Genomic DNA, 72,089 nt, shown 5'->3' on the forward strand with positions numbered 1-72,089 from the left:
AATATTGCTAAGTGCGGCGTTAAACAACTAACAAACAAACAAAACTTTCACAACAATCACTATGACGTGGTATGCATATCTTGCAATCAACCTGAATCCAGTTACTGGAATGTCAAACCCGGGCTTGGTTAAAACAAGAATAACAGTTAGATCCGCTACATGTTGTAGATCTCCTGTAGTCAAGAGATGCAATACCGAGGCAACAATGCCAATTTATGAGACAGACAACTACTCCAACATATATAAACAGAGCAGCCAAAGATTAAAAAGAAATCACATCATGTACGAAAATAGAAATCACATCAACACAAAAAGAGAAAGTGTATGAGTACTAAAACTTGCAATAGATATGTGTACCCTACGTACACACATGAGTCCCATTCGACAGTCTACAACACCCGAATAACTGTCAAACAAGTTTGGGTACCCCTTGTGCTCAGGCAAGTTATTTAATTCAATAGTTTTGTATTAAAATCCTTTTCAATTTGTTTTCACCATTTTCCCTATTCCATTCCATGCATGTTTATGTTGCTACATCTTATTGCTCATGTTCCCAAGTATTATAAAACACTTTAATGTCTCTCCTTCCTAATCTAACGTTAAAACATTTCAGGTCATTACCATCATCTAGTTCATAGTTCATGCAATCAACCACTGTCTGTATTATGGGCCTATGGCCTTCTTACTGAATAAACTGTCTGTCTGTCTGTCTGACATTTCAGGTCATTACCATCATCTAATACACAAGAGATGATACCAAGACATATTTAATTCGGTTTTATGGTCTTTGCGGTCTTACAATTGATTTTATTAGTCTATAGATCTTATGTCTAGTACATATTTTCACAAACAGGGCTGTTAGCTGATATAAGGAAGGTAACATCCAGTTGAATTCCCAGTTGACGTATTTACTATTTTTTTAATCAAATATGAGGACTGTATACGACATACGTTAGTCTCTCAACGACATTTCTACAATTAACATTTTGAATAAGCCGTTGATATGCCAGTTGTGACAGGGATGATGGTATGGTAGCTGTAGGAGACAGATTGACAGTCGTTGTTACGTGCGTCACAAGGTAATTACTACGGCATTGACCTTGTTGATTGTTACTAGTATATTTTGAGGATTACCTCTGTGGCCAGTGGCGGACGTAATTCAAACTGCTTACACACTGACACCGCATCAAATATATTTGTGTACCGATTTCAGAACTCTTACGGACAGGATGGGGTGGTAGTTCACCGGACGACACTGTGTATATTGGGCGGCACCTTTGATATCTCCTCCAAACATACTTTTATTGAATGACCCATTAAACGATGATACACATCTCGTTGAATATATCAAGGCACTAATTCATCTTTAATAAACTTTTTTGTCTTTATGGTTAATATATCCACATATCAACGAAAATATGTAATACATGTATCCACACCAAAAAAAATTACATTTACAGGCTAGGTATTTGCCCACAGCAACACCTACATAACCGGTTTATTCATGCGGGTTGTGGTAGATCGTAATTGACCGAGAGCAAGTATTGTAGAATCACCTGTAAATAATGCTGAGACTGTAATTAGATACAACGTACTAATGAGATTATGAGAATTATCATAAGAAGGCTGTTGTTTTTTTCTGAACTGTTACCATTTTCATACCAAAAGTGACAATGCATTTAAAAGTTGCTTTAGTGTCATAATATTCATTCAATCCCCTGTTAACATTGCACCGCATATAATGAAATAATTATTTCGAGATTTCATTAGAATGTGAGATATTCAGCGAGACGTTATGCAATGTAAGACGAATCGGGTTTTTTTCCCATTAAATACGTGCACGTGTACCTGTATATTGCATATCTATTGTCACTTAATTTCCCAGTGTGATGTATTAACGAGACATAAAATGGGAAGTGAAAAAGAAACAAACTAAACTTTAATTCGTTGAAAAATAACGCCAATGAATTGGTGTACACGCGCATGAATTTGTATGATAAACTGTCAAAACGTTTTGAGAGATTTACTGTAATGAGTAGGCATAGGAAGATTAACAAGGTATTTTTGTCTTAGGGCAGAATATAAATTACAATTAAAGACTGCATGGAATTCATCCTCAATGACATTAACTCCCTTACTACTACAATAGTTACAGAATCTGAGTGAACGCTCTGTTTTACTATATCTGCCGGTTTCTAAAGCTATTTTAAAATTTAAACATTTGAATTTAGTAAAAACAATTCTTAAATGGGTAGGGAGTGGACATGACAAGTACCTTTCAACATTTAACATGGATTTAAAATGCTTATAAAGATCACATTTTGGAGAAGAGTTTACAGCATTTCAGAATTGCTGTAAATTATCTTTGAGCCTTTGCTTAAAATGGAGAATAAAAGCTTTGGAGTCACCCACCTCTTGATTGAGCCATACAAAACCAAACCCAAATTGGAATAAAATATTTCTAACTTTAGTCGCCCAAGTTACCCGCCCAACATCATCTAAAGATTGAAGCATTAAATAGCTTTGGGAAGGTAATCTGTGGGGTTGAAGATGTAAGAGCCTGCACCAATATTTAATTACTTTAGTCATGTAAGTGAAACCTCCCACATTCCCACATTCCCCATATTTGAGCAGGTTGATTTGTTTACTTTTAAATAATGCTTACAAGAGGCGATTTGGACAGATTCGATTTTTTTTACAGTAGCAAGTACCCCAAATTTCAGAGCCATAGGTTAAGATGGGGGTGACCATAGAGTCAAAAACCTTAAACAGATCTGTAACAAGTGATATTACCAATTTTCCTTTGAAAAGAGTTAATGGCTAAAATTGTAAATAGTAGTGTAATGATATCATACAAAGTGTGTTTCACATGAAACAATATACTTTGTAAACAATAACTTAATTCTTTAAAGTGACTGACGAAAACATGGGCGAAATATTTTAATAACGCCAAAAATTAGCTGAATTAAGTTAAAATGAGTTGAATCATGTGTCATGCTTATAATCCCTTAATGTATTTGCGAAACTTAAACTGTTCAGCAAAGGAAAATATGCTCGCCAATTGGCCAAACCTTTTTCTCGCCCATGGGCGAAATATTTCAATATCGCTACAAAATCGTTGAATTAAGTTAAAATAAGTTAAATTGTGTGTATGATACTTGATTGAATACAAGTTAAGTATTTGCGAAACAAAAACATGAGTTTTGTGTAAAGGAAAATATTCTCGCCCATGGGCCAAGCCTTTTTCTTGCCCATTGGCGAAATATTTCAATATCGCTATAAAATCGTTGAATTAAGTTAAAATAAGTTTAATTGTGTGTATGATACTTGATTGAATGCAAGTTAAGTATTTGCGAAACAAAAACATGAGTTTTGTGTAAAGGAAAATATTCTCGCCCATGGGCCAAGCCTTTTTCTTGCCCATTGGCGAAATATTTCAATATCGCTATAAAATCGTTGAATTAAGTTAAAATGAGTTAAATTTTGTGTCATGATACGTGAAGGAATGCATGCAAATATATTTGCGAAACAAACACATAAGTTTTGTGTAAAGGAAAATATTCTCGCCCATGGGCCAATCAATGGTGTAAATATTGAGTTTTTAAACTTTTTTTTTCATTTTTTCTTCTTTAGTATGTTCCCATGAAAACAACATGCTTATTTTTGTAAATACCTTTGACCCAGACTGGGAAAAGACCGTAGAGTTTCTGGACTTTTGGGTTTCCAGATTTAAAGTGGGACGTGTTATTTACTTTTTAAGGAGGTTGTTATATACGGATTGTTTAATGAGTCAGTTAACATTAGAATTAAAACTGCTTTAAAAATTATTTCAGTTATGTCTCAGTGATTACTAACATGAAGTCAACAATGTATCAATTAAACTGTAAATTACAATAAAGATAAGTGACATGTTTCAAATGATTCATGGTATTGAAGGACCAGAGTAAAGCAGTCATTTCTATAGTATCACTACATCCTTCGCATTTGAGTTTCGGAGGTTAATACAGCACCGTTAATAATTTGACTCACATTACCACCCTCCTCTACAGTTTATTCCTTGTTGGTTGTCCAAACAAACTAATATATTACCATCAAAAACAATTTCAAAGATAGCATGCGTGTAGTTTATGTGTATCATCAGTCAGTCAACATGGAAATGGAAGTAGGATATAGACAATCAAAGAAATCAGAAATTATATTCAACAGCACTACTCATACAAATAATGTTAAGTTTGTTTGTGTGTGTGTTGTTCATCGCCGCACCCAGAAATATTCCAGCTATATGGCGGCAGTCTATAAATAATCGAGTCTGAACCAGACAATCCAGGGACTGACATCATTAGACTCGATCTACGCAATTGGCAACTTATGGGAGTCGCCTCTTACAAAGCATTGGTTGCTGAAGACGTATCCTAACCCGGATCTTCACTTGTCCCAGCAAATAATGATATTACGATCTAAAGGATTCTAGGAGTTAGTTCTATAGGATGCAAAAATGTAGACATCTACTTACAGAGACAGGAATTCGTCAGTAACACCAATAATCCAAACACGCTGACCGTCTCCATGGCTGTACGCGAATCATTTGAGTTCATATTTTCCTATCAATTGTGATCGTGAGTATGGTGGCCGAGAGGGGACATTGCTTTCTCGCTCGTGAGTCATATGCAGCCGGTTTCAGTTTCAAGGATAGCTCATTAGCTAAGCAGTCATGACAGGTGGCTGGCCTCGGCTGATTGCATGCATATGCTTCGCTTCCCGAAGGGTTTGGGCGTAATAATGTCAGTCACTGGTTTGTCTGTTTACAGGACACCATGATGTAGCTTGTTCTGTTTGTTGTCGAGGTCTACGACTGCAGAACTGTGTCCAATGTTTAGAACTCAGATGAAACCCACCACCACAGGTAAATTAGTGTCAAACAGAGGACTACAATCAGGGCGTATGAGGGATTCGAAAATTCCATCATCGGATCCTGGCACGAGTCGGGGACGCAACTCTCGAATGCATGTTTTGCGTCTGTCGAGGCATTTACCGCCCACAGGTTGACAGACTGAGCAAAGTAAAGTTTTCAAAACAAGGATTTTTTCCTCTGCATCGACAACAACCAAACTGTCTGGAAGTAAATGGAGAAAGGGACAGGTGTAATTAAACTGTACCCATAGATTCTTCCATTTTGATTATAGGTAGAAATTGTATAGCTGAGTAAGGTACAGAAGAACTTGAGATTCTACACAAGTCTTTTGTGCCTAGTATAGATAAGGTCTACCTCGAAAATCCCATTTATCTATAATACATTTCATCATATTGTGCTTAGCATATGATCTATAAGTGAAATGGATGCAAATGTTAATTACAAATTACAAACATAAGGCTCTTTTCTAGTTGATACACATAAGGACAAACACATGGTAGGAGGCAGATTTTATGGCAGGCAAGGCATGGTGACAGGTCTTTTTTACAAGTTGGTTATAATCAAAAATCAATTTATCAGTGAATAATCATGTCGTCTCAATTGTCCTTGAATTAAATGTGCTTACATCAAGGGTTCCTGCAATACAATATGGTAGACCAGCTCCAGTCTTGTATTTTGTGACCCTACATCCTTTGTTTAAAATTCAGACCTCGATGTTTATGCACTGTTCAATGCCATTACAAGGTGTTTACAATAACTAAAAAAAATAAAACCTTTTCCATAATCCTTTCCCAAACATAACATAGTTTACAATCACCATGCACAATGAAAAATGGCGCTCAGCATCATACAGCCATGACTGGTCGGATCGGTGCCTGTTCAATCTTAAACTACAGTAGGTATCTCAGTGGGTTAAGCCCGGACTCAGATGTGGTTAAAACGATATCGACAATAGAAGATGCAAAAAGGTCTGTAAAAACACTGTCTCCTTAATAATAGTGCAATAAACAAAGCAAGACGAAGCATTGACACTATTTCAGCAAGGCTGGCAGGACTGGTTTATCATGTCTGTCGGTGAACAGGCACCAGGTAGTAATCATTGCATCCTGCTGCTCCCTGGTCATCCGGCATGTGGTAGTGAGGTTCAGCAGCATCTTCTTCTGGTGATCCGATTGGCTGCTGGACACGTGACTCATCCGGTTGAGAGTAGTAGACCACGCCCTTATCGCCTCCTTCGTTGGACGTGGAGCCCGAGTGTGCTGACCTCCTGAAACACGATAATGCTCAGTCAGAACGAATGGATAATATTGTTGTATTTCTGCTTTTGTTGATATGTCTCACAAGATGCTTACATTATGACAAATACTAGTTCAAGTTCGTGTTCTTATTATTTACCTTTTAACACAAATAGCCATGATGAAACCAACAGAGACAAACCCTGTGACAAAGCCAACACACACAAACAGAATCTGGGTGTGACGTTCACCTGCAATGAAAAGGAAACAATGGAAATATGTTATCCAGGACAAAACAGAATATCCTGACGTCGAGGTGCCTGGGGACAGATTAGACCCGTAAAGATCCGGGGTAGAATTGGTCTTCAGCAACCTATGTTTGCCGTAAAAGGCGACTATGCTTGTCATATAGCTAGAATATTGCTGAGTGCGGCGTTAAACAAACAAATGAAGACACAACTTCGCGCGTAAGACCCCAACATGATGCAGTTCACAGAAAATATCCCACTTACTGGAATCATCGAGTATGGCTGCAGTGTTGACCTGGAGTCATAATTAGGAGGGTGTTTGTTTTTAAACGACCATCAGTGGATTACTGAACTGCGATAAGACACAAGGTGACATGACGAGATACGATGCCTCAGAGTAATCATCAATCTATGCCCATCCCAGCCTCCCCCACTTTACCACCGATACACAGACGTGTCTGAAACAAGCACGCAATATTATTTTATTAATCGAATCAAACAGATACATGCATGCACTTGTACCAAACCAAGAACGGCCTTACCTGATGACCCTGATTGCGTCCCATCGGTGTTTGAAGCTGCTTCTTTTACCTCTGTCGATGAAAAAAAAAATCATTTAACCAAGCACTTCCTTTTCAAACGTGATATGATGAAGTGTGAAATATAATTCGTGTCATTATTATTCTCGTGTCGTTATTATTGACAGGGGGTTGGGGTGAGGTTTGAGGGTAGTACGAGTACCTATACTTTACTAAGAAAGTGTTATCCCAAATATAACATGTGCTACATTTGGCCTCTTTCTAAATGGCATTGTGTGTTCGTAATATTATTCTCCTGCTGATCCAGAATATTTAGATTATCGGAATGCTGACGTTCCCCAAGAATACACACTGGTGTGTTTGTTATACAGACTTTTAGATTTTTAGAAGAAGAATAGTTGTCTAATATCAGTCTCATAGACATGACGATATTATCATGATTGCCTTACAATAGAATAATCAATAATGTGTCAAGGGGGCTGAACCATTTACACTCTATCATTTACACTTCATACGAATAATATGGAGTTAGGTGCTGGGGTGATTGTGTTGTGTTACAACCAACAACTATAAGAAAGGCGGAAGTAGCAAAGGGCATACCTGTACACGCGACTGTGACGTCAGAGCCGTTGTGTCCTGTGGTAAAAGAAGTAAATCAATTGGCTTCAATGATATACATATGAACTATTATTACTATTTTGTAATCAATGGAACCTTGTGAAAATTATTACCTTCCACTCTCATCCATATTTTGTCAGGGAGATAGTCACGGATAACATCCACCTGTAAACTCCACTCTGGTTGGCTGATGTTAATCTCCTTCATGAAGTGGACTGCCAGGTCGCCACTATGGATTGTGTACACTGTACGTGTCTTGTCCCTGATTGACAGTGTGGTCACGTTGCTCTTGCCCAGTCTGACGTCCAGCAGGGTGACGCGGCTCGCAGCTCCACTGACTGTACAGGTGCAGGTGCTTGTTTCCAGAGATGACATCTTCAGTCGGTTGCTGCTGATGTAGACCTCCTTGCCTGTTTCGGTCTTGCTGTCACACAAGAAGTCACTGGCAACTTGGTCTGAAAAGTCATAATACGATTGATAAGTTTTTCATGAAGAGGAGCGGTCGTCACGCCGAAGCCCCGGGTTCGATTCCCGATGTGGGTATAATGTGTCCCCCGCCGTGATATTGCTGAAATATTGCTAAAAGCGGTGTAAAACCACAATCACTCACTCACTGTATGACCAGTCATAAATTTGATTTAACAAGGGATGATGCTTTGCTTTAAACATGATATACAGGAATGTATATGCATATGTGAATATAAGTGCGCACATCTGAAACTATGTATATGTAATTATATATATTCATGCATACACTCCTTCGGAAATATACAACGCTTAAATAATATATTATACATTGTGATAAATGGTAAGACAACTGCAGTAGGGTTTCCAGCTGCCGGTGACAAATCCCTTGAACACTTGCCACGTGGAGATTCCGGCTTAGAATAGATCCCCAGCAACCTTTGTCGAGCGAGGCGACTTAATATTGGACCGACTGTCGTACAGCTGGAATTGTGGCATAAAGCGCAAACAAATCACTTTTCTTTGGAGTGTCAGATGTTTGAGTCAACCTTCCATTATGTGTACAACGCGTTTACAGAATGGAATGAAACAGAGAGCAACATAAAGACTTGAATGGTTAGAATAGACTGGTCAGCTGGCAGTTTCGGTACGTTTGCTTCCTGACGTGCAGTATCCACTATTACTATTGTGGTATATGGAACACAGTCTCGCTTAAAGTTCAGACTTGTGTTAAAAATCTGTATCATATGTCCCTATAAAAGGCACGTGTATTTTACCTTTAACACACTGATGCAATACAACCAGATGTGACGGGCGTTTATGTTCCTTTCCCACTCGGAGGTCCTTCAGACCATGAATAGAGGAACTCGTGTCACTCTCGAGGATACAGTACCTCTTCTGACTACACTCCTCCAGAACCTCCATGATCGCGGCCTGATAAGCCCTCTTCTGAAGCCCAACCGACGCGTTTAATAAACATCCTCCAATGTCATAATGTTCATCACCTATCGCTCCTGGACATGGTCTGTAGTCTGCACTACTGTCGTCGCCGTCCTCACCACCACGTGCTCTTTGCCAGAAGTTCTTGACCATCAGTGATTCATTTCTGGGACACTTAATCTCTTCACACCCCTGTTTGTAACAAACGTTAGTGGCTTTCTCCTTTATTCCTGCCACATTCAGGCTGTCACAAATAAGGGAACCTGAAGTATAACGGAAAATGTGCATGATCCATTTCAAATCACAAGTGATGCATAAAACACAGGCTCGAAACATTCTAAAAGCACTTTAAAGTTAATACACATATTTATCCTCTAACATGCGTATACTATGGTGTAAATTTACGAACAGGAGAAAAATGTTTTACAAAGGTTTAGAATCTAAGGTAAAAAGCCGACTTGTAGATCAGTTTGAAGTTGCACAGTATATTCTTGCACTATATCATGTTTACACGAACCGCGAAAACAGTTATATTCACGAAATGAGATGAGATGTATTTGTCTTGACTGGGTGTATGCTATATGGATATGCACGCTATTTAATAATATTTTCGCAAAAAATGTTTATTTATATATTGATATTTTCATTTTATCATATAATGGGTAGGTTTCTCGGCAGGATAAAGCCAACGGATAAAAACGATATCCCTTGGGGTCATATGCGGATAGAGATGCAAATATCAAAGGTCAAGTAGGGACTACTTTCACTGTTTATAAACAAACATGGCGTCGCCCTCGACATTTGGCGATCGAGTCAAATTAGCCATCGTGAATCTGGATAAACTACAAGTATAACTGCTATCATTATAAAAAAACAGTCTTATATACTGAAAATCAGTGTCGAACTAAGGCGTTTTATAAGTTTTGGCAACTTTGGAGATATAAATTTCGAAACAATTTTGCGAGGGCACGAGGCCTAGCCAAGCGGGATCAGTAGCCATATCTGTGCTTGTAGACCTCTGCGGCTTGAAACCTTTTCCACAAACAAAAATAGTTGGGTTGAGGCGAAATATGTACGAATTGTTACCTTGTTTCGTTTTGGCGCTGTGTGTACATCTGACTACACTTCTTAACGTTATGACAGAATAGGCCGACTGTCAACAACGTCTGAACGTGGCCGTGATGTCTCATAGACTAGGGTTTGAGTAGCTTCCCTTTGACAAAGCATGAATAAATCATTACATTATAATCCACCGAAAATATAATCCATATTGAAAAGTAAGGATAAGATATATGGATGAACAACTTCTTTATTAGAATTAAGAGCGACGTACAGGTGTAGGTTCTAACACCATTTTCAAGCAAGTGATATACAGAGTATGGATGACAAGTATATAAGGTAGGTGAGATGTGAGTGAGTGAGTGAGTATGGTATTACGCCATTTTTTAGCAATATTCCAGCAATATCACGGCAGGGGACACCAGAAATCTGCTTCACACATTGTACCCATGTCGGGAATCGAACCCGGGTCTTCGGCGTCACGAGCGAATATACAGGTAGGAGACAATGCTTATACAGTAGAGTAGATTGAAAAGCTTTGAAAAAAATAAATACTTATCCCCGCTGTGATGCAGTCTTCGGAATAATAATGTTCTAATTTAGCTATAGATTCGGCCATTGGTCCGTCACTTGTATCAAATCTACCTAAGACCATGATTACCTGTCATAAATATTTATTCAGAAATACCTTCGTCGAATCCCCGCTCGTTTGCAATTTCAAATAGTGCTCTTACTTCTTTTAGGTTGCTAAATCACGTGTTGTGGTTCCAACATTATGTTCAGCAAGTGTGTCAGTATATTTCAGGCGATAATTTCACGAATACGGGTGTATTGTAAGATTATGTATCATCAACAAAGGTAGCTTCATTTCCTCTAGGGGTGTCGCTTGGTTGGTTGCTTTAATGTTTAACGCCGCACTCAGCAATATTCCAGCTATATGACGGCGGTGTGAACTAGACAATCTAGTGATTGACATCATGAGCATCGATCCACGCAATTTGGATCGATGACATGCATCAACCAAGCCAGCGAGCCTGATCACCCGATCCCGTTAGTCGCCTCGATGTCGGTTGGAATAACGTTTACAGGATATCTGTCTAGATTATGTTTTTTTGCGTCTCAATGAAGTGGTTCAAGTATTCTGGGGAAGCTTTCGGTTTGGGTACATGAAGCGGATATAGATTCTGATTAAACCGATCTTCACTTATCCAAGAATTAACCATTTCAACCTACAGAAAATATCATCCGATACCCGAAAACGAATAATCTGTTATCCGTGCGCATTAATTTACTTACCAGAGCAATAGGATACCATTAATACCAGTATTGTTCCAGACACCCTCACATCGCCCATGTTTGCACACGCGTGCTGTGACCTCAAAACATTTCCTCATATTGACTCTCGGGTGAACGAGTCAGTGACTTATTTCCTGTGACCTGTGATAGTTTGCCCGTTTGAAAACGGATTTGTCTACAGAAATGTGTTTTTTCACAATTATTTTATTTCTCCTCATGTTTTTGCATCAATAACCTTTACACCTTGTATTTCTATAACACTACAGTACAACTAACATCTCTTTCACTTTAATTAACTATCTTTTGAACAGCCTCTGCTGATAACATTGTAAGATTGTATCCATTAACAGTCGTGTGTGATCACTGGTAGTTGATGGGGCGCCGGCGAGATCTAGGATTGATTACCCAAATGAGGAAGATGTGAAGCCCTCTTAGGGATAAGGATAAGTTATATTTCATACTGAAAGGTCTCAGGTCCATAGTACAATTCTGTTTTCGAGAGTGGGTGTTGATATGTTTAACAGGTCATATTCTAATTAACATAGCATGATAAATGAACATTGATAGTTTTTTAGAGTATCTTTATCAGTTGTTGACATGATCGATATAAAGTTTTGTTGAGTTGGATGTACATAAAAATGTAGTTCAATACATTTAGTCTTAGATGGTTGTATTTTGGACAGACCAACAGATGTGAAACTCATCTTCAGTCACATTTAACCACATTGCTCACATATTCTCAATTCCCTGGCTCTGTTTCTACGTCTGGCTACTTCGATCCTATGTCTATTAGAGCTGCATCTAAATTGTGCTAAAATTGATATCAAACAAATAGTATTCTGGGGGAATAGTTGTCTTAAAAAGCTTGTAATAATTGCATTTTTCTGAACTTTTATGTAAGTAAATATCCTTGAGTCTTGGGAGTATAGATACTGAAAACGAATCTGCATTGTTAGGTACACATTGATTATACAAAATATACCCATTTTTACATATGATGTAGCACAAAATCGAGGGACATATTCAAACCTGCCTGGAGTGTTAATTTTCCCCAGCCACGTGTTCCTTGAACTGTCAACTCGTCCTTACCAGTACCTCGTGTCACACATTGTCCATGCTGGGTGTCGAACAAAGGCTGATGCAGACACTGTACTGGATATATCTAATTTAGCAGCAAAAGGATACAGTGATGTACACTTCAAATGCTCTGTCACTGATTTTAGGAGTGAGTTCCTGCGAGTGAGTGTTAAACTCAGTCTAGACGCAAACAAAACAATACTATCCTTTGTTAGTGTCGATTGCCTAATTGAAACAATGTGTTAACCCTGAAATCTGTACGCAATAGAACTGTTTGTGAAACCAAATCAAGTTTACAAATCAATACAAATTACTGCACAGCAATTACAATGGCAGTAAACAATAGAGTTGTAGTATAATATTCAATGGCAATAAATACTCGCTGTGGTCAGTACCAAATACAAAAATACTGTGGTGATAGCAAAAGTCAGTGATAATAATATATATTCATCCAGTGGCGACAGTGGTCAAGCTTCCGAGATGGGCTAGGCAGGAAATCAGGGACGATGAGTGATCCTCACATGAAAGCTGGTTCCCATGTAATGAAGAGACACGTTAACACGTACATATCGCCAAGTCGTTTGTAAACATTCGCTAGAAATACAGACGGGAGTGACATGTGTACCTTGTACAGGGCACAAGCCACAACCCAGGCGACATTAAGTAACATTGGTCGCCGAGAGTGGTTGGATGGATGGCACTGTTATTCAAGTTTGACTCCTACCCCACACTGAAGCACATGTGTCACATGCAGTTTCTTTGGTATAAGACTTTGTTCGCAAAGTGAATCTGTTCAACCAGCAGTGAATGGGTACCCGGTAGGATGAGATAATACATTTATTGTTTACGTTCTAGGGCGTCATAATGAAGCTTGGGTTGTATACTCCCCAGGAACCTCTAACCGGGGTGATAATGTAGCGCTTTGAGCATGCTTAAGGGCGTGGATACGGTATGCACATGTTTATTTGTTGTTGGTTGTTGTTCTTCTAATTCTTCTATAATCATCATCATCATCATCATCATTATCATTATTATTATTAGTCATAGCAGTGAGAATGAGAAAACAGCGTATCCCGCCGTGTTGTATGTCAAATGCTACGTCCAGCACAAGATGACCGGTTGCCTTTGCATTTCAGTGAGTGAGTGAGTGAGTAGCTGGTTGGCTGGGTGGGTGTGTGAGTATGGAGTCACGGTAACAAGTGTAACCATCCTGGTTTGTGTCATCGTACCCCGACGGACTTGATCCTTACTCATGCTATCAACCACTGGTTGCCATGCCAAGACGAACATGACGATAAATCTGGCATACTGCAGACTGCGTGGTGTAAAACAACATTCACTCAGTCACTCGTTGTATGGGAAAACCATCGTTTCAAGCAAGGAGACATTGATGAAATCACCAGAAACAAGGTTTCTAGTGTATCTGGGGTGTCACAGAATATGAAACAACGGAAGTAGGTATAGTAATAGAGATACTGTGCCGTTTATTTCAAGTTTCATACTTGATTGAAATTCACATAATTATAAAGACACGATAAGGATTCAGTTTCTGTTGCCGTGTCATGTAACGAGATATTTTTAATATTCATGACTTGATGGCCAAGTTCGAGTCGCTTGATATGCGCACATCAATGTTATGTTGTAAACGGACAAGTATAAAATGGTTTCATATATTTTAGTTATTTAGATACGTGCTATTTCTAAGGTAGCCTTAAATATGTTGCATGATGAATCCTCTTTGTACAATGAATAATGTAGTGAGAATAAAAAGCTCTTTAAATCCGAAAACCGAAGATAATACTCAGATCACTCAGCCACGCAGAAAAATTATGAAGCAGTTTGAACATTGAGAGACGAGGAAATACTTTGATAGAAGTAAATACTAAGAGAGTTAAATTTCTGTTATGTATATATACATGTGTAACCGGGGCTGTTCATAAATAACACGGGTTGTTGTATGTGAAGAGGATTTATTGACGGTCTGAACAAACGCCCTGACACATATAATTAAAAAAATATATATATACTTAAAAGTGTATTTACATCATATATTATATCATATTCAGTCACATCGTCAAACCGATGACATCATAGAAATAGATAGAATTCATGTTTTTAACAAAATACATTGAAGTCGGTGAGTGAATATTGTGTAACGCCGCTTGAGCAATATTCCAGCAATATCACGGCGGGGGACACCAGAAATGGGCATCATACATTATACCTATGTCGGGAATCGAACCCGGATCTTCGGCGTGGCGAGCGAACGCTTTAAACACTAGGCGACCCGACCGCCCCAAATACATTGAAGAATATGCTATAGGTCACAATAGCTGCATATGCATTTCTATCCCTTTACATGTGATGATATGCTAAATACAACTAATGATTACATTAATACACAAGAAAATACAAGCTTACCCTGATGGTGAAACCGGGGTGCAAACTGAGTTCACCAAACACAAACTGACAAGACAATGATGCCTGCATCTAAATACAAATACAAAGACAAACATACTCATATAGGTAAAACTGGTAATCTTAGCAAACACGCATTATGTGTTACACAAAACGTAAACATGAACGGACCGCCTCCGTGTTCTAGTGGTAGGGCGTCCGCCCGGAGAGCGGAAGGTCCGGGGTTCGATCCCCGACCGCGTCATACCAAAAGACTTTAAAAGATGGTACTTGTTGTTACCATGTCTGGCGCTTGGCATTAAAGGGGCTAAAACAAGGACTGGTCGGCTCGGAGTCAGTACAAGCAGCCACACAAACACACACACACACACGTACATGCACGTCACTATATAAGTGCAATAATCTTGAACGCGACGTTAAACCCCATTTCACCTCACCTCACCTACACATGAACGCTTTTGTGAGTGAGTGAGTGAGTTGGGTTTAACGCCGATTTTAACAGTATTCCAGTTATATCACGGCGTGTCAGCTTAATGCGAGAGGAAAGCCCGAAGTGATGCAGGTCTCAGACGTTTACCTCTTCGGTAAAACCCACGAGCACGGGTATGGTGCTGACAAACCTAGAAACATAATTGAGGCAAACCGGAATTTGAACCCACAATCATAGGTTTCTGTCGTGCCCAAGGGATGCAACTCTGCTCAGTGAATCGCAGCGCCTTAGACGACTGGGCCACCCGAACGCTTTACATTATTCATAAATAACATAGCTATAAGTAAACACATAAATACATACGCTCTCGCTCACCACTAGACCACGGAGGCGGTCACTCTCACGAAGACTCTCATAATGCAGGCATTATCACATGTTCGTGTGTGACAAGTATTTTACAGCCCACCACTAGACTCCTGCTGACTATACGAGCTTCAAATCCCCATTCTATAACAGTGAAACCCTGCTGTTATATATGATTTGAGTGTTCACTACGACTGGCTTGTCTTGAATATTTACAGCATTGTTGTCGGTTTCAGCGGAGGATTCAAGTTGATTCGTCATAGCGTTGTGATCAGTTTCAGGGGAGGATTCAACTTGAATATTTACAGCATTGTTGTCGGTTTCAGTGGAGGATTCAAGTTGAATCGTCATAGCGTTGTGGTGTGTTTTAGGGGAGGATTCAAGTTGACTCTTCATAGCGTTGTGGTCGGTTTCAGAGGGGGGTTCAATTTGAATCGTCATGGCGTTGTGGTTGGTTTTAGGGGAGGATTCAACACTTGAATCAGTGGGATTCAGGGGACGTTGGCCCCCGGCTGTGGGTTGATGAGAGGAGGACACACACAGAACCTGGTGGGGTACGGCGTAGATAGGATCCTCGTAGTCGTTGTCTTCCGGTGCATCGTGGGCCGGTTGTGGAGCAGAAGTCGGTTTGAGTTGGCGCTGCTTCCTGTACACAATAATAACTAATGTACTAGTACACTGTAATAACTGTTTTATGTCATAGTTGCTACCTGTAAAAGAAGGAATAACTGACGGTAGCGAAACCCGGGCACAATACTGTAATGTTCATAGATTGGCATACACAACAGATTTTTTTAGAAAGGGCTCTTAATGAAACGCCAATATTTGATATCAGTTAAAAAAGGGTTGGGATTTGTCATGTTACGCATTATCCGTGCCCCAGAATACGTTCATTGCGCGACCCAATTCCTATCATGATCACTAGATCAGCGTGCACTCATATGACATTCCCCGCTCCATGGAGATCATACAGCTCGATTTGCCTTTACCATCACATCCATTTGGGTATCCTGCTTATTTTGGGTATCCAAGCTTATTTGGAAAGTCATTTAGGAGACATCACATGTAACATGTGTTTCAGTGTCGGGCAGGACAAGAGGCCTAGAACATCTCAGGAGTCACCCATCCACAACTCTCCGACGCCGGCGTTGCTTGACTCTTTAACGGGGAAGTGAACAGCAAGAAACATATTTAATAATCTTTAGGAATGTAACCAAAACATATTGGAGAGAGTTAAAAGGTGAAGTCTTTTGTTTGGTTCCTTTGTTTGTTGTTTAACGCCGCACTCAGCAATATTCCAGCTATATGACGGCGGTCTGTAAATAATCGAGTCTAGACCAGACAATCCATCGACTGACATCATGAGCCTCGATCTGCACAATTGGGATACGATGACATGCATCAACCAATTCACCCGATCCCGTTTTTCGGCTCACAGTGAAAATATGATAATATTTAACTAAATGGCAGTTTAAATGCTTCTGCTCGCAGGTTCTGCTGTTTGTGCCGAGGTGCAATTAGGTGATCTAAAAGAAGAAAGCATAAACGTTTGTTACAATAACCAACACAAAAGCATCCAGTGCTCCAGGAATGAGAAACTCCTGGTGCTGAAGATACTGCAACGGGCAACAGTTGATGCGGACTGTAAAGACTCCAGTACGGAGTACAGTTGTTGTCGCGCTAAGCTCGGTGACAAACTGTATGACATTGGAGGATGTTCTCTCAACCAGGCAGATGCTGGTGCCAAGAGGACCTACCAGGCAGCCATCACGGAGGTTCTTGAGGAGTGAAGTCAGAAGAGGTACTGTATCCTGGAGAGTGACCTGGGATCGTCAATCCACGCCCTCAAGAATCTTACAGTGGGCGACGCAGGGGCACGACCATCACATCTGATGGTCATTTATAATTGCATCAAAGGTAAAGTGAGTGAGTGAGGTAGTTGGGTGGTTGAGTGAGTGAGTTTGGTAACGCTACTTTGGACAGTTTTTCAGTTCATGCAGGCTTTAGACATTTACTATTTCTTTGAGGCGGCGACTCGCAATAAGACGGGCATGTTGCAAACGAGAGTAGACACGGCAGACAAACGGTAGACACACAGCAGACACACGGCAGACACACGGCAGACACACGGCAGACACACTGAAGACACACGTTAGACACGGTAGACACACGGTAGACACACGTAAGAAAGGGTAGACACACGGTAGACACAAGTAAGACAGGGTAGACACACGGTAGACACACGGAAGACACACGGTAGACACACGGAGAAACACGGTAGACACACGGAAGACACTATAGACACACGGTAGACACACGGCAGACACACGGTAGACACACGGTAGACACACGGTATTCACGGTAGACACACGATAGACAGACGGTTGACACGGTAGACACACGGTAGACACACGGAAGACAGACGGTAGACACACGGAAGAAACACGGTAGACACAGGGTAGACACGGTAGACACACGGTAGACACACGGAAGACACACGGTAGACACACGGTAGACACGGTAGACACACGGTAGACACGGAAGACACACGGTAGACACACGGTAGACATGCGGTAGATACACGGTAGACACACGGTAGACATGCGGTAAACACACGGTTGACAGACGGTAGACACACTTTAGACACACGGAAGACACGGTAGACACACGGTGGACACACGGTAGACACACGGTGGACACACGGTAGACACACGGTAGACACGGAAGACACACGGTAGACACACGGTTGACATGCGGTAGACACACGATAGACACACGGAAGACACACGGTAGACATGCGGTAAACACACGGTAGACAGACGGTAGACACACGGTAGACACACTGAAGACACGGTAGACACACGATGGACACACGGTAGACACACGGTCGACACACGGTAGACACACGGTAGACACACGGTAGACACGGTGGACACACGGAAGACACACGGAAGACACACGGTAGACAGTTACGTATTCTATCATAAACTGCAGGTGGCAAAACAACACAAGTAATAACTTTTTTAGTGATCCAATTAGGCCATTTACAAAAAGGTCCAGTGTTCACATAGTTCACAGGAGCTAATGCATTGCACACAACCGGACATGTCATATTAGCGGGGGATAAGTGTATTTCATGTTTGTTACTCCTGTGTTTTGAATCGTTGGCGTAAGGACCTGGGCCATATTTGTTACGATGTTAATGTTCAAGGAAACGCAAATTTGGATGGCAAGTCAGCTGGTAAAATGGGTGTCGTGACGCTCGCCTACTACATCAGCACCACCGTCGTGGCCCTGGTTGTCGGCCTCACCCTCGTCCTCGCCATCAGACCGGGACGGGGAAACATGATGCAGTCCACCACACAGGAGGCTGGAGCAGCTCCCCATCTCTTCAGGGATGCTTTTCTGGATCTCCTCATGTTTCATTTCATATCAACGCAATTGCCAAATATTTAATATGCCTATTGGGTCCTGGGTATGTGTGAAATTATTTTCAGTTATTTCACAACCCACTCTTGCCGTAAAAGGCGACTATGCTTGTCGTAAGAGGCGACTAACTGGATCGGGTGGTCAGGCTCACTGACTTGGTTGATGCATGTCATCGTATCCCAATTGCGTGGATCGATGCTCTTCACATCAATCACTGGATTGTCTGGTCCAGACTCGATTATTTGCAGACCACTGTCATATAGCTGGAATATTGCTGGGTGCGGCGTTAAACAACAAACAAACAGTTATTTTTCACTGGACATTATAATGTATTGCTCAGTGTTAATTGGCTAATTTGTAACAAATGTTACATTTATGAGGCCAATAGATCTTCAGCAACCCATGCTTGCCGTAAAAGGCGACTATGCTTGTCGTAAGAGGCGACTAACTGGATCGGGTGGTCAGGCTGGCTGACTTGGTTGATGCATGTCATCGATTCCAATTGCGTGGATCGATGCTCATGATATCAATCACTGTGCTGTTTGGTCCAGACTCGATTATTTACAGACCGCCGTCATATAGCTGGAATATTGCTGAGTGCGGCGTTAAACAACAAACCAACCAACCTATTGCATGTATCGATGCTCATGAAGTCAATCACTGGATTGTCTGGTCCAGACTCGATTATTTACAGTCAGCCGTCATTCAACTGGAATATTGCTGAGTGTGGCGTTAAACAACAAACAAACAAATCTGACTGTAGGGCTACCACTGAAATCTGTAAAAAAATGTATTTAACGTGGTCGAAGCCGAGTAAAATCATGACTTTTTTCACAAATAGGTATTTGGTATTGGGTATCACACTGTTTAGTATCAACAATGATTATCTTTCATATTTTTTACTTTGTGAAACACTTTAATTTAGACAAGAAACATGTTATAGTACTCGGAAATCCTTTTCAGAAACGTCGTCCTGGAAAATATCGTACAGGCAGCCATTCAGCAAACAGGGACAAAGTATGTTTACATGGACAGAAGTGTCGTGAATAATTCCCATGTCGTACAGGGACCTGGAAGAAATGCTTCTTTGGAGGATATACTAACCCCCAATACCACCGGACTGAGGCCACAGAGGCCGGCACACTGGGAACAGAAGAGTGTTTATATGTTAGGGATGAACACAATCGGTGAGAGAACATTTACTTCAAACAGACACTGACTTTGGGAATTCGTTTAGTTTATCGCCACTTTCAACAATATCTCGGTTATATCACGGCGTGTTAACCAGTAAGAGAGCAGTCGGGTGAAAACTAAATGTTTTCTCACTACTTGTGTAATGTGTTTTATAACATTTCGATGTTTCAAACACTTTAAATTACTTGATGACGTAGATCGAGTCGCTTTGCTTCAGAAACATAGCTGAAGAAAGATCAAGCTGACCTGGGTTTATAATGAACGTGCAATGGTAGTTGTATTTTAGGGCATCAAGGCACACATTTCCGCAGTAATGGGGAAAATTGAGATGCAAAAACTTTACATTAAATTCAGGGCGGGCGGAAGATGGGAAACACAGACAAACATATAGACAACGTTCCTGGCAGGACTGATTTCGAAATAACTTAAAAGTGTTTCCTGAATGTAGATCTCTGGGAAGTGTCGATACCAACCCGTGTGCCCCTAAGGTTCCAGGGATTCAGTTATGACCATGTGGGGCGAAATTGGTTCCCGGTACAAGTGAATGTCCCAAGACCATACTAAGACGAGGGTCGTGTTGTCGCTGACTAACACTTTGTCACAAGTGTGAATGGTTGCTCATCTCTATCAACCACTCGATTATATACGCTGATATATCCGCGGCATGAAACAACAATCACTCGCTCACTGGTAGCTGCTCATCGTTGTCAACCACTGTTTTTCTTCCCAGGCTCGATTAAATACAGTTATATATATCCGCGGCCTGAAACAACACTCGCTCGCTGACTGCTTGTGCTCTGTTCAACAGGTATACTGGCGTACTGTGTCGTGTTCGGGCTCTGTTTGGGAAGACTAGGAAAGGCCGGTGAAGTGATGCTAAGATTCTTTACCTCGCTCAATGACATCACCATGACAATGGTTACGCTTGTTATTTGGTTCGTGTGAAATACAGGTTACGTCATATATGTTAGCTTGGCTGATAAAAATAACAACATGCAACTACTAAGCTACTGATTTTTTTTAAGAAATGTGTTCATGCCCGCAAACAGGATTGAATACCAGTGTCAACAAGCAATATGCGATCTCAATCACACATAAAATGCAAGAGGCGACTACCGGGATCGGGTGGTCAGGCTTGTTGACTTGGTTGATGCACGTCATCGTATCCCAAATGCGAGTACTGATACTCATGATGTCAATCACTGTATTGTCTGGTCCAGACCAGATTACTTTACAGACCGCCGTCATATAGCTGGAATATTGCTGAGTGGGCATTAAACAACAAACAAACAAACAAACAAATACAAACAGAGACCTCAAGAAGAACACTGTGACAATAAAAACATTAAAATTAAATTTTCTCATATTCAGATTTTCTGAAGTAATGTATAAAGAAATATGCAAAACAACATTGATTTAATGTTTAAATTAGTGAAATATGGTCAAAATATATTATATTCTTTCATATTTCATTAGTTGTAGCCATTTATATGTAAGTGTTTCGTATAGCTAACTTGAAGCGGACATGTTTGCACAGTGGAGTAATATCTCTACCTAGGTATTCGCCCATAGGCATCCTGTTCCTCACAATGTCCAAGATCCTGGCTGTGGAAGACTTGCTGACCACAGGTCGTCAGCTTGGCATTTACAGTGTCACCAACCTTGTCGGGTACGCTGTCCACTCTGCTATCGTCCTCCCCCTCATCTACTTGGCGCTCACCAGAAGGAACCCCTACAGGATCACTCGTGGAATACTACAGGCTCTGGTCACTGCAGTCGGAACAAATTCAAGGTTTGATTTGCATCGAAATTACAAGAATATCAATGCACAATGCCATTTAGAAAATGGTCAAATGTAACAAATGTTATATTTGGGATAACACTTTCTAAGTAAAGTACAGATTCTAGTGCTTTTCGGGGGTCCCTTCCGGGATTCGAAGCCACACTGCTTGAGTGAGGCACCTAATCGCCAGCACTCAAAGTCAGTGGTTTCACCTCGAAGGTTTCCACAAAATGAAAGTCCGAGAACTGGTTGTCTAGATCACGTACTTTATTTACCCCTCTGAGTGTAACTTAGCACGGCTCCCATGGCCGAAAGTGTCTGAGTGGGTTAGATCACTGACTTTGTGTGCTGGCGATCAGGTGCCCCACTCTGGTAGTACGGGTTTGAATCCCGTATAGGTTTTTCAATCAAATGTTAACAAGCAGACGGACAGGCCCATGAACATGATAAAGACTCGTGGGAAAGTCATGACGAGGCAAGTCTGTAAAATGTCAGAATACTCATCATTATGTCACGTTAATATCGGGTATGCCCACCTTAGGCATTAATTCACGCCAGAACACGTCGACGGCACTGTTCCTGGATGAATGGCTCCGCAACTGGTCGCCAAACTAAATCTCGATATCGTTGTGCATTCATGTTACCATGAATAACCACGAGCCTGGTTTCCAAGTCACCGCAGATTGCTGACTATCGAGACAAACTCTGCTCTCATCGGAGAACATAACACGTGTCCAGTCACGCAGTTGCCAACGTCGAAGTCTCCTGACCCATATCAGTCTCTCGAGGCGAGGTTGATGTGTCAACAACATTCCTTGGTAGGGTCAATGTGCTCTGATACCATGGGCTCGTAATCTCCTATACACGGTTTGTCGACTGATCCTGTGCCACAGTGCCGTCGCCGTAACGAAGTGGTTTCGGAGGTGAATTGTCCCGATGTAGCGGTCTAGAATGGACGTGGTCACCCGAGGTCTTCCGCTTCTCGGCCTGTCTGTTTTCCGGCCCATCTGACGTAACCTTTGCATTAACCTGGTAACGGTTATACGGGCGCATCCAAACATTCTGCCAATGACGGCGTGCGTCGCTCCCTGTTGGGCCATTCCAACGGCTCTCTCCCTGTCTATTGCATTACATTCTTTACATTTGAGGGGCCACGGGTGGCCCAGTCGTCTAAGCTTCCGCAATTCGCTGTGCAGAGTTGCGTCTCTTAGGCACGCCAGAAACCTATCAATGTGGGTTCGAATCCCGGTTCGCCCCGATTATATTACTATGTTTGTCAGCACCATACCGATGCTCGTGGGTTTCACCGAAGTGGTAAACGTCTGAGACCTGCATCACTTCGGGCTTTCCTCCAACAGTAAGCCGACACGCCGTTATATCATTGGAATACTGTTAAAAGCGGCGTTAAACATAGCTCACTCACTCACTTTACATTTGACCCTTTCTTAAAGGCATTGTATATTCATGATGAACGTTGTTAATAACAGCGCTGCCACACTTCCGGTCAACGTCCGCTGCTGTGAAGACAACTTGAAGATTGACCGGACCATCTGCCGCTTTGTTCTGCCGATAGGGGTCACCATCAACATGGACGGCACCGCCATCTTTCAAGTCGTCACTGTCGTCTTCATCGCACAACTGAATGCGATACCGCTAAACGTCATCGACATCTTCATAATCTGGTATTTAACTGAGTTACAAACAGTTGTCGGAAGATGCTTTAAATGTAACTTATAAGAATTAGTGTCCCGTAGAGTGAGCGAGTGAGTATGGTTTTATGACGCTTTTAGCAATATTCCAGCAATATCACGGCTGGGGACACCAGAATGGGCTTCACACATTGTACACATGTCGGGAATCGAAGCCGGGTCTTCGGCGTGACGAGCGAACGCTTTAACCACTAGGCTACCCGACCGCTCAGTGGACTGAAGAAGTGGGATATGTGCATGTAGTATGGTGCACAATCGAAGACGAATTCCTGGCTAAATCCTGATCATAACAAAGAAACACGCTCGCACGCACCCACGCACGCACGCACGCACGCACGCACACATAAGAAGTCCCTCAACGGTTAAGTGGTCCCCTAAGACAAAACCGACACATATTTTAAATATTTTTTATACACCACTGATGAATAAACTTCAATCTTTTTCATTTATCATTCGTGATGGAATAGTCATTCATGGACGAAATGGTTTTAGTACAGCATGCCATCCAGCTATATGATCGACAAGGTGCTCGCTCCATTAGACGCTATGTATTTCATGGGTTGTTTTCTGTCAAAGGGAAACCACATCCCACACCCCATATAAATTAACGGCCCTTGACAAGAAAACGTTGCTAGTGTTCCAATCGGAATAGAAAAATGTATTTTGTTTCATTTTGCATGTTATGATTGTTAAGCTGTCATCTGTTAACGACTCGCTGTTAGGCATAAGTCATAATCCTTATATACGATGTTTCATCGGTTTTGCTAGGACCTGTTGTTCGTGTTTTGAAAGTGCAAGTGGAAAACTCGGTTTTGTTGGCAGAAACGATACAGAAGACCCATACTGTCAGATCATTTTCTTCAACATCACGTCTTTTGGCCGCCATCGTCTAAGCCGCAGTGATTCGCTGTGCAGCGGTCTGTCCCTTGGTCATGCCAGAAACCTGTGAATGTGGGTTTGAATCACGGTTCCCCGCGATTATGTTTCTAGGGTTGTCAGCACCATACCAGTGCTCGTGGGTTTCACCGAAGTGGTAAACGTCTGAGACATGCATCAATTCGGGCTTTCCTCCCACATTAAGCTGACACGCCCTGATTGAATAGGAATACTGTTAAAAGCGTCACTCACTCACTCACTCACTTGTAAAGACAGCCATCATAACCTTTCATTTCTGTACCCTCTACTCTAACCAAAACCTCATGGCAGCAGTCACATTTACGTATGGGATAAATCACGCCGAGGAGGCGATTTTTAAACAATTTATGAACCGTCAATGCAATGTTCTCAATGCAAGAAATACCAGAACAAGATAAGAAAACATCTACATACCTTATAGAGAAACAATACAGTGTATCGCGGAATAAAAGGAATTCGCTAAAACCGTGCGAGAGAACAAAAATGTGCAGCATGAACGAGCCAGGAGACATGACATGATAATTTGAACAACTCTTCACCTGCCTGGTTAGCTCCGTTGGAAAACAGTGGGTTACAAAACTTAACACGATATGTGAGGTAGCAGGTTCGATTCACGTCATGGACTTTTCAGGTGAAAAGAAATTGTGACTTTTAACCAATAACGAACACAAATGTGTTCACATCAAGAGGCAAGTTCATAAAACGTAATTTGTGAAACCAAGGTATTACACTTGAAAAGTATAACCTCTAAGCAGATTTAGAAGAGACCCATTTCAAAACCTTGGTCTGGAAGAGAACCGCTTCTAAATCTGGATTTGGAAGATGAGCTGGTTACAAGGTTTACCCGAGGTTGTCAGGAACATAATTCAAAATAGGGTAATACGGTGATAGGTTTATAAACGGCGTTAACGTGACGCAGCCGTAACATCCCTGCCCCTGCCAACGGGCCGACATGTCCAAAGTCCCGTGAAGATCCGGGTTAGAATAGATCTTCAGCAACCCATGCTTGCCGTAAAAGGCGACTATGCTTGTCGTAAGAGGCGACTAACGGGATCGGGTGGTCAGGCTCGCTGACTTGCTTAATGCATGTCATCGATCTCAATTGCGCGGATAGATCCTCATGTTATCAATCACTGGATTGTCTGGTCCAGGCTCGATTATTTACAGACCGCCGTCATATAGCTGGAATATTGCTGAGTGCGGTGTTAAACAAGAAACAAACAAAGACTTGCCCATATGTACAGCTACATAAAATGTATATTACAATAAGCATATCATACTTAATCATACCCTTTATTCATTTTCAGCTTATATACAACTTTGACCAGCGTTGGTTTGGCAGGGATCCCCGGGGGCGGCTTTGTAACGCTGTTTGTGATCATGTCCGCCGTCGGCCTGCCTCCTGATGACGTCTACTTCGTCCTGCCCGTTGTCTGGTTCCCTGATTCTCTTTTCCAGGGGCCGTGTCATCAACATGGTGAATATCAGCGGAGACTGTGTGGCAGCGGCCCTCCTTGCTCACTACTTCCCCCGACAAGGTGCTGGAGCTGTACACAGGGAGCAAGAAGAGAACATGATAGACCACGCAGACATTGTGTAATGGGAGCCAAGTCGTCTTCAGACATTGTGTAATGGGAGCCAAGTCGTCTTCAGACAGTGGGTAATGGGAGCCAAGTCGTCTTCAGACAGTGTGTAATGGGAGCCAAGTCGTCTTCAGACAGTGGGTAATGGGAGCCAAGTCATCTTCAGACATTGTGTAATGGGAGCCAAGTCGTCTTCAGACATTGTGTAATGGGAGCCCAGTCGTCTTCAAACATTGTGTAATGGGAGCCAAGTCGTCTTCAGACATTGTGTAATGGGAGCCAAGTCGTCTTCAGACAGTGGGTAATGGGAGCCAAGTCATCTTCAGACATTGTGTAATGGGAGCCAAGTCATCTTTAGACATTGTGTAATGGGAGCCCAGTCGTCTTCAGACAGTGTGTAATGGGAGCCAAGTCGTCTTCAGACATTGTGTAATGGGAGCCAAGTCGTCTACAGACATTGTGTAATGGGAGCCAAGTCGTCTTCAGACAGTGGGTAATGGGAGCCAAGTCATCTTCAGACATTGTGTAATGGGAGCCCAGTCGTCTTCAAACATTGTGTAATGGGAGCCAAGTCGTCTTCAGACATTGTGTAATGGGAGCCAAGTCTTCCTAAGACATTGTGTAATGGGAGCCAAGTCGTCTTCAGACATTGTGTAATGGGAGCCCAGTCGTCTTCAAACATTGTGTAATGGGAGCCAAGTCGTCTTCAGACAGTGTGTAATGGGAGCCAAGTCGTCTTCAGACAGTGGGTAATGGGAGCCAAGTCATCTTCAGACATTGTGTAATGGGAGCCAAGTCATCTTCAGACATTGTGTAATGGGAGCCCAGTCGTCTTCAAACATTGTGTAATGGGAGCCAAGTCGTCTTCAGACAGTGTGTAATGGGAGCCAAGTCGTCTTCAGACAGTGTGTAATGGGAGCCAAGTCGTCTTCAGACATTGTGTAATGGGAGCCAAGTCGTCTACAGACATTGTGTAATGGGAGCCAAGTCGTCTTCAGACAGTGGGTAATGGGAGCCAAGTCATCTTCAGACATTGTGTAATGGGAGCCAAGTCGTCTTCAGACATTGTGTAATGGGAGCCCAGTCGTCTTCAAACATTGTGTAATGGGAGCCAAGTCGTCTTCAGACATTGTGTAATGGGAGCCAAGTCTTCCTCAGACATTGTGTAATGGGAGCCAAGTCGTCTTCAGACATTGTGTAATGGGAGCCAAGTCGTCTTCAGACATTGTGTAATGAGAGCCAATTCGTCTACAGACAGTTGCACACCTTATCGTGCTGAAATCCTTGTGGGTTCGAATCGCGGTCCGCCCAGAATCATGTTTCTAGATTTGTCAGCACTTTACCTGTGCTCATGAGTCTCACCGAAGTGGTAAATGTCTAAGATCTGCATCACTTCAGGTTTTTCTCCCACATCAATCTGAAATACCATTGAAATGCCGTTCGATGCGGCTTTAAATCAAACTCAATTGGTTTTTGATTAGTGATGAAGATGCGAATGCTGTTTGTAATATATCTGAATCAAAGACCGGTTATATAATATCGTGACTAACGTTCCTAAGGTATGAGCGACATATGTTTGGATCCCACCTTACATTAAAATACTAGCCTCTGATTGGTTAAGGAGAGGTCAATTATTTTATATATAGCCCACTCATGTAGCCCGCAGAGAAATCAATCGGAATCATAGGTAACCTGCATATATTGAATAAGTATCGATGAGTTGAAATTAACTGATGTTCAGCAGGCGTATGGGGAAAAGGGAAGTAACTTGGCCCTCGTCTGCTACTAGGTTTACAAACTCAGTGAAAATGCGGACATATAAGGTCCTGCTTGAATGAATGTCTGTAGCATCATTCCTTCTCGGGTCATATGGTGTGATGTACCCTGTGTGTGAGCCTGGCGGCTGACATAGGTGCACACAGAGGGTACGTCACACCTGACGGCTCGGGGTACATAGACTCACACACAGGGGACATCACACCTGACGACTCCTGGTACATAGGCTCACACACAGGGTACATCACACCAGACGCCTTCGGGTACATAGGCTCACACACAAGGTACATCACACCTGACGGCTCCTGGTACATAGGCTCACACACAGAGTACATCACACCTGACGGCTCGCGGTACATTGACTCACACACAGGGTACATCACACCTGATGGCTCGGGGTACATAGGCGCACACACAGGGTACATCACACCTGACGGCTCGGGGTACATAGGCTCACACACAGGGTACATCTCACCATATGCCCCTCTAGATCTGTTGAGAACTTATAATGGTAATTCATATTTTTGAAGACTGTTCTGAATGACGTAAACCCGCCAGCCTTCTTCCACATTGATACGTCGTCATAATGACACGATGAGACCTACTACAACACGTACCATGGAGTGAAGCAGCACAGACCCAGTGATTGACATCAGGTAGACACCAGACCCGTGCAGATCCGGGGTAGAATGGGTCTTCAGCTACCCATGCTTGCCGTAAATGGCGACTACGCTTGTCGTAAGAGGCTAACGGGATCGCGTGGTCAGGCTCGCTGACTTTGTTGGTGCATTTCATCGTATCTCAATTGCGTGGATCGATGTTCATGATATATCAATTACTGGATTGTCTGGTCCAGACTTGATTATTTTCAGACCGCCGTCATATAGCTGGACTATTGCTGAGTGCACTGTTAAACAACAAACAAAACAAACAAAAACGTTCCATATTTTGTGTGTTCATTATTTACGCTACAGCAGGCCAGTAATTGATAATAACCAACGTCCCACAACGTCGGGCAACGATGACAGGCAATCAACCGAGTCACTGAGCCTGACAACAAATCTAATTTAGCCAGTCGTCTCTCACGACAAGAGGTGGAGAGTTGGGGTGTTCACTTTCAACTCGCGACAAGACCTGCAGAGTTGGGGTGTTCACCTTTAACTCACAAGACCTGGAGAGTTGTGGTGTTAACCTTTAACTCATGAACAGACATCGAGACTTTGGTAGTTCACCTTTAACTCACAAGATCTGGAGAGTTGGGGTGTTCACCTTTAACTCACGACAAGACCTGGAGAGTTGGGGTGTTCACCTTTTACTCACAAGACCTGGAGAGTTGGGGTGTTCATTTTTAACTCACAAGACCTTGAGAGTTGGGGTGTTCACCTTTAACTCAAAAGACCTGGAGATTTGAGTGTTCACCTTTAACTCACAAGACCTGGAGATTTGAGGTGTTCATTATTTACGCTACAGCAGGCCAGTAATTGATAATAACCAACGTCCCAAAACGTCGGGCAACGATGACAGGCAATCAACCGAGTCACTGAGCCTGACAACAAATCTAATTTAGCCAGTCGTCTCTCACGACAAGAGGTGGAGAGTTGGGGTGTTCACCTTCAACTCGCGACAAGGCCTGGAGAGTTGGGGTGTTCATCTTCAACTCACAAGACCTGGAGAGTTGGGGTGTTCACCTTCAACTCAAGACAAGACCTGCAGAGTTGGGGTGTTCACTTTTAACTCACAAGACCTGGAGAGTTGGGGTGTTCACCTTCAACTCACAACAAGAGCTGGAGAGTTTGGGTGTTCACCTTTAACTCACAAGACCTGGAGAGTTGTGGTGTTAACCTTTAACTCATGAACAGACATCGAGACTTTGGTAGTTCACCTTTAACTCACAAGATCTGGAGAGTTGGGGTGTTCACCTTTAACTCACGACAAGACCTGGAGAGTTGGGGTGTTCACCTTTTACTCACAAGACCTGGAGAGTTGGGGTGTTCATTTTTAACTCACAAGACCTTGAGAGTTGGGGTGTTCACCTTTAACTCAAAAGACCTGGAGATTTGAGTGTTCACCTTTAACTCACAAGACCTGGAGAGTTGGGGTGTTCACCTTCATCTCGCGACAGGACCTGGAGAGTTGAGGTGTTCACCTTTAACTCACAAGATCTGGAGAGTTGGGGTGTTCACCTTTAACTCACGACAAGACCTGGAGAGTTGGGGTGTTCACCTTCAGCTCACGACGAAATGAGAAAACGCCGGCGCCCGGTGACAACACAATCTAAGTCGCTTACGTCATGCTGAGTGCGTTTTCGTTTTTAACTTGGTATATTTACCATTTGCCGTTTCAGGATCAGGGTCCCCTTCCACAAAGCGATCGTAGCGCAACGACAGTCGCAAGTCTTTATTATAGTATGGTAGTTACGAGTTTCCTTATCGCGACGACAGCTTTGTGGAACGGAGCCATGTTTTCTTCCGCGACACAACCGGTGGCACGTGACTGTGTACACATTTAGGTCATACGCTCATGAAATAGCAAAAAGTAGGAGAATTAACTTTGTGTCAGGTCGTTGAAATATAAACAGTTATAGTTAGTGAGTGAGTTGGGTTTAACATCGCTTTAAACAGTATATCGGTTATATCACGGCGTGCCAGCTTGACGTGGGAGGAAAGCCGGAAATGAAGCCAACAGTAAATAATAATGAACTTTCACTTTGTGTGACTTCCTTGGGCTGAGAGAGTGAGGGCGACGTGTTGTATTGTTAACATTTCCTACTGATGAATTAAACTTATTATGTGAGCTGATAGTGTTTTGTAAAAAAAAAATAATAATATGGATTTGACAGTGTCCCTTCCTTCCAAATGTAACATGACACTTCAGTGTCAGTAAAACAGTATTTTTATTAAAGCATTATGATAAAAGAAAACTTTTTCAGGAAACTATGCATTATATCAACAACTAAGAATTATAGTAACACTTATGCATTATAGTAACAACTATGCATTATTGTAACAACGATGCATTATTGTAACAACGATGCATTATTGTAACAACGAAGAACAAGGAGAAGCTGTAAGTATTGGAAATAAGGAGAGGCTGTAAGTATTGGAAATAAGGAGAGGCTGTAAGTATAGGAAATAAGGAAAGGCTGTAAGAATAGGAAATAAGGAGAGGCTGTAAGTATAGCAAATAAGGGGAGGCTGTAAGTATATGAAATAAGAAGAGGCTGTGAATTACAAATTGACAATTAAGCATCATCCCGGTAAATCAGCCTACGAGTGAAAAGTTATACTTCAATGTAGTGTCACATTGAACAGAATTGTCTTCTGACAAGTTTCCAAATATTATCATGAAGTATCATGAAGTTCACGTACAACTCTGCTTGTGATGAATTCAAAGTTATTAAATACTCCTTGACATTTGTCTGTACAAGTAACATCACCAAAACGTGTTGGGGTTGAGACAAAGAAACATTGTCCAAACTCATTCACAGCTTGGCAATGAAATAAATGATGTTCTTCTGTACCTAATTGTCCACACTGACCACAGCTATCGTGATCTTTTACAGTTATTTATTACCATATTTGCTGCATGGACAGCTGGAGATGTGGGTCGTTCACATTTAAATAATGAGTCAATTTCATAATTGTGACTAAAGGACAATCGTCCTTGACTACACGTTGTAAATCTCTTCTGTCACGACATGAACTAAAGGGAAATGGCGATCACATTTAAATCAAAGACTAATTTCGTAGTTATGACTAAAGGATGGTCGTCCACTTTGAAGTCTCGTGCTGTTTCCCGATTTCTTCCTCAACACAGCTGGTGTCACGTGACTGTGTCCCCATGCGCTTATGAGATGGTAAATTAGTATAAGAATGAACCTAGCGTTGTGTTTCACGCCGCTTTGAACATATTTTGTTGAATATGACGGCGTGCCAGCTTGATAAGGGAGGCAACAGCAAGCAGCCATAATAATTAACCTTTACTTTCTGTGACTTCACTGGACTATAGTTAGTGAGTATGGTGTTACGCCGCTTGTAGCAATATTCCAGCAATAAAACTATAAATAAACATTCCTTGAATTGATGTAAACATTTTCTCCTGCTGTATTGAACTAATTATTTGAACTAATAGCGTTTTGAAAGTAACCTACCAGTTTTAACATGACACGTCACTGGCAGTAAAATACTGTTTTTTTATGAAAAGAATATGTAGAAAAATTTGTATTACAGTAATCAAACAAAACCATGCAAGGATATGGCATGCATGCATACCGTACTTTTATCAAATACAACAAAAGATAAATCCCGGCTATGCATCATATATGAACAGTCAATGATGAAGATTAAGCTGCATAGAGCTGCATATACAGTAAACTACGGTTATAACGAACACGCTTATAACGAACTGACGGATATAACGAACTAACTTTTTGGTCCTGACTATTTGCTGTAGTTATGCTGTATATATGCTTATAACGAACTACTGTTATAACGAACTAAAAATAGTAGTCCCTTTGAGTTCTTTATAACCGTAGTTTACTGTATAACATTTTGATATAAAACATATAAACGACAAATCAAACTGAAGATTCAACCTACACGGAATAAACTGAAAAACTTGTACTGTTAACATGAAAAAGGTCAAGATCTAGATACAAGGAAATATTCACTTAAACATTTCTTTAAACCTAGTGCACTCAGTCTCTCTCATACTCATTAAGACAGATGATGTTTTGCTGGGGATACGAGGCTGTGCGTTGTAATATCAGGCGCTGCATACTCTGTTTGAAAACGAAAACGAGTTTATGTCTGATATTGGTGCTCAATACAATGGACCCGTGATGATCGGGGGTAGAATAGGTCTTCAGCAACCCATGCTTGTCGTAAGAGGCGACTATGATTGTTGTAAGTGTCGACCAACGAGATCGGGTGGTCAGGCTTGCTGACTTGATTGATGCATGTCACCGTATCCCATTTGCGTGGATCGATGCTCATGATGTCAATCACTGGATTTTCTGGTCCAGACACGATTATTTAAAGACCGCCGTCATATAGCTAGAATATTTGTGAGTGCGGGGTGAACAACAAACAAACAAAGAGAACAGTTTTAAGACTATAACTCTGTTTGTTGTTTTTGTGGGTGTGGTTAAATCTGCACTCCAGCAGTAAGATCAGTTTAATCCATGAGTTAGAAAGGTAATGGACCCGTGAAGGTCCAGGGTAGAATATCGTTTGTTTGTTTCTTTGTTGTTTAACGCCGCACTCAGCAATATTCCAGCTACACGACGACGGCTTGTAAATAATCGAGTCTGGACCAGGCAATTCCGTGACTGACATCGTGAGCAACAGTCCACGCCGTCCGGGTACGGTGACACAAACAACCGACCCTGATCACACGATCTCCTCCAGCGACCAGCATAGGTTGGTGGGATCTTTTTATTACCCCGGAACCAACACAGGGATAACTTTCTCTGATATATCGACAACCATCTGTACACCATCCCACTCACCAGGATGTTGAATACTTCGACTGATGGTTCGATGTTGGCATGAATGGCGCCTCTGATTTATCTGACGTTAAGTTATGCGGGATTATGCAGCGGACGATGGTGACGATGGTTATGACCCCTGTTCCATAACACAGACTTAAGTTCGTGTCAAGATATGTGAGTTAGGAAATCTTCGCGAACCCGGCCCCCTTCCACAACAAGGCCTGAACCACGTGTGCGTGAATACACGCTACTGCGTATCAAGTGGTATCTAAATCCTTTTCCTTGTGCATGCTCACTGTGACTGTTTGTCATACAACACGAGCACAAAAGAGAAGGAAATGAAAGGACACGATTTCCCGAAATAGATATTTCTCTGTAAAATGGAAACAGTTCGCTCACATCTGATTTAACAAATGCATGGGGCATATGTATCAGCTGTGACAGTATGAAAATAACGTATCACCATGATGAGTCTGCCTGCGAATAGGATGTGATACTACAAATATGTGTTATGATGAATAACATTGTCCAATGACATCATGTGTAATTGGCTATAAGGTTCATGTACGACACAACATTAGTGAGTATGGTTTTACGCCGTTTTTAGCAATATTCCAGCAATATCACGGCGGGGGTCACCAGAAATGGGCTTCACACATTGTACCCATGTCGGGAATCGAACCCGGGTCTTCGGCGTGACGAGCGAACGCTTTAACCACGAGGTTACCCGACCGCCCCGACACAACATTACATTTATAACATGCGATATTGATACATCATAATTAATGAAAGATATGAAGTGTTAGGACAATGCATGGAATGGATAGCGGATTACACGATCATACTTTCGAACAGTTCAGTAAAATATACAACTAAAAGGGTAAAAACTTTAATCGATATTAATGCAAATGAATGGACTAACACCGACAAATCGATATCATTATGTCCATCCATTGTTTTTTTTTTAAAACTTTTGCGCTAAATGTGAAATCTCCAATTGTCATTGCAGAGAACTGAACATTCCACTGAAATATTCTAAACATTCTCTACCCAGACAACAACGCACTGAAAATTCCACTGGCTTAACATACTGTACACACACAACTACGAACTGAACATTCCACTAGTTAAACATTCTGTACATAGACAACAACGAACTGAACATTCCACTAGTTAAACATTCTGTACATACACAACAACGAACTTAATATTCCACCAGCTAAACATGCTGTACATAGACAACAACGAACTGAACATTCCACAAGTTAAACATGCTGTACATAGACAACTACGAACTGAACATTCCACTAGTTAAACATTCTGTACATATACAACAACAAACTGAACATTCCACTAGCGAAACATGCTGTACATAGATAACAACGAACTGAACATTCCACAAGTTAAACATGCTGTACATAGACAACAACGAACTGAACATTCCACAAGTTAAACATGCTGTACATAGACAACAACGAACTGAACATTCCACCAGCTAAACATTCTGTACATAGACAACAACGAACTGAACATTCCACAAGTTAAACATGCTGTACATAGACAACAACGAACTGAACATTCCACAAGTTAAACAAGCTGTACATAGATAACAACAAACTGAACATTCCACAAGTTAAACATTCTGTACATAGACAACAACGAACTGAACTTTCCACAAGCTAAACATTCTGTATACAAACAACTTCGAACTGAACATTCAACAAGATAACCATGCTGCACAAACACAACTGCGAACTTAACATTCAACAAGCTAAACATTCTGTACACAGGCAACAACGAACTGAACAATCCACTAGCTAAAAAATGCTGTACACACACAACTGCGAACTGAACATTCAACAAGCTAAAAATTCTTTACACATGCAACAACGAACTGAACATTCCACTTGTGAAACATTCTGTACATAGACAACAACGAACTGAACATTCCACCAGCAAAACATGCTGTACACACACAAATGCGAACTGAACATTCCACTAGCTAAACATTCTGTACACAGGTAACAACGAACTCAACATTCCACTAGCTAAACATACTGTACACAGACAACAACGAACTGAACATTCCACTAGCTAAACATTCTGTACATAGGTAACAACGAACTGAACTTACCACTAGCTAAACATTCTGTATACACACAACTGCGAACTGAACATTCAACAAGCTAAACATGCTGTACACACGCCATTGCGAACTGAACATTCAACAAGCTAAACATTCTGTACACAGGCAACAACGAAATGAACAATCCATTAGCTAAAATATGCTGTACACACACAACTGCGAACTGAACATTCAACAAGCTAAAAATTCTTTACACAGGCAACAACGAACTGAATATTCCACTAGCTAGAAAATGATGTACACACACAAATGAGAACTGAACATTCCACAAGCTAAACATTCTGTGTACAGGCAACTACGAACTGAACATTCCAATAGATAAACATTCTGTACATAGATAACAACGAACTGAACATTTCACTAGCTAAACATTCTGTACACCGGAAACAACGAACTGAACATTCCACCAGCTTAACATTCTGTACACAGGCAACAACAAACTGAAAATTCAACTAGCTAAACATTCTATACATAAACAACAACGAACTGAACATTCCACTATCTAAACATTCTATACACAGACAACAACGAACTGAACATTCCACCAGCTAAACATTCTGTTCACAGGCAACTACGAACTGAACATTCCACTATCTAAACATTCTGTACATAGACAACAACGAACTGAACAATCCACTATCTAAACGTTCTGTATATAGACAACAACGAACTAAACATTCCACTAGCTAAACATGCTGTACATAGACAACAACGAACTGAACATTCCACAAGTTAAACATGCTGTACATAGATAAAAACGAACTGAATATTCCACTAGCTAAACATTCTCTATACACACAACTGCGAACTGAACATTCAACAAGCTAACCATGCTGCACACACAACTGCGAATTAACATTCAACAAGCTAAACATTCTGTACACAGGCAACAACGAAATGAACAATCCATTAGCTAAAATATGCTGTACACACACAACTGCGAACTGAACATTCAACAAGCTAAAAATTCTTTACACAGGCAACTACGAACTGAACATTCCACTAGTAAAACATTCTGTACATAGACAACAACGAACTGAACAATCCACCAGCAAAACATGCTGTACACACACAACTGCAAACTGAACATTCAACAAGCTAACCATGCTGCACACACAACTGCGAATTAACATTCAACAAGCTAAACATTCTGTACACAGGCAACAACGAAATGAACAATCCATTAGCTAAAATATGCTGTACACACACAACTGCGAACTGAACATTCAACAAGCTAAAAATTCTTTACACATGCAACAACGAACTGAACATTCCACTAGTGAAACATTCTGTACATAGACAACAACGAACTGAACATTCCACCAGCAAAACAAGCTGTACACAACATACAACAACGAACTGAACATTCCATCAGCTAAACATTCTGTACACAGACAACAACGAACTAAACATTCCACTAGCTAAACATTCTGTACACAGGCGTCTACGAACTGAACATTCCACTAGCTAAACATTCTGTACACAACATGCAACAACGAACTGAACATTCCACCAGCTAAACATTCTGTACATAGACAACTACGAACTGAACATTCCACAAGCGAAACATTCTGTACACAACATACAACAACGAACTGAACATTCCATCAGCTAAACATTCTGTACACAGACAACAACGAACTGAACATTCCACTAGCTAAACATTTTGTACACAGGCGTCTACGAACTGAACATTCCACTAGCTAAACATTCTGTACACAAGTAACAACGTACTGCCGTGGGCGGCTATTTCTCCAGACCTCTCCCACATAGAAGATGTCTCGGATGAGATTGAGAAATCAATCGGAACACATCGTAGGTAACTTCCATATCTCGAGTATCGTTAAGTTGAAATGAACCGACGTTTATCCGAATGCTTGGGTAAAGGCAAGTAACTCGGTTTGTTTGCGTCCTCCTGCTTCGAGTTTGGCTAACTCAGTAAAAAGGCGGACATATATTCCGGGCCTGTTCGTTGTCACCCGATCTCACGGGGCATAAGTTGTAATGAACCTTGTGTACATTGGCTCACACACAGGGCACATCACACCATGTACCCCTCGAGGTCGGTTGACCACTTGTAATGTGCCGTCGCTGCCTTGCCGATATCTACTAAAATGGTTGTAACATCCGATATTGACATTGTTAACTGAGTTGTTACACCACCGCTCTTAGAGGGCGAGACCCGTGAAGATCAGGGGTAGTATAGGTCTTCAGCAACCAATGTTTGCCGTAAAAGGCGACTATGCTTGTCGTAAGAGGCGACTAACGGGATCGGGTGGTCAGGCTCGCTGACTTGGTTGATACATGTCATCGATCTCAATTGCGTGAATCGATGCTCATGATGTCAATCACTGGATTGTCTGGTCCAGACTCGATTATTTTACAGACCGCCGTCATCTAGCTGGAATATTGCTGAGCACAGCATTAAACAACAAACAAACAAAACAAACAAACTTAGATTCATTTTTCCTCCTTGTTATCACGAAATATTAGGTAATGATTTGAAAATAGGGAAGAACTGAACGTATAATGTACAATCGAATATAAAAAAAAGGTTCTGTCTCTGTTACTGTACACGACTGATCATACTCATACATTTCCGAGTATGTCTCATATTTTGCCTAAGAAAACAAGGCCTGGTTTCTTGTAATTGAGGGTCTGGTGAGGTGAAATGGGTTTTAATATAACGTCGCATCCAAGATTATTGCACTTTTATAGCCACATTCATGCACGCGTGTTTGTGTGTTTGGCTGCTTGTACTAGTCCGGACTGATGCCGATTTATAGTGCTAGCACACTGAGATACCATGCCGCAGTTTAACACGAATACCCCACTCAGACACAGTATACTGACTCCGAGCCGATCAGTCCTTGTTTTAGCCCCATAATGCCTGGCGCCAGACATAATAACAACAAGTACCATATTTTAACGTTTTTTGGTAGGACGCAGCAAAGCCCAAATAATATGCTACTAGCAAACAATAAGATCAATTATACATTAAATTTTCTATCTGCGTACGGGCAACAAATTGCAAGGATGTCATAGTTATTTCACTGTTCACGGTTCTGTATTGGGTCGAAGCTTGTTCTTGTCGATGGTTAGGTTTGACAGTGACAGAGGGTTGGGGTTAGGTTGGAGGGCCACACTGTAGTCGGGGTCGTCCTGGTTGTGGATCCCGGGACTAAGGCTCTTGGTAGATAGTTGACCAGGGGGAGCCGTCTCCCGATGTTGATGGGGTAAGGAGTAGATGGGCTCAAGGGCGTCATTCCCTTTAGGGGTAAACCGTAGCGAAGGTAAAACAAAGGTTGGGTTGCTTTGTCTCCTGGGTAAAAATAGAATTCATAGATGGTTCTGTGATAACAATTTAATAATATACGTATATTGATTATTGTAAATAGATTTGTCGTTTCGGAAAATATAGATTTGTCTTGCCACGAATGTCTTTCATATAAACACACGTCCATGCAATAAAATATATTGGTGTGGTACCAACCTTTTCACATACAATATGAAGATAATACCAACAGTCACAAATCCAACCAAAACCCCAACAGGAAGGAAAACAAGCTGTGATCCAACTGAAACATATTTTGACAAATGTGTACATTTAAAAGGAGGTATATATATATAACTTAGCACACCAGTTGGTAGACGAACTTTACCACCGATACACAGACGTGTCTGAAACAAGCACACAATATTAGTCTATTAATCGAATCAAACAGATACATGGATGCACTTGTACCAAACCAAGAACGGCCTTACCTGATGACCCTGATTGCGTCCCATCGGTGTTTGAAGCTGCTTCTTTTCTCTCTATCGCTGAAAGAAAATATCATTTAACCACAAGTTAAGCACTTCCTTTACAAACGTGATATGACAAAGTGTAAAATATAATTTGTGTCATTATTATTCTCGCGTCGTTATTATTGACAGAGGGTTGATGTGGGTTTGAGGGTAGTACGAGTATATGTACTTTACTAAGAAAGTGTTATCCCAAATATAACATTCGTTACATTAGACCTCCTTCCAAATGGCATTGTGTGTTCGTATTATTATTCTCCTGCTGATCCAGAAAATTGAAATTATCGGAATGCTGACGTTTCCCAAGAATACACACTTGGGTGTTTGTTATACAGACTTTTAGATTTTTAGAAGAAGAATAGTTGTCTAATATCAGTCTCATAGACATGACATAGATGACGATATTATCATGACTTCCTTACATTAGAATAATCAATAATGTGTCAAGGGGGCTGAACCACTTACACTCTATCATTTACACTTCATACGAATAAACTTTCCTTTTTCCATTGGTGAAGATAATATAGAGTTAGATGTTGGAGTGATTGTGTTGTGTTACATCAACCATTAGAAAGGTGGAAGTAGCAAAGGGCATACCTGTACACGCGACTGTGACGTCAGAGCCGTTGTGTCCTGTGGAAAAAGAAGTAAATTAATAATCAATTGGCTTCAATGGTATACTTGTGAACTATTATTACTACTTTGTAATCAATGAAACCTTGTGAAAATTATGACCTTCCAGTCTCATCCATATCTTGTCAGGGAGATAGTCCCTGACAACATCCACCTGTAAACTCTACTCTGATTGGCTGATGTTAATCTCCTTCATGAAGGGGAATTCCTGGGCGCCACCATGGATTGTGTACACTTTCTTGTCCCTGATGGACAGTGTGGTCACGTGGCTGTTGCCCAGTCTGACGTCCAGCAGGGTGACGCGGCTCGCAGCTCCACTGACTGTACAGGTGCAGGTGCTTGTTTCCCGAGATGACATCTTCAGTCGGTTGCTGCTGATGTAGACTTCCTTGTCTGTTTCGCTCTTGCTGTCACACAAGAAGACACTGGCAACTTGGTCTGAAAAAATGTGTTCTACTTGTCTGAGAAAGTATATCACTTATAATTCGATTTGTGGATGTTATACTATTTATACAAATAACAGGAAATATGTTGTCATTATTATCCATTCTGTATGCTGGCACACGTTTAAAATATTATTTATTAACATATTATTTTTTTCGATTTCATGATAATTCATCTGCAGAAAAAGTATTTGTAATCACGCCCTGGTGAGAATCAGTACATTTAGACAGTAGCCATTTTGTTTGGTCATGTGATGTATCATGTGGCCGGCCAAAAATAGTTCCGTGTGCACCTGATGTTATTAAACAATGTGTAATAGCGCTGTATGTTTATCAAACGGGTGATCTCTTCACGGATGAGTAATAAAATATGTCACACCAGACTACTCCCTTGTGCCGAACACGACGTTAGATCGAGGGCTGTCTGTGTCATCCCTATCTGAGTCGCAGGACCGCGATAGAGCGCTGTGCTCAGTTTTTGGAGGGAGTGCAATTAGAATCTTCGGAGCACTGTGATCAGTTTCAGGGTAGGATTCAACTTGAATCTTTACAGCATTGTTGTTGGTTTCAGCGGAGGATTCAAGTTGAATCGTCATAGCATTGTGGTCTGTCTTAGGGGAGGATTCAAGTTGACTCTACATAGCGTTGTGGTCGGTTTCAGCGGAGGGTTCAAGTTGAATCGTCATAGCGTTGTGGTTGGTTTTAGGGGAGGATTCAAGTTGACTCTTCATAGCGTTGTGGTTGGTTTTAGGGGAGGATTCAACACTTGAATCAGTGGGATTCAGGGGACGTGGGCACCCGGCTGTGGGTTGATGAGAGGAGGACACACACAGAACCTGGTGGGGTACGGCGTAGATAGGATCCTCGTAGTCGTTGTCTTCCGGTGCATCGTGGGCCGGTTGTGGAGCAGCAGTCAGTTTGAGTTCAGCAGTCGGTTTGAGTTGGCGCTGCTTCCTGTACACAATAATAACTAATGTACTAGTACACTGTAATAACTGTTTTTTGTCATAGAGGCTACCTGTAAAGGAAGGAATAACTGACAGTAGCGAAACCCGGGCGCAATACGGTAATGTTCATAGATTGGCATACACAACTGATTTTTTAAGAAAGGGCTCTTAATGAAACGCCAATATATGATATCAGTTAAAAAAGGGTTGGGATTTGTCATGTTACGCATTATCCGTGCCCCAGAATACGTTCATTGCGCGACCCAATTCCTATCATGATCACTAGATCAGCGTGCACTCATATGACATTCCCCGCTCCATGGGGAGCATACAGCTCGATTTGCCTTTACCATCACATATATTTGGGTATCCTGCTTATTTTGGGTATCCAAGCTTATTTCAAAAGTCATTTAGGAGACATCACATGTAACATATGTTTCAGTGTCAGGCAGGACAAGAGGCCTAGAACATCTCAGGAGTCACCCATTCACAACTCTCCAACGCCGGCGTTGCTTGACTCTTAACTGGGAAGTTAACTGCAAGAAACATATTTAATCATCTTTGGGAATGTAACCAAAACATATTGGAGAGAGTTAAAAGGTGAAGTCTTTTGTTTGGTTCCATTGTTTGTTGTTTGTTGTTTAACGCCGCACTTAGCAATATTCAAGCTATATGATGGCAGTCTGTAAATAATCGAGTCTAGACCAGACAATCCATCGACTGACATCATGAGCCTCGATCTGCACAATTGGGATACGATGAAATGCATCAACCAATTCACCCGATCCCGTTTTTCAGCATACAGTAAAAATATGATAATATTGAATTAAATGGCAGTTTAAATACTTCTGCTCGCAGGTTCAGCTGTTTGTGACGAGGTGCAGTTAGGTGATCTAAAAGCAGAAAGCATAAACGTTTGTTACAATAACCAACACAAAAGTATCCAGTGCTCAAGGAACGAGAAACTCCTGGTGCTGAAGATACTGCAATGGGCAACAGTAGATGCGGACTGTAAAGACCCCAGTACGGAGTACAGTTGTTGTCGTGCTAAGCTCGGTGACAAACTGTATGACATTGGAGGATGTTCTCTCAACCAGACAGATGCTGGTGCCAAGAGGACCTACCAAGCAGCCATCACGGAGGTTCTTGAGGAGTGAAGTCAGAAGAGCTACTGTATCCTGGAGAGTGACCTGGGATCGTCAATCCACGCCCTCAAGGATCTTATAGTGGGCGACGCAGGGGCACGACCATCACATCTGATGGTCATTTATAAGTGCACCAAAGGTAAAGTGAGTGAGTGAGTGAGTGAGTGAGTTGGGTGGTTGAGTGAGTGAGTTGGGTGGTTGAGTGAGTGAGTGAGTTTGGTAACGCTACTTTGGACAATATTTCAGTTCATGTAGGCTTTAGACATCTACCATTTCTTTGAGGCCGGCGACACGCAATATGACGGGCATGTTGCAAACAACGGTAGATACGGCAGACACACGGTAAACACACGGTAGACACACGGCAGACACAAGATAGACACACGGAAGACAAACGGAAGTCACACGGAAGACACACGGTGGACACACGGAAGACAAGCGGTAGACACACGGTGGACACAAGGTAGACACGCGGTAGACAAACGGCAGACACACAGAAGACACACGGTAGACACACGGAAGACACACGGTAGACACACGGAAGACACGCGGTGGACACACGGAAGACACAGGGTAGACAGTTACGTATTCTATCATAAACTGCAGATGGCAAAACAACACAAGTAATAACCTTTTTAGTGCTCCAATTAGGCCATTCACAAAAAGGTCCAGTGAACATAGTTCACAGGAGCTAATGCATTGCACACAACCGGACATGTCATATTGGCGGGGGATAAGAGTATTTCATGCTTGTTGAATCGTTGGCGTAAGGACCTGGGCCATATTTGTTACGATGTTAATGTTCAAGGAATCGCAAATCTGGATGGCAAGTCAGCTGGTAAAATGGGTGTCGTGACGCTCGCCTACTACATCAGCACCACCGTCGTGGCCCTGGTTGTCGGACTCACCCTCGTCCTCGCCATCAGACCAGGACGGGAAACATGATGCAGTCCACCACACAGGAGGCTGGAGCAGCTCCCCATCTCTCTCCCACGGATGCTTTTCTGGACCTCCTCCGGTTTCATTTCATATCAACGCAATTACCAAATATGTAATTTGCCTATTGGGTCCTGGGTATGTGTGAAATTATTTTCAGTTATTTCACAACCCAATCTTGCCGTAAAAGGCGACTATGCTTGTCGTCAGAGGCGACTAACGGGATCCGGTGGTCAGGCTCGCTGACTTGGTTGATGCATGTCATCGTATCCCAATTACGTGGATCGATGCTCTTTACATCAATCACTGGATTGTCTGGTCCAGACTCGATTTTTTGCAGACCACCGTCATATAGCTGGAATATTGCTGGGTGCGGCGTTAAACAACAAACAAACAGTTATTTTTCACTGGACATTATAATGTATTGCTCAGTGTTAATTGGCTAGTTTGTAACAAATGTTACATTATTGAGGCCAATAGATCTTCAGCAACCCATGCTTGGCATAAAAGGCGACTATGCTTGTCGTAAGAGATGACTAACTGGATCGGGCGGTCAGGCTTGCTGACTTGGTTGATGCATGTCATCGATTCCAATTGCTTGGATCGATGCTCATGTTGTCAATCACTGGATTGTCTGGTCCAGACTCGATTATTTACAGACCGCCGTCATATAGCTGGAATATTGCTGAGTGCGGCGTTAAACAAAAAACAAACAAAGACTTGCCCATGTGTACAGCTACATTACAATAAGCATATCTTACTTAATCATACCCTTTATTCATTTTCAGCTTATATACAACTTTGACCAGCGTTGGCTTGGCAGGGATCCCCGGGGGCGGCTTTGTAACGCTGTTTGTGATCATGTTCACCGTCGGCCTGCCTCCTGATGACGTCTACTTCGTCCTGCCCATTGTCTGGCTCCTGTAAGTCCTTATGAAATAGTAAGGGTGCGCGGTATGACCTGTAAATCGGTAAATTGAGGTTCATTCTTTCCATGATACGTATCTCAATATAATGTTTTAATGCTCGGTATATCGGGTGATACCTGTGAACACTCGGGGTAGAATAGCTCTTCAGCAACCAAAGCTTGATGTAAACGGCGACTGTGCTTGTCGTAAGAGGCGACTAACTGGTTGATGCATGTAATCGTATCCCAAATTCGTGGATCGATGCTCATGCTATCAATCACTGGATTGTCTTATCCAGACTCGATTATTTTCAGAAAGCCGTGATATAGCTGGAATATTGCCGAGTGCGGCGTTAAACAACAAACAAAGCAAAAATTTATCGGGTGATTTCAAAAAGCGATTAAGACCCGGTTACCCAATATCCATGTACGTCTTTCCATTGGGAGGTGGGTAGCCTTGTGGTTAAAGCGTTCGATCGTCCGGTCCGGGTTCGGTTTCCCACATTGTTACAATGTGTGAAGTCCATTTCTGGTGTATCCCGCCGGGATATTGCTGGAATACTGTTAAAAGTGGCGTAAAACCATACTCCCTGATTCTCTTTTCCAGGGGCCGTGTCATCACCATGGTGAATATCAGCGGAGACTGTGTGGCGGCGGCCCTCCTTGCTCACTACTTCCCCCGACAAGGTGCTGGAGCTGTACACAGGGAGCAAGAACAGAACATGATAGACCACGCAGACATTGTGTAATGGGAGCCAAGTCGTCTTCAGACATTGTGTAATGGGAGCCAAGTCGTCTACAGACATTGTGTAATGGGAGCCAAGTGGTCTTCAGACATTGTGTAATGGGAGCCAAGTCGTCTTCAGACATTGTGTAATGGGAGCCAAGTCGTCTTCAGACATTGTGTAATGGGAGCCAAGTCGTCTTCAGACATTGTGTAATGGGAGCCAAGTCGTCTTCAGACATTGTGTAATGGGAGCCAAGTCGTCTTCAGACATTGTGTAATGGGAGCCAAGTCGTCTTCAGATATTGTGTAATGGGAGCCAAGTCGTCTTCAGACATTGTGTAATGGGAGCCAAGTCGTCTTCAGACATTGTGTAATGGGAGCCAAGTCGTCTACAGACATTGTGAAATAGGAGCCAAGTCGTCTTCAGACATTGTGTAATAGGAGCCATGTTGTCTTCAGACATTGTGTAATAGGAGCAAAGTCGTCTTTAGACATTGTGTAATGGGAGCCGAGTCGTCTTCAGACATTGTGTAATGGGAGCCAAGTCGTCTTCAGACAGTTGCACACCTTAGCGTGCTGAAAACCTTGTGTGTTCGAATCGCGGTCCGCCCTGAATTATGTTTCCAGATTTGTCAGCACTTTACCTTTGCTCATGAGTCTCACCGAAGTGGTTAATGTCTAAGACCTGCATCACCTCAGGTTTTTCTCCCACATTAATCTGAAATACCATTGAACTGCCGTTCGATGCGGCTTTAAAACGAACTCAATTGGTTTTTAATTAGTGATGAAGATGCGAATGCTGTTTGTATTATAACTGAATCAAAGACCGGTTATATGACATCTAGACTAACTTTCCTTAGGTATGAGCCACATAGGTATTGATCCCACCTTTAAAATACTAGCTTACGATTGGTTAACACTTAGTGGCATAAGCCCAAACTCTCCCTGTCAGCATCCCCCCTCTCACTGAATCTGATACTCTTTAGCCATGATTTTATCAGTTGTTCCCCTGCTCCAGTGAAGCAGGCACGGTCAAGCTGGTCCAAGTTTGTTTACTTTAGGGCACTGATGACATGGGCCAGCTTGACACTCAAGGATTGAAACATAACACTCCAAGACAAAACAGTGAAACTACAGTGACCAAATCAACTCTTTGAAAAACGTTTTGGAGGTAATAATTATAATAAAGTGTCTATTCACTGGAAACTGACATCCCTTGACCAATATTTAAATCATTTTCAATGTGGTAAGCATTTATATATATCGGGTTTAAACCCAATTAGGCAATTCATTAGCCATTACTAATGATGGTAGTTTTGGGTTAGGCTCATACTCATAGGTATGTGAGTAGACTAACCCTTAGTCTATATCATTTTGATAAAAACCAATAACGCCAATAAATTGAAAAAGAACCACACTGAGATGAGAGATTCCGCTTTTAGAAAATTTTAGACTTGCTTCATGTTTTAGGGCTATACCATTTCAGTGAGGGGAAGGCAGAAATGAAACTAAAAAGCTTGAGATTCTGTGAGGCAGACTAGTGTTTTAATAGTATTCTGTTCAACTTGCTCTTTCAGTGAAAAATTGAAAAATGGATTTATACTGAAGCAAATTTACAATATGTTCGCCACTACAAATAATGTTCAAAACTGTTTGACTGCCATGAACACACAGTGCCATTTAGAAAGTGGTCAAATGTAACAAATATTATATTTGGAATAACACTGGTAGTCAACTGGTAGTCACATACTTTGTGTACCCCTCTGACAAGTGTAAATTGGCAGGGCTCCCATGGCCAGTTGTCAGACTTTCATTTTTGTTTAAACCTCGGTGGCTGAATGGGTTAGATCGCTGACTTTGTGTGCTGGCGATTAGGTGCCTCACTCTGGCAGTGTGGGTTCGAATCCTGGACGGGAATCAACCCGAAAAAGTGCGAGAATCTGTACTTTGAAAAGAAAGTGTTATCCCAAATATAACATTTGTTACATTTGACCACTTTCTAAATGGCACATGGGAGCAGTGCCAATTTACACTTGTCAGGGGGGTACACAAAGTACGTGATTTAGACTACCAGTTGTCGGACTTTCATTTTTGTGGAAGCCTCGGTGGCTGAGTGGGTTAGATCGCTGACTTTGTGTGCTGGCGATTGGTGCCTCACTCTGGCAGTGTGGGTTTGAATCCCGGAGAAACTGTACTTTGCAAAGAAAGTGTTATCCCAAATATAACATTTGTTATGTTTGACTGCCACTTCAGATTATTAAAAGGATATATTATATGCCTCAATAACCTCATCAAAATCTAACGTAGCAATGTAAAATGGTTCCTCAAACCTGAAGAATAATGTGATGAGTAAAATTTTAAACTTTATAATTAGTGGGTTTAATAAGTAGCGAACATATTGCACGAAGTTTGTGAGTACCATTTGTTAAACTTCCATTTTTGTCCCAGATGGGACTCAACTCCAAAAATTACTAGGGTTTGCACTTTACAGAGAAAGTTTTATCCCAAATGTGACATTTGTTACTTTGTACTTATGTATGTTTTAAATACTCTTTGCCATCAAAGTTAGAAGAAATAGGGATGACTATGGTATTTACATGAAAGGAAAACCAAGATGAAACTATTCCTATATAATTTGTTCAACTGAACTTCTCGCATCTACATGAATGTCATCAGAAGACCACGTGCACCAATTGTAGTACTGGGCAGTAACATGATGTCCATTGCACCTGCAGGTTTATGAACACGCTTATAGCCCTTGAAAGATATTTCTTATTATGTGAAATGTTGAATCCAGTTAGTAAATACTGTTTCTGCTTCATGTAAAAAAAACACTTGATTTGTTAATTATGAACATTTGTTTTAATTATTCATCAATGTCTACTGTATTTTGGATATTTTCGTACACAACTGACTGATAAATGTTTCATGACAAAAGAGTTATACTTTGTAATATGTCTTGCCTGCTTTTGAAAGCATTAATAAGGCCATTTTGTTACGCACAATAAATTCAAATTTAAATGGGTTGTCTACAAGTTGACCAATATCTTTTTTTAATCTGCAGAACATTTAAATGTTTCGAAAGTAGTTTAAAATAACCAAATATCAATATTTTAAAAGAAGACAATTATTTTCTGGACTCACATACATGTCGTCTGCTACAGAATAGCTTGTGGTCATTAATCAGATGTGACACACCGGGGAAGCTGGCAAGAGAACCCCTGCTGATAGCGAGAGTTTTGGGGGGACTGGAATGCAGTTAGCTGTTCCTCACTTTGAGGATTTCAGAGACCCTTATTCCACTAAGTGTTAAGGAGAGGGCAATTATTTTATATATAGCCCACTCATGTAGCCCGCAGAGAAATCAATCGGAACACATCATAGGTAACCTGCATATATCGAATAAGTATCGATGAGTTGAAATGAACCGATGTTTAGCAGACGCATGGGGTAAAGGGAAGTAACTCGGTTCGTTTGCGCCCTTGTCTGGTACGAGGTTTGCAAACTCAGTGACAATGCGGACATATAAGGTCCTGCGTGAATGTCTGTAAGATCATTCGTTCTCGGGTTATATGGTGTGATGTACCCTGTGTGTTAGCCTGACGGCTCGGGGTACATAGGCACACACACAGGGTACATCACACCATATGCCCCTCTATATCTGTTGACAACTTAATGGTAATATATATTTTGGAGGACTGTTCTGAATGGCGTAAATCCCGCCAGCCTTCTTCCACATTGATACGTCGTCATAATGACACGATGAGACCTACTACAACACGTACCATGGAGTGAAGCAGTACAGTGTATGATATCAGGTAGACACCAGACCCGTGAAGATCCGGGGTAGAATGGGTCTTCAGCAACCCATGCTTGCCGTAAAAGGCGACTACGCTTGTCGTAAGAGGCTAACGGGATCGCGTGGTCAGGCTCGCTGACTTTGTTGGTGCATGTCATCGTATCTCAATTGCGCGGATCGATGTTCATGATGTTAATCACTGGATTGTCTGGTCCAGACTCGATTATTACGGACAGCCGTCATATAGCTGGAGTATTGCTGAGTGCGCTGTTAAACAACAAACAAAACAAACAAAAACGTTCCATATTTTGTGTGTTCATTATTTACGCTACAGCAGGCCAGTAATTCATAATAACCAACGTCCCACAACGCCGGGCTACGATGACAGGCAATCAACCAAGTCACTGAGCCTGACAACCAATCTAATTTAGCATGTCGTCTCTCACAACAAGAGCTGGAGAGTTGAGATGTTCACCTTCAACTCACGACAAGATCTGGAGAGTTGGGGTGTTCACCTTCAACTCACGACAAGACCTGGAGAGTTGGGGTGTTCACCTTCAACTCACGACAAGACCTGGAGAGTTTGGGTGTTCGCGATCGGCTTTTACTCACTACAAGATATGGAGAAATGGGGTTTTTCACCTTCAACTCACCACAAGACCTGGAGACTTAGGGTTTTCACTTTTAAGTCACGAGAAGACCTGGAGAGTTGGGGTGTTCACCTTTAACTCACAACAAGACCTGGAGAGTTGGGGTGTTCACCTTTAACTCACGACAAGACCTGCAGAGTTGGGGTATTCACCTTTAACCCACAACAAGACCTGGAGAATTGGGTTGTTCATCTTCAACTCACGACAAGACCTGCAGAGTTGGGGTGTTCACCTTTAACTCATGACCAGACCTCGAGAGTTGGGGTGTTCACCTTCACATAGTGACAAGACCTGCAGAGTTGGGGTGTTCACCTTTAACACACGACAAGACCTGCAGAGTTGGGGTGTTCACCTTTAACTCACGACAAGACCTGGAGAGTTGGGGTGTTCACTTTTAACTCACGACAAGACCTGCAGAGATGGGGTGTTCACCTTCACCTCACGACAAGACCTGGAGAGTTGGGGTGTTCACTTTTAACTCACGACAAGACCTGGCGAGTTGGGGTGTTCACCTTCAACACTCGACAAGACCTGGAGAGTTGGGGTGTTCACCTTTAACTCACGACAAGACTTGGAGAGTTGGGGTGTTCACTTTTAACTCACGTCAAGACCTGGAGAGTTGGGGTGTTCACCTTTAACTCACGACAAGACCTGGAGAGTTGGGGTTTTCACTTTTAACTCACGACAAGACCCGTAGAGTTGGGGTGTTCACCTTTAACTCACGACAAGACCTGGAGAGTTGGGATGTTCACTTTTAACTCATGTCAAGACCTGGAGACTTGGGGTGTTCACATTTAACTAACGAGAAGACCCGGAGAGTTGGGGTGTTCACCTTCAACTCACGACAAGACCTGCAGAGTTTGGATGTTCACCTTCAACTCATGACAAGACCTCGAGAGTTGGGGTGTTCACCTTCACATCACGACAAGACCTGGAGAGTTGGGGTGTTCACCTTCACCTCACAACAAGACCTGCACAGTTGGGGTGTTCACCTTTAACTCACGACAAGACCTGCAGAGTTGGTGTGTTCACCTTCAACAATCGACAACACCTGGAGAGTTGGGGTTTTCACTTTTAACTCCCGAGAAGACCTGGAGAGGTGGGGTGTTCACCTTCACCTCACGACAAGACCTGCAGAGTTGGGGTGTTCACTTTTAACTAACGACAAGACCTTGAGAGGTGGGGTGTTCACCTTCACCTCACGACAAGACCTGCAGAGTTGGGGTGTTCACTTTTAACTAACGACCAGACCTTGAGAGTTGGGGTGTTCACCTTTAACTCACGACAAGATCTGGAGAGTTGGGGTGTTCACCTTTAACTCACGACAAGACCTGGAGAGTTTGGGTGTTCGGCTTTTACTCACTACAAGATATGGAGAAATGGGGTTTTTCACCTTCAACTCACCACAAGACCTGGAGACTTAGGGTGTTCACCTTTAAATTCACGACAAGACCTGGAGAGTTGGGCTGCTCACCTTCAACTCACGACAAGACCTGGAGAGTTGGGGTGTTCACCTTCAACTCACGACGAAATGAGAAACGCCCGGTGACAACACAATCTAAGTCGTTTCCGTCATGCTGAGTGCGTTTTCATTTTTAACTTGGTATATTTACCATTTGCCGTTTCAGGATCAGGGTCCCTTACTACAAAGCGATCGTAGCGCAACGACAGTCGCAAGTCTTTATCATAGTATGGTAGTTACGAGTTTCCTTATCGCGACGACAGCTTTGTGGAACGGAGCCATGTTTTCTTCCGCGACACAACCGGTGGCACGTGACTGTGTGCACATTTAGGTCACACGCTCATGAAATAGCAAAAAGTAGGAGAATTAACTTTGTGTCAGGTCGTTGAAATATAAACAGTTATAGTTAGTGAGTGAGTGAGTTGGGTTTAACATCGCTTTAAACAGTATATCGGTTATATCACGGCGTGCCAGCTTGACGTGGGAGGAAAGCCGGAAATGAAGCCAACAGTAAATAATAATGAACTTTCACTTTGTGTGACTTCCTTGGGCTGAGAGAGTGAGGGCGATGTGTTGTATTGTTAACATTTCCTACTGATGAATTAAACTAATTATGTGAGCTGATAGTGTTTTGTAAAAAAATTATAAATAATAATATGGATTTGACAGTATCCCTTCCTTCCAATTGTAACATGACACTTCAGTGGCAGTAAAAGAGTATTTTTATTAAAGCATTTTGATAAAAGAAAACTTTTTCAGGAAACTATGCATTATATTAACAACTAAGAATTATAGTAACAACTATGTATTAAAGTAACAACGATGCAGAATAGTAACTACGATGAATTATTGTAACAACTATGCATTATTGTAACAACTATGCATTATTACTAACAACGATGCATTATTGTAACAACTAAGAATTATTAGTAACAACGATGCATTTTTGTAACAACTATGCATTATTAGTAACAACGATGCATTATAGTAACAACGATGCATTATAAGTAACAACGATGCATTATTGTAACAACTAAGAAATATAGTATCAATTATGCATTATAGTAACAACTATGCAGAATCGTAATAACGATATCGATGCATTATTAGTAACAACTATGCATTATAGTAACAACTATGCATTATAGTAACAACTATGCATTATAGTAACAAAGATGCATTATAGTAACAACTATGCATTAGAGTAACAACGATGGATTATAGTAACAACTCCATTATAGTAACAACGATGCATTATTAGTAACAACGATGCCTTATAGTAACGATGTATTATTAGTAACAACGATGCATTATTGTAACAACTATGCATTATTAGTAACAAGGATGCATTATTGCAAATACTATGCATTATTAGTAACAAGGATGCATTATTGTAACAACTATGTATTATAGTAACAACGATGCATTATAGTAACAACGATGCATTATTAGTAACAACGATGCATTATAGTAACAACGATGCATTATAGTAACAGCTATGCATTATTGTAACAACTATGCATTATTAGTAACAGCGATGCATTATAGTAACAACGATGCATTGTAGTAACAACGATGCATTACTATTAACAACGATGCATTATTGTAACAACTGTGCATTATTAGTAACAACAATGCATTATTGTAACAACTATGCATTATAGTAACAACGATGCATTATATTAACACCTATGCATTATTGTAACAACGATGCATTATTGTAACAACTATGTATTATAGTAACAACGATGCATTATAGTAACAACGATGCATTATTAGTAACAACGATGCATTATAGTAACAACGATGCATTATAGTAACACCTATGCATTATTGTAACAACGATGCATTATTGTAACAACGATGCATTATAGTAACAACTATGCATTATAGTAACAACTATGCATTATAGTAACAACGTATTAACAAACAACAATGCAAGGACATGTTCCCTGTGCATTTAAGATGCTGCACACGTATCAAAAACAACAAATGATAAATCCAAGATAAGCGTCACATGTGAACCATCAATGAATAACAGTATGCTTATTATCTTGAACTAAAAAAACATTGATTTAAATCTCGATGTATATCATATTCATTTATAATTTGTATCTACTGATATAAGGTTGTATTATCGGGTGGGACATAACTATTAGCTGTCTTATATAAGTCTAGTTTGTGAAGAAAACAAAACATTTTTTTCGGAGATCACTGGTCTCGTCAAAATTAGGATAAGAACTATCGTATTAGGTTTATATTTATCAATGTTTATACGCAATAAAATTGGCTTGGCTCAATGACATTAAATTTCTATTGTTTTGATAATTTAACTGTCTATATGTACATAATCGAGTCTGCTTCCAGGAAATCTAGTGATTGATATAATGAGCAGCGATCCACGCCATCGTATAACGATGACGCGCAATCAACCAAGTCACCGAGACTGACCGCTCGATCCATTTAGTCGCCTCTTACGACAAGCAGGTATAGGAAATAAGGAGAGGCTGTAAGTATAGGAAATAAGGAGAGGCTGTAAGTATAGGAAATAAAACGATGCTGTAAGTATAGGGAACAAGGAAAGGCTGTTAGTATAGGAAATAAGGAGATAAGTACAGGAATTAAGCATCATCCCGGTAAATCAGCCTACGAGTATAAAGTGATACTTCAATGTAGTGTCACATTGAACAGAATTGTCTTCTGACAAGTTTCCAAATATTATCATGAAGTATCATGAAGTTCACGTACAACTCTGCCTGTGATGAATTCAAAGTTATTAAATACTCCTTGACATTTGTCTGTACAAGTAACATCACCAAAACGTGTTGGGGTAGAGACAAAGAAACATTGTCCAAACTCATTCACAGCTTGGCAATGAAATAAATGATGTTCTTCTGTACCTAATTGTCCACACTGACCACAGCTACCGTGATCTTTTACAGTTATTTTATTACCATATTTGCTGCATGGACAGTTGGAGATGTGGGTCGTTCACATTTAAATAATGAGCCAATTTCACATTTGTGACTAAAGGACAATCGTCCTTGACTACACGTTGTAAATCTCTTCCGTTACGACAGGAGCTAAAGGGATTGGGCGTGCACATTTAAATCATAGACTTATTCCGTAGTTATGACTAATGGATGGTCGTCCTCTTTGAAGTCTCGTGCTGTTTCCTGATTTCTTCCGCGACACAGCTGGTGTCACGTGACTGTGTCCCCACGCGCTTATGAGATAGTAAATTAGTATAAGAATGAACCTCACGTTGTGTTTGTTTGTTTAAATAGTCAGCGAGTCAGTGGGGTTTCACGCTGCTTTGAACATATTTGGTTGTATATGACGGCGTGCCAGCATCATAAGGGAGGCAACAGCAAGCAGCCATAATAATTAACCTTTACTTTCTGTGACTTCACTGGACTATAGTTAGTGAGTATTGTGTTACGCCGCTTGTAGCAATATTCCAGCAATATCGCGGCGACACCAGAAATTGGCTTCACACATTTTACCCATGTGGGGAATTGAACCTGGGTCTTAGGCGTGACGAGCGAACGCAGTAACCACTGGACTTCTCCAGCGTCCCCATTGGACTATAAAACTATAAATAAACATTCCTTGTATATATGTTAACATTTTCTCCTGCTGTATCGAACTAATTATTTGAACTAATAGCGTTTTGAAAGTAAATAAGAACATGGAATTTATAGTCTCCCTCCCTTCCAATTATAACATGACACGTCACTGGCAGTAAAACACTGTTTTTTATTAAAAGAATATGTAGAAAAATTTGTCTTACAGTAATCAAACAAAACCATGCAAGGATATGGCAAGCATACATACTGTACTTTTATCAAATACAACAAAAGATAAATCCTAGCTATGCATCATATATGAACAGTCAATGATGAAGATTAAGCTGAATAGAGCTGCATATATAACATTTTAACATAAAACATATAAACGACAAATCAAACTGAATATTCAACCTACCCGGAATAAACTGAAAAACTTGTGCTGTTAACATGAAAAAGGTCAAGATCTATATACAAGGAAATATTTAACTAAACATTTTTTAAACCTGGTGCACTCAGTCTCTCTCATGCTCATTAAGACAGATGATGTTTTGCTGGGGATACGAGGCTGTGCGTTGTAATATCAGGCGAGGCATACTCTGTTTGAAAACGAAAACGAGTTTATGTCTGATATTGGTGCTCAATACAATGGACCCGTGAAGATCGGGGTTAGAATAATAGATCTTCAGCAACCCATGCTTGTCGTAAGAGGCGACTATGATTGTTGTAAGTGTCGACCAACGAGATCGGGTGGTCAGGCTTGCTGACTTGATTGATGCATGTCACCGTATCCTCTTTGCGTGGATCGATGCTCATGATGTCAACCACTGGATTGTCTGGTCCAGACACGATTATTTAAAGACCGCCGTCATATAGCTGGAATATTTGTGAGTGCGGGGTGAACAACAAACAAACAAAGAGAACAGTTTTTTTAATATAACTCTCTTTGTTCTTTTTGTGGGTGTGGTTAAATCTGCACTCCAGCAGTAAGATCCTTTTATTCCATGAGTTAGAAAGGTAATGGACCCGTGAAGGTCCATGGTAGAATATTGTTAGTTTGTTTGTTTGTTGTTTAACGCCGCACTCAGCAATATTCCAGCTACATGACGGCGGCTTGTAAATAATCGAGTCTGGACCAGGCAATCCTGTGACTGACATCGGGAGCACGTCGTCGGAGTACGATGACACAAACCACCGACCCTGATCACACGATCTCCTCCAACGACCCGTATAGGTTGGTGGGATCTTTATATTACCCCAGAACCCCCACACGGATAACTTTCTCTGACATACAACAACCATCTGTACACTATCCACTCACCAGGAGCTTGGATACTTCGACTGATGGTTGGATGTTAGCACGAATGAAGCCACGGGGCCCCACAACGCCTCTGATTTATCTGACGTTAAGTTATGCGGGATTATGCAGCGGACGATGGTGACAATAGTTATGACCCCTGTTCCATAACACGGTCTTAAGTTCGTGTCAAGTTATGTGAGTAAGGAAATCTCCGCGAACACGGCCCCCTTCCACAACAAGGCCTGAACCACGTGTGCGTGAATACACGCTACTGCGTATCAAGTGGTATTTAAATCCTTGTCCTTGTGCATGCTCACTGTGACTGTCATACAACACGAGCACAAAAGAGAAGGAAATGAAAGGACACGATTTCCCGAAATACATATTTCTCTGTAAAATGGAAACTGTTCACTCACATCTGATATGAACACATTCATGGGGCATATGTATCAGCTGTGACAGTATGAAAATTCCTTATCATGATAATGAATCTGCCTGCGAAAAGAATGTGATACTACAAATAGGTGTTATGATGAATATTACTGTCCAATGATTTTTTTCATGTACGACATTACATTTATAACATGAGATATTAATACATCATAATTAATGAAAGTCATCATGCTTTATAAAGTGTTCTACAAAGCCAGCGTTACATGAAAATAATAAACATAACCATTGGACAATGCATGGATCATACTTTAATACAGTTCAGTAAAATACAGAACTAAAACTGTAAAACCGTTATTAACGCAAATGAATGAACTAACACCGACAAAACGATCTTTATATTCATTTAACGAATGTGTTGATTGCTTTTTTAACTTTTGCGCTGAATGTGAAATCCGCAATTGTCATTGCAGAGAACTGAACATTCCACAGGTTAAACATTTTGTACTTAGGCAACAACGAACTGAACATTCCACAAGCTAAACATACTGTACATAAGCAACAACGAACTGAACATTCAACTAGTTAAACATTCTGTACATAGGCAACAACAAACTGAACATTCCACCAGCTAAACATTCTGTACATAGGTAACAACGAACTGAACATTTCAACCAGCTAAACATTTTGTACACAGACAACAACGAACTGAACATTCCACTAGCTAAACATACTGTACACAGACAACAACAAACTGAACATTCCACAAGCTAAACATACTGTACACAGACAACAACGAACTGAACATTCCACTAGCTAAATATTCTGTACACAGACAACAACGAACTGAACATTCTACTAGTTAACATACTGTACACAGACAACAACGAACTGAACATTCCACTAGCTAAACATACTGTACACAGACAACAACGAACTGAACATTCCACTAGCTAAACATACTGTACACAGACAACAACGAACTGAACATTCCACTAGCTAAATATTCTGTACACAGACAACAACGAACTGAACATTCTACTAGTTAACATACTGTACACAGACAACAACGAACTGAACATTCCACTAGCTAAACATACTGTACACACACAACAACGAACTGAACATTCCACTAGCTAAACATACTGTACACACACAACAACGAACTGAACATTTCACTAGCTAAACATACTGTACACTGGTACACTGGTAACAACGAACTGAACATTTCTTTAGTTGTACACAAGTAACAACGTACTGCCATGGGCGCCTATTTCTCCAGACCTCTCCCACATAGAAGATGTCTCGGATGAGATTGAGAAATCAATCGGAACACATCGTAGGTAACTTCCATATCTCGAATATCGTTAAGTTGAAATGAACCGACGTTTATCCGAATGCTTGGGTAAAGGAAAGTAACTCGGTTTGTTTGCGTCCTCCTGCTTCGAGTTTGTGAAATGGCGGACATATATTCCGGGCCTGTTCGTTGTCAACCGATCTCACGGGGCATAAGGTGTGATGAACCTTGTGTGCATTAGCTCACACACAGGGCACATCACACGATGTACCCCTCGAGGTCGGTTGACCACTTGTAATGTGCCGCCGCTGCCTTGCCAATATCTACTAAAATGGTTGTTACATCCGATATTGACATTTTTAACTGAGTTGTTACACCACCGCTCTTAAAGGGCGAGACCCGTGAAGATCAGGGGTAGAATAGGTCTTCAGCAAGCAATGTTTGCTGTAAAAGGCGACTATGCTTGTCGTAAGAGGCGCCTAACGGGATCGGGTGGTCAGGCTCGCTGATCTCAATTGCGTGGACCGATGCTCATGATGTCAACCACTGGATTGTCTGGTCCAGACTCGATTATTTTACAGACCGCCGTCATCTAGCTGGAATATCGCTGAGTGCAGCGTTAATCAACAAACAAACAAAACAAACAAACTTAGATGGCGAGCCTCCCTGTCTAGTGTTACCATTATGTGTTCTGGCAATGACATTGTTAGGATAAAACATTGATCAGACGAATGAACAAATACTCTTTTGTATATTTACAGTAACAACATTCACACCACTTTATATGAAGCACGGTTACTTTTTCCGCTAGTATATATCTGTTTCCCTAATAGAATCGCTTTTGCTATTCATTATTGGCTGTTAAGGAATTGCGTGCAATGTAAAGGAATGGTTTCAGAAGCATTGTATAAAATACACTAACTCTTAAAAAAGCTGGATTCATTTTTTCTCCTTGTTATCACGAAATATTAGGTAATGATTTGAAAATAGGGAAGAACTGAACGTATAATGTACACTGGAATATAGAAAAGGTTCTGTCTCTGTTACTGTACACGACCGATCATACTCATACATTTCCGAGTATGTCTCATATTTTGCCTGAGGAAACAAGGCCTTGTTTCTTGTAATTGAGGGTCCGGTGAATGGTGAAACGGGGTTTAACGTCGCGTCCAAGATTATTGCACTTTTATAGCCACGTTCATGCACGCGTGTTTGTGTGTGTGGCTGCTTGTACTGGTCGGGACTAGTTCCGATTTCTAGTGCTATCCCACTGAGATACCATGCCGCAGTTTAACATGAATGCCCTACACAGCAAAAAAAGTGTAGGTTTCCGTCTTCCGGAAACCTTCCGGAAACCTTCCAGATACCTTCCAAAAAAAATGTCAAAATTTGGGGGGTGCATTTTGTTCACTTAAGTGTGAAACACATAAAAAAATTAACTTGAAAATACCAAGCAATTTGAAGGTTGTTGAAGGCATCTGGAAGGTTTCCGGAAGGTTTCCGGAAGGTATCCGGATGCAAAATTTCTTCATGACTTGCTTCTGGTAAATAATGTTAGCCTGTGCATTACAGATACCTGTTGTAATATTCTGTGTTATTTTAATGGTAAATATCCTCCTAAAACATTTTTGGAGAAGAAAATTGTTCAATTTCATATTTTGTCCTTTTCGGATGTTAAAGGTATTTCATGAAGAAACATCAGTTCTTGTATAATGATATCCTTAAATTTCATGTCCAGACTTCCAGTTTGTACTGAGAAAAAGAAAAAGTCATTGACAATGTGCTCACTTGGGCCTTTGGTCCTGGTGAGATGATAATAAGACTATTTGTAACGGTACATGTACTTGTTATATCCAAAATACTAACTTCATTGACATTTGCCTCACCCTAGTTTTATGGTACTACAGTAAGCTCTTCCTCAGTTACTGTGAATTATTTTATTAAAAGGGATTGACAGTTAATTTGACACTGGAGTTGTAACCACTGCACATATATGGGTATTCAAATAATATAACAACGATGTGCTTAATACTTCACAAATATCTCCAGAAATAGGCATTTTAGTTATAATTGCAGAAATACTTTATGAATGACCCCTTCACTGTTGCCTTGATCTTACACTTCAACCCCTCATGAGTTATCACTTTTGAGTGTGAATTTGACCTTCAATATCAGTGATAAATATTTCAAAAACATTTCAAAGAGCTATCCAGCACATAAACCAAATATGCAGTCCTTTGGTAGAATTCAACATATCATTGACCAAAATATGGAAGTAATGTAACCATTATGTGTGTAAGAGTTACCAAGACTTCTGTAGAAAAGGCAATTTAAGGGAAAATGTAGTATATATAGATCACACACGACCTTTTTCCAACTTCGACCCCTGCCCAAAGGAAGAGTTAGACCACAAACAAACTTTTTGTCTGGTTGTGACTTTAACCTTTGACATAACAGATCAATGTGTCATCAGACGTTTTAAGAGCAAAGGAAACATGTGTTATTTATCTTGAGATGCCCAAGCAATGCATGGTTTCATAAGATAAGTGTGGCTATAAAACTGAGGCAAAATCATGAAACATCCCCATTTACACAGCTGGCAAATGAAACATAAGCAACAATCAAATTATCAATTTCTTTTATTCATATGCCTATAGTATATCGCACATTGAACAGTGTTCACATGATGGTTCCTGATGCAGTATGCAATTTCATCCTATTCTTCAATACTCATAACAGAGTGTGATAACTGTTCGCTTGACAGTACCTACGGATTATGTTCACCAGTTCAGATAACTTACTTTCCCTCAATCCTCCTTTTCTTTCTATATTGCCATGGATGAACAGGAACCAGGAACCAGGATGAGGGGATACCAGTTAGACTCTATCTCTGCTGCATTGTGTTAGTAGAACTGTGAACTTTCCATTTGGTGTTTGGGTCCACATTTAAAGACAATAAGTCCCATTTATCATTCCTTTCAAGTGTTTACAAGAATTTCCTGAATGTCCTGGAAGAATTCCACTCCAGCTTGGCATTGGTTGGTCTTCTCACATTAGCCAGACCAGCCTTTGTGTGTCCCAGTACCATTTGGCATACAATTTCTCGGTCGGCCTCCATTGAAATAACAGGACCCTCATCATCGCTGTCTGCAAATCACCTCTGATATCTGAAGGGGTGCAGCCTCTGTTTAGGACTCCCTTGTCTGGTCCTTCCAGACTGTCAACCTGGAGTACTCATCCAGGGATCTCAAGCAGGACTTCAGTTTCTGCAGCATTATGTAAAAAGATTTTAGCAATCAAAAAGAATTGTTGCCACATGTACTTACAGATAGAAGGCAGCAAAATCACTTAAGTTGTCATATGTGAGTCTTGTTATATGCTAAACATTTAAGATAATCACATCTCAAATCTCAACCAGACAAACCAGTGACTAATGTTATGAACTCGGTCCAGACAAACCGATGATAACTATTATGGACAATATCCCACATCACTGTGGTATGATTACATGTGATCAATGAGCCTACTCAATCACAACCTTATCTATTAATTAGGCTTGGAATACTGGGAATCTTTTTAAGAGATGTCATTTAGTGATTGTTTCAACTCATCAACATGGAAAAATATATATTCACAATCCTTGTCATATAGCCAAACTATTGCTGGATGCAGTGTTAAATAAATGATTTGGCTTTAACACTGCTTTGAACAGTATTCCAGATATATCACCGCATGTTAGTTTGATGTGGGAAGAAAGTCCTAAGTGATGCAGGTCTTTGATGAATCCCACGAGTATGTGTATAATGCTGACAAACCTAGCAACATAATCAAGGAGAACCAGGATTTGAACCCATGACTATAGGTTTCTGCTAAGCCCAAGAGATGCAACTCTGCACAGAAAATTGTAGTGCCTTAGATAATAGGACATCCGTGCCTACAGCGATAAGGAACAAACTGAAGACATATTTGCAAAATAACCATATGAACCAAACAGAATAATTTCAAAATATTTACCACTCACTGTTGCTTTTCTATGGTCTTTCTTTGCATTGATGCTGCACGGATGACTGTCTCTTTTATTCATCCGGACATTCTACAAACATAAGTAGCATTCACATCACAGAAATGTCCAAACTGTACATGTTGTACATTTGATTCAAATGAAAAGACCCCGGTTGTGATTCCGACTTAGAACTACCCTAATCATAATAATTCATGTCAAACATTCAGAGATGACATTTATCCCCATATTTAACAAATGTTAAAACAATATTTTGACAACAAAGTCAGGGTCATTCAACACATACATTACATAGGAAAAAACTTGTTCGACAATGCAGAGAGATCCTCACCGAGGTGAATATCATTCCATGAATTATTGCCACATTTTCTTGAAATGCAGATTAATGCAATGCAGTATTTACTTTAATTTCTAGGCTATTTGTTTGGCTTTTCCATGGCACCGTTTTGACAGAGATCTAACCTTGATATGACACTTTGTTCAGAAATGATATAAATAAGAGAATACTTTATTATTCCAGAGAAAATTTGGGTTACATTGTAAAAGCACAGAGAAACAAGCATAAGATTCATGATTAAAGTTAAATACACTCGACCCGTGAAGATTCCGGGGTAGACTAGGTCTTCAGCAACCCATGCTTGCCGTAAAAGGCCATTATGCTTGTCGTAAAAGGCGACTAACGGGATCGGGTGGTCAGACTCTCTGACTTGGTTGATGCATGTCATTGATCTAAATTCCGTGGCTCGATGCTCATGATATGAATCACTGGGTTGTCTGGTCCAGACTTGATTATTTACAGACCGCCGTCATATAGCTGAGTGTGGCGTTAAACAACAAACCAACCTAAATACACTCATACATACACACACAAACACAACATCCAAACACCAGGGTTAGAAATTGGCACTAGTCATTTTGACATTTTAAAGGTTTTGCTATATGCTATCATTTTAGGACTAGTGGACTGAAAGTGTTAGTTTCTACCGCTGCAAACACTAATCAAGTAATGAATTGAGTGGTCAGACTAGGTTGTCATCATACTCTGAGGGCATGGATCTTTGCTGAAAATAACAATCACTAGATTGCCTGGTCCATGTTCAATTATTTACAGGCTGCCATCAGAGAGCTGGACTATTGTGAGTGTGATGTTTCACATTACATTGACATATACCATGATGAATACATGTAGTTTGTATTTATCACAAACAAAAATACTCACTCAATACTTGGTATCCTCCCTGAGGATGTCTGTGAACTTGCCCACAAACCCTGAACATGCTGAAACAGAAAACAACTAACTTGTCTTTATCCTTTCAATGTTTCAGAGTGAATTTGTTAAAGATTGATAAGCTGTCATTATTCATTGTAATCCATATCTCACTTTCAGGTGGTTCAGGTGGCAACACATGATTGGAATTGAATGCCACGTTTTTGACATGCACTTTGCCAGATTTATACCCTTGGTAACTAACCCTCATCATCAAATCCCAGCGTTATGTTGAGAATAAGGACACGACCCTTAAAAGTCCTGCACCTGTAGCTCTTATGCAATCCCAAATAGAAATACCATGTCACAACAAACACTTGATCATAATAATAACAAAGGGTTTCCGAAAACAACAAAACTAAAAGGCCCTTGACGTTTACAGTAGTAACATGGAGATCAGGAAAATATCTAAATCAATCCATTTCATAACATCTCTGTATAGAAATCATGGAACATTATGTCTCGAAGCCCTGCTACGTACCTGGCATCTGCAAGCTGCTCTTCCTTCCTTCGGCTGTCAATCGAGTTTTCGAAATACTTGACGTCCTCGTTGTGGATGGCTCAGGTGGATTTCGACCGGGATTTCCGAGTTAAAGGTGATTGAGAATAATGTATCGATACACGAGGTAAGCATATCGCAATCAAGCATCACGGTGTACATCGATTACACGAGGTTTGAGTGTTTGTTTACATTTGTGTTCCAAAATGGCGCCCTCGGCCATACAGGGAATTATGGGTAGACTTGCTTGTCCCGGAATAACACGAGTTGGTCACGAATGACGAGCGGTCATTTCTGCAGCAGTTACGGAAAGAGACGAGGTTGGCCGATTACAGTTCATACAGGCCATATTGGGAGCCGCGGGGATTTCGACAGTGTGTATTAGGAAGTATACCTATGTGGTGTATGGAATATGCGTTTGCCTACCATGCCAGGCAGTGTGACAAGGGATATCCCAGCGGATGTAATATTCCTACAGCAGAAATGTTTCACAACCTCGATTGCAGGGAGCTGAAGATGTGACATATTCAGACAGAGACCATAATACATAGACTGTTATATGGTCTCTGATTCAGGTAAGGAATATGTTAATAATATTGATCACGTATTAAAGTTATTTATCTTCTGTAAGACACTTATTCTGTTTTATATATGTTAGTAAATGTGTGATTTAATTTTTGTAGGATAAGCAATCTACCTAACTAATGTTAATCCTTGCTAATGTATATGATGTAGAAATATGTTTGCTTATTTATATTCCTTTATCTAGATACTCTATAGTGACTCATTTTTTTAGTTCATACCGTACCGACTAAACTTACTTTTGCAGGTGTGAATAATCAAGAACAAATTAAATGACAGGAGTTTTGCAACAGTGAACATTGTGAAGTGGAAGATAAGACATTTGAAAGGTATGGATATTTTCACTTGAACTTGTTGAAGAATACCGTGATGACAACTTTATCATGTTGGGAATTTTGGCGGTGGGGTAGCCTAGTGGTTGAAGTGCTGAAGACCAAGGTTCGATTCTTGTCATGGGTACACTGTGTGAAGTCTATGTCAGGTGTCCCTTGCTGTGGTATTGCTAAAAACAGCGTAAAACCATACCCACTCATTTGGGGATTCCGGGTTGGAATTGGTCCCCATCAACCTATGCTAGTTGTAAGAGAGGGTTATACTATAAAGGGAAATAGTACCTCGCCTACTATTGCCTGGTGAAAACAGCACCTTGTTATTTTTTTTACCTTGGGTCTGAATATGCCCGAATACATGAAATTAAACTTGCATGGTCACTTGTAAACACAAATAACTGAGAAATGTTCAAAAAGGTTTACATTAAAAACTAGCATCTACTTGCCGACTCTGATTTGGAGATGCAACTAAACTTATTGTGAAAATATAATATGCTTTGATTTCTTTGACGTAAAATAAATGCAATTAAACTTGCAAACACAAATAATTGTTAAATGTTAGTCACCTAAAACTAGTTTACATTAGAAATTAGCCTCTGCTCAAATTTACTCATGATTCTGATTGGGAGGTGCAACTAAACTTATCATTGAAAGATCACATGCTTTGAAGTTTTAAGTAGCTTTACTCAGATTAGCTCAATGTCAAGCTGAACCTGAGTCTGGCGAAAATGTCAAGAAACTGGACAACAGGTATACTATATATGTCATATTTATTTTAGTAAGTAGGAAATAAATAGTAATTTTATAGAAATTTCATTTATATATATTTCGGCCAGGAATCAACATGTCTCTCCAGATAACAGACAACAATTAGTAGCCCTTTTTGCCAAATCAAGGTGCTGTTTTCGTTGGAGAAATCAGTGACATTTTTCTGAGGTGCCGTTTTAGCCTCACCCATAAGAGATAACCTAATAGATCAGGTGATCAGGCTCAGTGACCTGGTTCATGGCATCTGACAGTGACCATCTAACAGTGTGGATTGATGTTCACAATATCAATCACTGGATTGTCTAGAATTTTGGGCCTACCTTTAGAATACAGTACCTAACTTTCCAAACAGGTCACAGTACCCTGTGATGTAATTCGTAGTATTCTGTTGCCTGACACACTGGCAAAACAATGCCATGTGATGTCAGGGGTCATTGGATGTGCATATATATGCTCTGTTCAGTGGTCTATCGTCTCCACACGCTATGTTGTTGCATGAGTTTAAATTATTTGTTTACTAAATATTGTTTTAAACATTTATATGTGAACTGGATGGGTAAACAAGCAAAAACTTATTTGAATACCGCTCCAGAATTAGAATACAATATGATATGACAAAAGTACAGTCAAGGAATACAATTATATACATGCTCTTATTATAGAAACTACGTTGTCGGCGCTGTCAGGTCGCATTTTTAGTAGTAATAGTGTACTGCAATATACGGCAAGGAATAGTATTATAAATTTAAGATGCTATGTACAATCACAAAACCTATTGGATAGCTGAATGTAGTCTTCTACTGATTTAAGAATTTCTAAGTTTATTTTTGACGTTCTTTCAGGATTACCTAATAGAATTGATTTTAGATCATATCCCTTAACATAATAGTACATATTCTGTCTTAAATCATTGTAATTTGGACATATGAGAAAGAAGTGAAGTGCATCTTCAGTGTGATGGCCACAGCTACATGCAGGATTATCTTATAAATATTGCCTGCGGATGCACATTTTATAACAAGTGCTTGTTTATTTTCTATATACTTTTATTTCATTTTTTACTTATTACAGTGGTTAAAATGATTATAAATATAAATTGAAACTAATAATGTGCAATAAGCGGGTTATAGCTGAAACGACGCCTTAGCAAAACAGCACTGACTGGCGATAACATGCTTTGAAGTAAAATATATGGAATTAAACACACATCGTCTCATACAAACACAAATGCATGTAGTTGTTAAACGTTGAAACAAGTTTACCTTCAAAATTAGTCCCCTACTCCAATTTACTCACCGACTCTGATTGGCAGACACAGCTCACTTGTTGTGAATGTATTTTTCACTTTAAAGTTTAAAGTACTCAATGTCAAGCTGAAACTGTATTTAAGAATCCTAACATGGTGCAATTTTTCACAGTTGCAGTTTGTACTCCAAGCGAGCAACACCTCCCAAGCCAGCACAGAGCATTGCCTAATAGCCAGCCAAGGAGAACTCCAACATCGGTAATTATCACGTTAACCTTTCAGCCTTATTCACATACTCTTAAAATCACTCTCATCGTTTGTTTGTTTGTTGTTTAACGCCGAAACCAGAAATATTCCAGCTATAATACAGCGGTCTGTAAAAAATCGAGTCTTGGCCAGACAATCAGTTGCAGTTTGTACCCCAAGCGAGCAACACTTCCCAAGCCAGCACAGAGCATTGCCTGATAGCCAGCCAAGGAAACTTCACCATCGGTAATTATCATCACGTTATCCTTTCATCCTTACTCACATACTCTTATCTCTCTCACCAAATTAATCACAAAACCCCTAAATCCTTAAAAAAAACAACAACACTCAAACACACCCTTTAGTCTCAAACCAACACCTTACCCTCCCCCATCTCCTTAACACAGCACGCTCTCATTTCTATTCACTACCCACGCCCACCACTCAAACGCACCCTTTGACCCAACTCCTAAAAACAAAAAACACCTAATCCCCCCTTCTCCTAAACACAACGCACGCATTTTCCTACTCACCACCCACGCCCACCACTCACCTATCACTCCACTCCTTCGACTAAATATTTCCTAATCCCAGCTTTCCACTTGTCTCACCAACCCCAGCCTTCCAGCAAAAAAATAAATCTCAAGGGTTCAGGCACCACACATCTCAACTCACCCAAACCAAACACACCAAAACATGACAGACACACGCATCATCTCACACGCAGACACCCCAGATCCTGACTTACCCACACCCGCGGAAGCGCACAACACCTCCGGGAGGACAGTCGAAAACATTGTTCCGGACGAGTATGGCTCAGACATGGAACATACCACCCCCACCAAACCAGCCAACTCGCCTCCACAATACACAAACCCCAAAAAACGTAAGCTCGACTCATCCACTCCACCACCTTCTCCCACACCCACCCCGGCTTCCTTCATCACCACCTTCGCACTATACTTCTTCGCTGCAGGCTCAGCATCAATCCTAACTAAACAACTCTCAGCAGACAGGATAGGTTTATGGTTTAAACGCGAAAAAATCCATTACAGCAACATCAAAAAAGCAAATAAAGGTTACCAAATAATATTCCCAAATCAAGATTCATTCAATGCAGCAAAAAAAATAGTACAAATTTTTCACGTAACCGTAACAACAAATTCCAAATTGGCAGCAATTCACCCGAGGGGTAATAAGAGTAAACCCTAGAGAAACAGCCGAAGACCTAGAACTCTACACCCAAGAAGCAAACACAAATCAATACCCTCAACCCCAAATAACAAGCACCCGCAGGATAACAACAAACAGAAACGGCAAAACGGTCCCTACATCAATCGTTATTGTAAACTTCAAAAAAACTGCTAAATTTCCTGAAGCCCCTAATCACATCTCTTTCGGTGCCCACACTAAACTAGAAGTTAAACCATACATCAAACAGGTCAAACAATGTTCTAACTGCCTTAGATATAACCACACGGCCACCCAATGTACATTCAAAAAAACTAAATGTAAAAAATGCGCCCAAACCGATTGCCCAGGTACATGCTCTCCCTGGTGCATCCATTGCAAATGCATAAAACATACATCACTCTCAAACCAGTGTCCGCACAGACATGCCCTAACACAACAGGCCAACAAACACATAAACATAGATTCGGCCAAAATCCAAACAAGAAAATATGCACCACCTACATCCAAACCTCTCCTCCCCACACCACACTCAAACACCACACACAAACTCTCGGATTCAATCTGGGGCAACCACATAGAAACCGCTCCCACCACTTCCACACATCACCTCACACAGCCACCTACAAACTCCCCCATAACATCAACACCCGCATGCAAAGCAAACAGCAAAACCACAGACACACAACGACCCTCAGCCAGACACTCTACAGCCCACAAGGCAACAACACTTCCCCACAAGCAACCACAACAAAAAAACTCAAACACTGAGGAAACCACAGCTACACCCAACACGCAAGCACAAACTCAACACCCCACACCACAAACACCTCCACAGGCCTCCCCAATGAAAACTCAAACAATAAAAACCAACCTAACCGACGAAGACGAGTATTCTTCCACCAAGGAAATAAATGAAATCACTTTCTCAGCCCCTAAAACCAACAAAAACTTCAGGCGCAAAAATCCTCAATTAACCAGCACTAAAACTCTTAATAACCTCACACTACTCCTAGCCTACATGCATAAGCAAAACTCACCAAATGCTAGTACTAAAGCTTTTCACTCAGTAGCACAAAAACTAAAACTCACAACTCTCTCCTTTGAGTTATTTCTCTCCCAACTTAGGGAAGCTACCAATTAAACAAAACCTAAAACTCAAAACAAACTAATAACATCTCATCCCCCAAAATGGAAGGACTAAATATATTTCAGTGGAACGCCAACGGATTAGCCTCCCACGGCCAGGAATTAAAAGCTAAATTCAAACGAGACAAAGGTCCACACATAGTCTGTATACAGGAAACTAAATTCTCTACCAGATCTAAATTCACCCTACCAAACTATAATTCAATAAGAACTGACCGAGCCAAAACAAACCCAGGTAGAGCCGGAGGCGGCCTAATCATATACGTCAGGGAAGATTTAAGCTACAAAGAACTAAAAATAAACACACCGAACCTAGAAGCAAACGGTATCCAAATAACAAATAACAACCAAAAAATTAATATCATAAATATATACCACTGGGTAGAAAAACAGATCAAACCTGAGGATTTAAACACCCTCCTCCAAATAGGCAATAAATCTACAATCTTCCTAGGAGACTTTAATGCCCACCACCCTACCTGGGGTATAGAAGATAAAATAGATAAACACGGAAAACTCATCTCAGAATGGATAGAACAAAATGACCTAATACTACTAAATAACAACCAACCTACTAGATACGACAAAATTCACCACAAAATGTCGGCTATCGACTTAACCATATGCACCCCAGATTTAGCCCAAAGTATTCAATGGGAAGTACACGGGGTACCACTAGGTAGTGACCACTTCCCCATAAATATAACTATAGGAGACGTAAACATCCCATCACCAGCCCCAAACCAGGAACCTAAATTCCACTACAACAAAGCCGACTGGGACAAATTTCAGGACATTTGCAACCAGGCTAACCTAGCTGACCTAGAAAGTAACGACCCCGAAATCTACTGTAAAAACCTCACTGACTATATAATAAACGCAGCTAAAAACTCCATTCCTTTCAAAACAACCAGCATAGGCAAACCCTCGGTTCCTTGGTGGAACGAGGAGATAGAACAAACTAGGCGTAAACGCAAATCCGCATTCAATAAAGCCAAACGTGACTTCAAACACCTAAAGATAGCACATGAACTTAACCACAAAGTACAAAGCTTAGTTAAAACAGCTAAAACAAGAGACTGGAAAAAATTTTGCGAAGAAATTAACCATCATACAGACGCCAGAACAGTTTGGCGCAAAATCCACGCCATTAGGGGCATTAAACGTCATAAAAAAACTCCCAACGTAAACAATTCAACAAACCCCACTGAAAAAGCTAATAACCTAGCAAATCACTTCTCGGCCGTCAGTAGCAATAGCAACTTCAACCAAAAATTCCAGGAACAACTAAAAGCAGAAACCAAATTTACCAAAGAGCCAAAAGAAAATAACCTAGAAATTAATCTCCATTTCACAATGGAAGAACTACTCCACGTCCTACAAAATAGGAAAAAGGGCACAGCCCCAGGCTTAGACCTTACTTCATACCAGATAATTAAACAACTACCACCCAAACTACTCCAAACTCTACTGAAACTCTATAACCTCATATATCTAAACGGACAGGTCCCATCACCTTGGAAACAAGCCCTGGTCATACCAATCCCCAAACCCAATAAACCAGCTGACCAGGCTAATTCATACAGACCAATCTCCCTAACTTCTAACTTATGCAAAGTAATGGAATCAATGGCCAAAAACAGGTTACAACACTACTTAGAACAAAACAACATAATAAATCCAGACCAAAGCGGTTTCACTCCTGGACGCTCAACCTTAGATAACCTCGCCCGACTAGAGCAGGACATTAAAACAGGCCAACTTAACAAACAATATACTACAGGCATCTTTCTAGACTTCTCCAAAGCATTCGACATGGTTTGGCATAACGGGCTAATACAAAAACTACAAAAAATAGGACTTAAAGGTCAAATAATTAACTACATCCAAAGTTTCCTAACAAACCGCAAAATCACCGTGGGCATAGACCAAACGCTATCGGACCAATGTCCCCTAGAAAATGGCACTCCCCAGGGCAGCATCCTAAGCCCAACACTCTTCAATATTATGATTAACGATCTATTCGAGGGACTATCCCCCAAAGTAAACACATCAAAATTCGCGGATGATGGAGCCCTCTGGATCCGCACTAAAAGCATGAAAATGGCCCAAAACTTACTACAAAAATCTCTAAATAAAATACAAAAATGGGCTGACAAATGGGGCTTCTCCCTAAACTCAGAAAAAACCACAGGAATAGTATTTAAACACAAAAATATGCAACCCGCCTCCCTAAACCTCCAACTAAACAACAAACCAATCAAATTCCAAAAACAAACCAAATTCTTAGGATTAATCTTCGATGAACATCTCACCTGGGATGCTCACATTAAAAACCTTGTAACCAGATGCAGCAAAGACCTAAACACGTTAAGATGCCTAACCGGCTCCAACTGGAGGGCCTCTAAAAACACCCTCCTCTCACTCTATATATCACTAATTAGGTCCAAACTAGACTATGGCAGTGCCATTTACGACACCTTAAACAACTCTCTCATTAAAAAACTAGACTCAATCCAGTATCAGGCCCTAAAACTAATCACACGAACTCAACATGGCACCTCTTCCACCTCACTCCAGGCCTTAACAGGAGAAATGCCACTTAAACTACGTAGGGAACAACTTACCCTAAACTTCTGGGCCGCGTCCCAATCAAACCCACTAATCGAAAACTTAATAAAACAAAATATTAGCCCTAGAAACCAAGCCCTAGCCCGGAAACATCCACTACTTACTCCAATTTCCCAAAGAATAACCAATTACCTAAACGAACACAAAATAAATAATCTTAAACAAAACAATAAATCATCCAATATCTTCACTCCAAAACTTAAAATACCAAAAATAGACACAACACTAGCCGATACACTAAATAAACAGACCGATCCTAACATCGCTAAAACCACCACACTAGCATACATACATGAAAATTGGCCAAATTGGTGTCACATATACACAGACGGATCCTCAGATCCGATCTCAAAACACACAGGTTTCGGAGTCCACATCGCACAACCAACCAAAGACACACAATCTTACCGACTCCCAAACAACCAATCCATATTCACGGCCGAACTAATGGGCATGGCCTCAGCACTACACAATCAGCAATCTAAAAAACACCAAAAAATCCTCATCCTAACCGACTCCCTCAGTG

At 41.0% G+C, this 72,089-nt stretch overlaps 2 protein-coding genes across 2 annotated transcripts; one reads left to right on the forward strand and one right to left on the reverse strand.

The window, feature by feature from the left end:
- Positions 1-5,974: 5,974 nt before the first annotated feature.
- LOC139476003 (uncharacterized) lies at positions 5,975-11,330 on the reverse strand. Its single transcript, XM_071259226.1, has 6 exons — positions 11,312-11,330; positions 8,794-9,219; positions 7,666-8,007; positions 7,535-7,570; positions 6,308-6,467; positions 5,975-6,179 (listed from the first exon to the last, which is right to left on the reverse strand). Exons 1-6 carry the CDS (start codon positions 11,328-11,330, stop codon positions 5,975-5,977), a joined length of 1,188 nt encoding a protein of 395 aa, XP_071115327.1.
- Positions 11,331-18,845: 7,515 nt separating this feature from the next.
- On the forward strand, positions 18,846-45,189 carry LOC139474138 (excitatory amino acid transporter-like). Its single transcript, XM_071257019.1, has 7 exons — positions 18,846-19,018; positions 19,992-20,215; positions 21,031-21,157; positions 21,781-22,014; positions 23,493-23,687; positions 44,322-44,456; positions 45,048-45,189. Exons 1-7 carry the CDS (start codon positions 18,846-18,848, stop codon positions 45,187-45,189), a joined length of 1,230 nt encoding a protein of 409 aa, XP_071113120.1.
- The last annotated feature ends 26,900 nt before the right edge of the window (positions 45,190-72,089 follow it).

This window comes from Haliotis cracherodii, unplaced genomic scaffold (assembly GCF_022045235.1).
Source record: "Haliotis cracherodii isolate W230 unplaced genomic scaffold, xgHalCrac1.p SCAF_3, whole genome shotgun sequence".
Classification (NCBI taxonomy): domain Eukaryota; kingdom Metazoa; phylum Mollusca; class Gastropoda; order Lepetellida; family Haliotidae; genus Haliotis; species Haliotis cracherodii.

What these genes read in the sequence shown, in the direction of transcription:
- LOC139476003 (XM_071259226.1), bottom strand. An exon ending in ATTGCATCAGTGTGTTAAAG is followed by an intron (nt 8,008 to 8,793) that starts GTAAAATACACG and finishes ATGACTTTTCAG; the next exon opens with ACCAAGTTGCCAGTGACTTC. An exon ending in AATATGGATGAGAGTGGAAG is followed by an intron (nt 7,571 to 7,665) that starts GTAATAATTTTC and finishes CTTTTACCACAG; the next exon opens with GACACAACGGCTCTGACGTC.
- LOC139474138 (XM_071257019.1), top strand. Translation starts at nt 18,846, where the DNA reads ATGGGTGTCGTGACGCTCGCCTACTACATCAGCACCACCGTCGTGGCC. An exon ending in ATGGTTACGCTTGTTATTTG is followed by an intron (nt 21,158 to 21,780) that starts GTTCGTGTGAAA and finishes ATCTCTACCTAG; the next exon opens with GTATTCGCCCATAGGCATCC. An exon ending in GCAGTCGGAACAAATTCAAG is followed by an intron (nt 22,015 to 23,492) that starts GTTTGATTTGCA and finishes TGTTAATAACAG; the next exon opens with CGCTGCCACACTTCCGGTCA.